This window comes from Sarcophilus harrisii, chromosome 1 (assembly GCF_902635505.1).
Source record: "Sarcophilus harrisii chromosome 1, mSarHar1.11, whole genome shotgun sequence".
Classification (NCBI taxonomy): domain Eukaryota; kingdom Metazoa; phylum Chordata; class Mammalia; order Dasyuromorphia; family Dasyuridae; genus Sarcophilus; species Sarcophilus harrisii.
The window spans coordinates 658,186,348-658,258,436 of NC_045426.1; the positions used below are offsets into that span (position 1 = coordinate 658,186,348).

General features: G+C 34.7%; 2 protein-coding genes across 2 annotated transcripts; one reads left to right on the forward strand and one right to left on the reverse strand.

Moving 5' to 3' along the window:
• Positions 1-1,186: 1,186 nt before the first annotated feature.
• Positions 1,187-53,173, forward strand: LOC100921757 (olfactory receptor-like protein OLF4). The gene is made up of 4 exons (XM_031948045.1): positions 1,187-1,257; positions 8,040-8,549; positions 52,234-52,682; positions 52,968-53,173. Exons 1-4 carry the CDS (start codon positions 1,187-1,189, stop codon positions 53,171-53,173), a joined length of 1,236 nt encoding a protein of 411 aa, XP_031803905.1.
• A 7,599-nt stretch (positions 53,174-60,772) lies between these two features.
• LOC100923316 (olfactory receptor 7C1-like) lies at positions 60,773-61,708 on the reverse strand. The gene has a single exon (XM_023496977.1). It carries the CDS (start codon positions 61,706-61,708, stop codon positions 60,773-60,775), a length of 936 nt encoding a protein of 311 aa, XP_023352745.1.
• Between the last annotated feature and the right edge of the window lie 10,381 nt (positions 61,709-72,089).

A 72,089-nucleotide genomic window follows, 5' to 3' on the forward strand; every position in this document is an offset into this window, starting at 1 on the left:
TAAAAAATTTGTCTTAGAAAAGAGAAGACATTAATTGGAAGTGACAGGTATCTTCATGGGTTTGAAATGATTTGACATGAAAGAGTGATTGGATTTTTCTTTTCTTTTTTTGTTTTAATAATTGTAACTTTTTATTGACAGGTGATTGGATTTTTCTGCTTGGCTCCAGAAGATGCAATGAGGAGCAATGAGATAAACCCACAGGGAGATTTGGGTTCAGAAGAAGCAAAAATTTTCTTGAAATTAAAATACCACATTTGTAGAATGTGATGCCCTGAAATAGAGTGGATTCCTTATTGGAAATACAGAAGATGATTCACCTTGAACTGAAGACTCTGAGATATTTCCTTGTTCCAGATCCCCAGGGTTTGATAATTTATTGTGATGCTGGACAATTCTCACTATTAGGAAAATTTCTGCTAAAGTTTCGTGCCTCATAGGGAATTCAGGTGTTTGGGGATAGGGAACACAATTATATGATTTTTTTCTAATAAAGAGTTTGAAGAGTTAGGCACTAGAAATTTCAAATATTCCTCCTTTTCCTCCACAACACCAGATACCAGCTAACTCAGGCCTGGATGGAGTCTGCTTGTACTTGCAAGAGATAGCAGCCCAACTGCCCAAAATCCCCCACTTTTTCTGGGACCCAAATTATCTGTCTTCTTTATCCTCCTTTCCAACAGACACAGTGAGGTAAATCTGTTACACTGATGATATTAAGTGAGTGATTGGAGATAGGATATATTGGAAAGGGAGAGAATAAAAGAAATGGGAAGTAAGGAAAAAGAGAAGCAATCTATCATTGTTCAGAAACTCAAGGAGATTTTAGCAAACTCAATATAGTTGAAATACTAACATGTCACTTTGATAGAGCAAGAAAACTCACCTAATCTAAACACTACTTAAAATCCCAGAGTTCAGCCCATGACCAAGGTTAAAGGAAAAGAAAAGAAAAGTAGAATAAGCCTTATAATCTTAGTCATATTCAGGTTTCACCGCTGCCCATAAAACCTTATTCTGATTATTTTTATTCTTGGTCTCTGAGCCATAAAATGGATATTAAGAATTCCTTACTGACTTCATGGTAAGGCTTTCTTATGAGAGTCAAATGAGATCCTTTTGGGGGAATTTTTGCTGACTTTTAAATTCTTTCAAAAAAAATTATTTTTATCACAATCACAGAGATATGATTCCATCGTGGCCCAACCCATCTAAGCCAAGTGTAATCCAAACACCAGAGACAATCTATAGCCAGAGGTAAGTCTCAGATACACCAATGGGAACTCTAGTAAAGGGGCAAAAGTTATGCCCTTAATCCTAGAATAAAGGTAGTAAGCTATATTTATTCTCTTCTTGTACAAATGACTCTGATTCTATAGATTTCTGAAAGGCATTGTAGAATGAGCTTGTCACTCATGGCTCATGCAATAGGACTAAAGAATGTGAATGAACACAGTGAAGGTAATGGACAGACTTCCTATTCAGATAACTACTGATGTGTAGATTAAAAACATTTCTTATGATCTGAAGATAGTCAGAAACATGAGTTTTCAGAGGATGGGTTAAAATTCCTAGGGATATTATCAGGAAAAAACTATATAGTGAGGATATTAACAAAAACTCTATATTATTTGGAGTATAATCCAATGTACCAACATTTCTGGTTATCCCTTTTTATAGGGGGATTCTTATTATAGGATTATGAAAAATGGTCACAAATATCTATGCATGTTCCTTAGATTTTCTTAAATTAAGAAGGAGCAATTGTCTCTGATTGATATGTCACTTTCTATTGTTTTCTTTCTGTAATGCTAATGAAATTTAATTAATGTTCTCACTTTTTGGCAGCTTGTTCACTTGGTCTTTTTTTTCTTTCTCACTTTCTGTTTCTGATAGGCATTAAAGTACATGATCGGAAATTCTGATTTATTATTATATCTATTTTATATTCCTCTCTCCTTCCTTTCTTCATTCTATTCTTGTCACCTTCCTCTACAAGTTCAGATTTTTGCTAAGTTTACAGCCACAAAAATGATCTTATGAAAAGTAATTAGTATTTCCTGAATTCTACTTTGGGGGAATTATGGCTATCTAGGAAGTATTTGGTGCCAGGTTGTTAATGGTATGTAGTGCAACTATATTGTGAAACAGAGATTTTGATCAATTGTCAGTTAGTTACTACATTTATTTGCCTTTTAGATTGAGAGAGACAGAAAAAGGAGTCCAAAAAGCATAAGATTTTAAGAATTGGAAAAGGCATCATCATATTGGGAGCAAATATTTTCAAGTATTTTCTAAAGGGCTTTAATGAGAAAAATTAGTTGTATTTTGCTTCATCTCAGAAATACTTTGAATAATGCATGGAGGCTTCAAAATAAAATTCAAATGAATAAAAGCAAAAAATTCCTGATAATTGCTGCATTGAGACACTCCAAGAAGCACAGCTAAATATTACAGCATGCTTAGGAGGTATTTCATGAGGTTTGAATGAAAGAAAGAAAAGTACCTTTAGGAAAAGAGAAACTTTCACAAACTGAGTTACCCTTTTGCAACTAATATGTCTAGTTTCATTTCTTTTTCCTCTTAACTATCTCTGTACTTTTCAGAAGATTACCATTTTTACTTTTAATGAGTGTGCTATTTTATACACATTGTTTGTACTATTAAACCTCAGGAGTAGCCCTCTTCTTGAAACCAATTAAATCTGTCTAAATCAACTCAAAATTAATAAAGAAATGGCATTTATGGAAGTTTATAAGTATTTCACTTCATAAGTATTTAAAAAAAATTTCCAAATGCCTCATAGCTGCCCCTAAAATCTTGAGGAGAAAGATGGTTGTTGTTTTCTATGGACCCAACATCTGGTCTGACTGTGGGTTAGGAGAGTAATCTCAGAGTATATCCTACATATGTGAAAGACTTTTCGTTCTTAGTATGAATCAACACAGAACTCCTTTGTTTTGAACACCACAATCCTTCTGGGTGATTCTTCATTGTTACTAGCTACCAACTCCTGCACATCTAATCTTGTTACTACGCCCAACAATACCACCAAAATGAGGAAGAAACTACTTTTCTTAAACTGTCCAAGTATTATATCCTTGAGATTCTAAGGTATGTGCCCACATAAGTATATGCTCTGCTCTCCTTCTGGAATGGTAGCTATATTTAAGTATTTGAAACACTAGCTATGGGAATGAGACCATATCCTAGTGAGGATATGGTGAAAAGACAAATTTGGATTTGATGTCAGAAAATGAACAAACCAGCAAACAAACTACTTAATAAGTGAAGCTTTCCAAGGGTGAAATGGGATCTATCAGGAGGGGGTGTCATGGAAAGATTTTAAGCAACAGCTGCATTATGACTTCTTTTCTGTAAAATGATCTTTCATCACTCTTTGTTCTGCTTCTGACTCTGTGAATTTCAATGTCTTGCAGTAGTGACTAGGGTCTTTTAACCCCTATGCTTCCCTCCTTTCTTCATTGTTGGGGTCCCTTGGGAAGTCCCCATTTTGGAAAAAAGGTCAGGTTTGTCTCCTAGCTCTGTCTCTGATTTTCTGGACTCTGTCAGCATGCCTTTGTACTGCTTTTGTACTATACATGCCTTCTTCCCTTTCCATGTTTCACCTCTCCTCCCACCCCACTTATTTTATGTTTTTGGATCACTAGCACTGAGCACACTATTTGGCATATAATAAATTTTTATTTACATATTTATTTTTAATAATAGCTTTTTATTTTCAAAAATACATGCAAAGATAGTTGTTTAACATTCACCCTTGCAGGAATTGAGTAATGAGGAAACCAAATTATCACTCTTTGCAGACAATATGGTGATATACTTAGAGAACCCTACAGAATCAACTAAAAATTATTAGAAATAATCCACAATTTTAGCAAAGTTGCAGGATACAAAATAAATCCATATAAATCATTAGCATTTTTATACATCACTAACAAAATCCAACAGCAAGAGATACAAAGAGAAATTCCATTTACAATAATTGTCAATACTATAAAATATTTCAGAATCTATCTGCCAAGGGAAAGTCAGGAACTATATGAGCAAAACTACAAAACACTTTTCCCAAAAATAAAGTCAGATCTAAACAACTGGAAAAATACCAAGTCTTGGATAGGTCAAGTGAATATAATAAAGATGATGATACTACCTATCTATTAGGTACTATGTTAATTAATTAATTAATAGAACTAATCAATTGATTTAGTGCTATACCAATCAAACTCCCAAGAGACTACTTTACTAACCAAAAAAACAAACAAGCAAACAAACAAACAAACAAACAAAATTCATCTGGAAGAACAAAAGGTGAAGAATTTCAAGGGAATTAATGAAAAAAAAATCAAATGAAGGTGACTTAGCTGTACCTGATCTAAAACTATATTATAAAGCAGTGGTCATCACAAACATTTGGGATTGGCTAAGAAATAGAGTAGTTGATCTGTGGAACAGATTAGGTTCACAGAACAAAATAACCAATAACTATAGTAATCAAGTATTTGACAAACCTAAAGACCCCAGCTTTTGGGATAAGAATTCACTATTTGACAAAAACTGTTGGGAAAATTGGAAACTAGTATGTCAGAAACTCGGTATTGGCTCACACATAACACTGTATATCAATATAAGGTCCAAATGAGTTCATGATCTAGACATAAAGAATGACAATATAAAAAAAAATTAAAAAAACTTAGGATAGTTTACTTCTCAGATCTGTGGAGGAAGAAGGAATTTGTGACCAAAGAAGAACTAGAGATCATTATTGATCACAAAATAGATAACTTTGATTATATTAAGTTTAAAACTTTTTGTATAAACAAAACTAATACAGACAAGATTAGAAGGGAAGCAATAAACTGGGAAAACATTTTTACATTTAATGGTTCTGATAAAAGTCTCATTTCTAAAATATATGGAGAATTGACTCAAATTTATAAGAATTCAGTCATTCTCCAATTGTTAAATGGTCAAAGAATTGTCTTAACTTAATCAATAGTGATTTAAAGCATTTTTTTTCTTATGCCTGGAAAAGGCTTTAATTTCTTCCTTTGAAAAAGTCCTGTTCATATTCTTTGACCATTTAACAAGTGAAGAATGTCTTACATTATAAATTTGAGTCAATTCTCTACATATTTTAGAAATTAGGCCTTAAAATTAGAGCACTTTGATGTAATAATTTTTCCCAGTTTTCTCCTTCCCTTCTAATCTTGGCTGCATTGGTTTTGTTTGTACAAAACCTTTTCAATTTATTATTATCAAAATTATCTATTTTGCATTTAATAATATTTTTAGTTATTCTTTGGCCATATATCACTTCCTTCTCCACAGTTCTGAGAGACAGACTATCCCTTGGATAATTCTCCTAATTTGCTAATAGTATCAACCTTTATGTTTAAACCATGAATCCATTTCAACCTTATCTTGGTAGAGGGTGTAAAGTGTTGGTCAGTGCCTAGTTTGTACTTTCCAATTTAGAAACAAGTTTTGTCAAATAGTGAATTCTTATCCTAGAAGCTGAAGTCTTTGGGTTTATCAAACATTAGATTAACACAGTAAATTTTTAGTAAATTCCTTCCTATTAATGTAGGAAGAGCTCAGTATGTGCTTTTTATAGCATTTTTCCATAGGTCATGTTGGGAGGAATCTTATTTAGTTTAAGTTGGATTAAATAGCATCTGGGGTCCATTTCAGTTCTGAGGTTTACTGCTTCTAGAATTCTCAGAAGGACTATTCTTTTAGACATTCTGTCTCTTTTACCCAGACTGTCATTCAATTTTCTAGTTAATATAAAAAATATACAAGATGGTTCAGTTCTTGTTCAAGGCTAACTCTACTCTCAAGTCAGGTGGAGAATTGACTGTTTTCTTAGAAACACCTTTCTAGACTAAATACTCTCATTTAATCCTGGATCCATACTCCATCCACAATGTTCTTAGCCAGAGCCACATGCTCCAGTGAATTTTTCCCCCTTTTCACAGCCACATGTATCATAGAAAAGGACATTAAAACACAAGATCAATGAGGATGATCTTTAGACTATAGAATTTCAGAGTTTTGAGGGATTATAGAAGTGTCAGAACTAAAAGGTGTTATTGTTTAGTGTCTGGACTAGCTACTGGAGACCTCAAGAACAGCCAGAGTCAGGATAAGCAAAAGTCCTTGGTCTTCAGGGGGAAAAGTGAAGGAGATGGACAAAACTGCCAGGAGTTTTGCCAAGGATCTAGAGTTCAGAATCTCCACACTTTTCTCCTCTCTGTCCTGCGGCCAGGTGAGTCTGGCTCCTCTCACTCCACCCTCTCATCCCTCCTACGATTATCTATATATACCAAAAGATGGAGCCAGCATGGAATAGTGAGAAGGGCCATTTTTCCAAACATATGCTAACAGAGTTATTGTCCAATAGGTAACTAGCTTAAGTGCTTGGTTGTCTGATTCAAGCACACCTTTTAAGAGTTTCAAAGAGTTTCAACCCTTTACAGTTATCCTTCGAGTTTGATGGAACAGATTCTCAGGGAGGAGCCATTTCTTATATATGGTCCTTGAGTATGTCAGGGGAATCTTAGTAATAAAGGCTCACCAAATACTGGAACATTGATTCGTCTACAACTAACTATATGTAACTATAGTTTATTAAAAATGGGGGAATCAAACAATTTTATAGACCCTCCTTTCATACAAGACTGCAATTCAGTCATGTCATATGAAAGACAAAAAAAGCTTTAAAAAAAGAACAAGAAGAGTCCTAGCTTTCTATAAGGAGGAGATCAGATGATCTTATCCATAGTAAGACCTTATTTGAAATTTCTATTTAGTTCTGGGTACCAGAATTTAGAAAGGACATTGATAATATGAACAGGATGCCAGGAAGAGCCACCAGGATGATGAAAGACCTATGTAGATGAGCTGAATAAACTGGAGCTACTTGGCTTAAAAGAGAGAAAACATATGCATTGGCTTCACATATTTTAAGAGCTGTTATATGGGAAAGAAATGGGATTTGTTCTACAAGGGTCAAGAAGCTAGACACGGAGCATTAGGTAAAACTTGAGACTCAATAAGAAGGAAAGTAAGAGCAAACCCCAAGTACATTTCCTCAGGAAATGGGGAACTTTTCCTTCATGGAGATTTTCAAGGAAAGGTGTGATGTCCATTTGTTAGGCATAATTGAGAATAGGTTGTTTTTATTGTGGGTTTTATAACTATGTGTCCTATTAGGTCCTTTCCATTTCAATGTAATTTTATGATTCCATTTAAAAAGTGGACAGCCCAAACTCTTCTGCCATAGAAGTTTATCTGCTGTTGACTGTAGAAGTGGAAATGCTCTGCCCTGTCCATAGTGTCTCTTTTATTATGTTCAATCGAAGTCATGTGTGCTGTTAAAGAATTATATTTATTTTATTCTGAAGTTAAGAAACAAACAAGTATTTCCACAACAGAGTAGGGTAAAAAAGATTACTATCTATAAAATTGCCCATCTGTTGAATAAAACTTTTAAATATATAATAGTTATTATATAACTCATTGTTCTTGTCCTCCCTCTTTCATGCTAGAAACAGCTACCATTAGAACCAAATATGTATGAATGTGTGTGTATATGTATATATAACTATATAGACATATATCTGTAAAATCATTCTATGCATGCTTCTATTTATCACTTCTTTCTCTGGAAGCAGATAGAATGTTTTATATATATAAATATATCTTTTATAGTTAATCTAAATACTTAAAATAAACAAAATGACTTTGTTGCTCAAAGTTGTTCTTAAAACATCATGGCTCTTAATGTATACAATATTCTCTTGGCTCCCATGTCATTCATTTCATGCAGGTTTAGTTTGAAGATGGAAATGGTGATTTATCCAAGATCAGAAAGTCATTAAGTGGCAGAGACAGGGAAAGAACCTGGAACAGAGACAGAGAAAGTACCTAGAAATTATAAGTGTTATTTCTTTACATGAATAAAGATAACTGCATTTTCATGTAATGCTCTTCTCACATCTCTTTTCTAACAGAAAAATCAACCCCATAGTACCAGGAAACCAAACACAATTCACTGAATTCATTCTTCTGCGATTTTCTGAGAAGCCAGAGCAGCAAGGGCCTCTCTTTGGGCTGTTCTTGGGCATATACTTGGTCACAGTGGTTGGAAACCTGCTCATAATGTTGGCCATTGGATCTGACTCTCATCTCCACACCCCCATGTACTTCTTCCTTTCCAACTTATCCTTTGTGGATCTCTGTGTAATATCTACCACAGTTCCCAATATGTTGATGAGCATCTTGACCCAAAACAAAACCATTTCTTATGCTAACTGTCTTGTTCAGATGTACTTCTTTATGGTTTTTGTTGGTTTGGACAATTTCCTCCTCACTGCAATGGCCTATGACCGTTTTGTGGCTATCTGTCATCCTTTACGCTATACAGCCATCATGAACCCTAGGTTGTGTGGCTTGCTGGTGTTGCTTTCCTGGATAATAAGCTTTCTAAATGCCCTTCTTCACAGTCTGATGGTAACAAGGCTCTCCTTCTGTAAAGACCATGAAATTCCACACTTTTTTTGTGATTTTGATGAGGTCCTGAAGCTTTCTTGTTCTGACACCCTTATCAATTATATCATGTTATATATTATAGCTGGGTTGCTAGGTATTCTCCCCTTCATAGGAATTCTTTTCTCTTATATTTGGATCTGTTCTTCCATTTTGAAAGTCCCATCTACTGAGGGTAAGTATAAAGCCTTTTCTACTTGTGGATCTCACATCTCTGTTGTTTCCTTATTCTATGGCACAGAGCTTGGAGTGTATTTAAGTTCTTCAGTTACTCACCGTTCCTGGAATAGCACAGTTGCTTCAGCAATGTATGTTGTAATCACCCCCATGTTGAACCCCTTCATCTATACACTAAGGAATAAGGACATAAAAAATGTCCTTAGAAAACTCATTAGCAGAATCACCTCTTCTCAGTGATGGGACTGGCTCCTGGTCTTTGGAATGACACTGGTACTTATGGGGAAAACACTGAGAGGTAGAAATTTGAATTCTTTAGTTCTCCCTAATCAAATCCATCCTTCATTTAGTCATCAGAGTGATTTTCCTGAACGTTAGGTGTCATTCTGTCACCCTTATCCCACTGAATACCAATAACTCCAAGTTGCATTTAGGATTAAATACAAAATCTTTCATTTGACCTTCAAATCCCTTCATAATGGAATATTGTTTTGCATTTCCAGTCTTCTAATACCTCACTCCCTATCATGAACTCTTGTCTCCATAATCACTGGCTTCTTTGCTATTCTATGAACAAGAAATTCCATTTCTTGTCTCTGGGCATTTTCTCATGTCTGGAATGCTCCCTCTGTTCAACTCCAACTACTGGCTTCTTTTGCTTCTTTTAAGTCACTATTTAAGAAAAAAATCTCATTATTTACTGAAAACTTTCCCAACCTCTTTTATTTCTTGTGCCTTTCTTTTGTTAATTATTTACAAATCATCATTAATTTAATTTATTATTTATTAATATATTAATCATTATTAGTTTTGTGTATTGTTTGTTTGTATAGATTTGTTTGCATGTTACCTCCCTCATTAGATTGTGAGATCACTGAAGTAAAGGATTGTATTTTGCCTCGTCTTGTATCTCCAATACTTAGTACAATGACTGACACATAGTAGATCCTTAATAAATGTTTATACTTTGCTCTTACTGATTACATTGGTCTTTTTCCTCATGGCTTTTATTTTTTTACCATAATAAAATCTGGCAAAACATGTTTTTCCTCAGGATATTTTATACTTTAATGAAATACTGCATATAGAGTCACAAGGCCAGGATTTTATAACTCATTTTACCACTTAGGAACTGTGGGCTTTTGACCAAATCATTTAATATATTTGTTTCTTGATTTTTCATTTCTAAACTGGGAATTGAAAGACATGTTCTGACTACCTAACATTGTTTTTTGTACATCAAATCAAATATGGTATATATGTAAATACTTTCTAAAATATGTAATAGTATTAAACTACAGAAAAAAAAGAAGTTAGAGAAAATGAAATGGAATTTCATCAATGGGGGTCTAGATGCCATCTCCTTCATGTCTAAGCTGATGGCCACTATGAGTTGTTATGGTAAAAAAAAAAATCATCACATGGAGGCCAATGCTCCCAGCATAAGCCTCTTGGTGCTTTGCCTGAGTCTTCTTTATTTGAGAAAGGAAAAACTGGAGCTCTCTTGACCTAGTCTTTGAGAAGCTAAGGTCAATTCTATGTGACAATGGGACATTGAATATCTACATTTGTGGGAAGTCTATTTTCTTTCATGATATTTGTTTTCATCACACTCAAACATTGGTTTGACCACGTCATAAATTTATTTAAGATGATTTACTGGCTCCCTATTATATTTATGATAAAATTTCATTGTCTAAGATTTTTAAAAACCTTCATAATCCAATTCCAATATATGTTCCTAAGCTCATTTCACATTAGTGTCCTAACATACTCTTTATTTCAGTCAAACTCACCTACTTGTAATAATATTGCAAACTCTCTTCAGAACTATTCATTACACAGGATGTTTCTAATATAAGGAACAGAGGGGAATTCATATTCACTTGTGTATCTAGAATTCCTTAGCTCGCTTCATTGCTGATTTTGAGTGCCACCTGAAACAAGAATGCCCAGTTTTCCCAATTATTAATATTACTCTCACATCCACCAAATTTCCTGCATATATTTCATCTGTGTACATCTTTTCACTCCAAAATGGAATTTATATAGCCTTAGAGAATAGATATCATTTCATATTTAATTTTTGATAAACAGTACATAACCCAAAACTTGACACATTTTAGGCATTTAAAGAAAGATTGATATGAATTGACTTAACTTTGACTCTCTGTCTCTCTCTTATGAATCCCAAAAGCATAGAAGAGACTTTCGATGTCCTCTACTTCTGCTTCTTAAATCAAGAAATGATCATCTCTAGATCTAAACTGTGCCTGAAAAAAGTGACCATTCATTTTTGATTTGAGCTCTTTCATTTACAGGGAACATCTGACCTTATAAAATGCCCATTCCCATTGTTTGACTGATAGCTTTAGTTGTGGAAAAAGTGTTCAATAGTCTAAATCTCCTGAATCAAAATCTGCATTCCTGGGACTGAAAGGCACTAATATTATCCTCAGAAGACTATCAAATAGAAGTGAATAAAAGGAGACAAGTTTGACCTATGACTTCATGAGACTTGTTAGTGTAATTTTCATGACTATAATATGGCTCTGAAAAGATATAGTCAATTAAAAAAGAGTGTATTTAAAATTTGGGGTTGGCTATCAACATGGATTTATTGTAGTGAGGAAATCCAATTACCAGAAAGAAAAAGGAAAGTGAAAATGGTTGCCATAAAGATCAATGGACTCATAAATGAAAGGGACTTTTCCATTATATACATGAAAGGCTGATTGGACAGAAAGATGAATTAGATGAGTTAAGGAAATAGACCATAATAGAAGGTTGTGGGTATATTAGTAAGGACATAGTTTAATTTTTTGCACTTTTGCTTAAACCTTTTATTTTCTGAAAGAAAATCAACTAATCTCTCTCTCTCTCTCTCTGTCTCTCTCTCTGTCTCTCTCTGTCTCTCTCTCTCTCTCTCTCTCTCTCTCTCTCTCTCTTGCTGATGCAATTGGGATTACTTTACTTGCCCAGCATCACACAGCTAGAAAGTATTAAGTGTCTTGAGGCCATATTTGAATTCGGGTGCAACTGACCTGAGAGCTGGTGCTCTATCCACTGCACCACCTAGCTGCCCCCACTAGTCTCTTTTTTTTGTCCTAGCCATTAATTTATTTTTCAAAAGGTAGATGAAATACTCAGAGATTTTTTCCCTCACAATTTCTCAGTTCTGATAGAATATCCCTTCCTGTTATGAAATACTATGATTCTTTGAAGTCATACCCCTCATTTGGCTAAAAATATTTAAAAGGTAAGACAATTGTCATGGCCCCCTTTGCTTTTTTAATCTGGAAAAACATCACTATTTCCACCATTAATTTCTTTTGGAATATGATTTTGCACCTCCTCAATTTCCCAGTTTCTTTTTTACATGGTCATATTCTTTTTCTGAATTTCCTTCCTAAGGTCTGAACATGTCAAGCTAATTGCATCCAGCACCATGTTACCTCTCTAGGTGCTACATATCTCAGTGTAGAACAATCCCAGACTATTCCACTATCAATGGGGTTCTAGTTGTAAAGGGCACAAATGTGTTGTTTTTTATTCTGAATTAGAATCAATGCATAACCTTATCTAGGACCTCAAAAATGGCCAGTAAAATTTTTCTGGTTACCCTATGACATTCCAGACGGCATTAGCTACATAACTTTATTATTCTTCTCAATTTCTGACCTCTACTCTCTGATGTCCTCACTCTGGAAAGGAAACTGGATTTAGAATCCAAGGATCTGAGTTCAAAACCTAGTTCTTCCACCTGTGTGACATTAATCAAGTCACTGAATTTCATGTAGCATCAATTTCTTCATCTGCAAAATAAAGGTTTTGGACAATATCATTTCCAAGTTTTCGTCTCTCTACTGATTTTATCACTTTGCTTGTTCTTTGAAAAGATTGAGATTATAATGTCTGGACTAGCTCTCTGGAGAGCCTCAGGATCAGTCAAAGTCCTTGGTCTTTAGGAGGAGAATGAAGGAGGCAGGCAAGCTGCCACACAGCTTGCCAAAGATAAATCCTGGACTCTGGAGTCTGGAGCCTGAAGTCCTCTTTCCTCAGTGTGCCATATCAGAGAGGCTCTGACCCTTTCCCTTAGTCCTCCAATCCTTGTCTTTGATTACCTCATCACAACACATTCAGCAAGCACTAGTCATGAGGAGAGCCATTAAATGACTATATGTTTATAGAACCATTATCACACCTTGAATAGGTAATTAGTTTTAAGTGTACTGCTGTCTTAGATTCAAATACACCTTTTCAGAGTTCCAGCCTACTACAAAGACCATCTGAAGTGACCACCCTCAATTTCTGTCCAGCACATTTCAAAAGTGCTGCACATTGACCTTTTTCTTCTTGCATTCCATTTCCAGAAAAAATGTTCTTTCATTTTTTTCCCCCAAAACTAGTCCTTCCATTTTGGCTATTGATCTAATTCTTTCACTTCTCCTCTTAATCCTTGCTTAGTTGACTGGACTTTTGCCTGAGGTTTTTATTTCCTGATCTCATCTTCTCTCTTTTTGCATGTTTAGTCTTTACTTTTTTACTAGCTGTTTTGCCTCTGTCTAAAAACCTGCTCAGGTCTCCAGTACTCAATAAAAACCACTCCTGGTAATAAAAATACATATACCATTTTATCCAGCAATAAAATTATTAGGTCTATTTCCTAAGGTTATTAGGGGAAAAGGAAAAGAACCTAATTCACACATTTTCATAAACAATCTGGAATTATGCAAAAAAGAGTTATTAAATTATTTATACTCTTTGACCCAGCAATACTACTACTAGGTCTGTTTCTAAAGATGATTAAGGAAAAAGGAAAAAAAAACCTAAATATTTTACATTTTTATAGCAATTGTCTTTGTGGTAGCAAAAACCTGGAAATTCAGGGATGCCTATCAATTTGAGAGTGGCTGAACAAGTTGTGGCATATGATAATGTTGGAATATTACTGTACTATAAAAAATGGTGAATTCAAAGATCTTAGGCACCTATGAAATAATGAAGATTGAAATGAGCAGAACCAAGAGAACATTGTGTACAATTTTGTTAATATTATTTTAAGATGGTATTTTGACTATTATAAATAGCTAAATTAACTATAGAAGATATTCTAAGAATGATGCTATCTATATCTAGGGAAAAACTGATAAATAGAAGTTTTTACAGAATAACTTTGCACATTCATATGTGTTTATACCTATTTTTGTCTCATGGGAACCATCTTTAGGGCAGGGTCGAAGGAGGATAGAAAAAAGTCTTCTTTTCCACAATAATTTTGCTGTATAATTGAAAGGAATAGCAAATTCTGTATAATAGATTTGCAGTTTTATGTACAATGATTTTTATTGCACTATGATATCAAAATGTTTATCCTATTTCATAAATACATACTAATATAATAAAAGGGAGATTTTTAAAGTGATAAGAAAAAATTAAGGAATACAATATTTCTGCCTCCCAATATTTCCCCAAAACATAGGCGCATACTGTTCCAGGTACCAAGAACCATTGCTAACAGTGAGAGAATGCTATTCTACTAAAGAGGCTCCTAAGGACATTTTTAATGTCCTTATTCTTCAAAGTATAGGTGAAGGGGATCACTATGGGGGTGACCACAGAATACATTGTTGAGGCAACTGTGCTCCTCCTGGTATTGCTGGTAGCTGGGGATCTCAAATATATTGCTAAAACTGTGCCATAGAATAAGGCAACAACAGCAAGGTGAGGTCCACAGGGATAAAAAGCTTTATAGTAATCCTGAACAGATGTGATTTTCAAAATTAAAGAATATGTCTTAATATAAAAGTATTCTTGTGAAGGGGAGAATATCTAGTAGTCCAACTACAATACGTACAGGGTCAGAACAAAAGTTTTAGAACCTCAGAAAGATCAAAAAAGAAGTGTGGAATTTCATAAGCTGTATAGTAGAACCATGATATCATCACAGTTTATAGAAGAGAATATAGAAGGCTGATTAACCAGGAGAGTAGTATCAGTAGTCTATACAGTATAGAAAATGAAAGAATCATAAAATGATCACAGACCATTTGCAGTAAGGAGAAGATTGTCCACACCAGCAAAAACCATAAAAAGAACACCTGAGACAGATAGTCAGCATAGGGGAGGCCCTTTTATTATGTCAACATATTTACCTACAACTTGAGAATTGTGGTGGATGCCATACAGAGATCTATAAGTGACACATTGGAAAGGAAGAAATACATGTATTGTGAAGGTGAGAAAGTCAAATTATGTGTAGTTTTCCAACAATGGTGACCAAGAACATATTAAAGAAGAGCCCAAAGACAGATCCTTACAAATCTGATATATCAGAAAATTGTAGGAGGATTAATTGAGTGAGCTGTGGTGTTTCTTGGTACTATGAGGGTGATTTTTCTCCTGGGAAAGATAAGTAGTGCAGTTTTGAGGAAAGAGTCAGAAATTTAAACTTAAGAACAATCAATTTAAGTCTCTATTTTGCTACTAACTACCTATATAATTTCTAACAATTCTATTGCCTTCTTTTTATTTATTCATTTTTTTTCATCTGAGGCAAGTGGGGTTATGTCACTTGCTCAAGGTCTCAAAGTTAGTAAATGACTGAAGACAGATTTGAACTCAAATATTCCTGGCTCTAAGGTAGATCCTCTATCTACTGCACCACTTATCCACTTCAATTCAATTCTTTGCATTAATATCATGAAATAAATGGGCCCCTGACCTATGAATTACACAGTTTTTCTGTGAATTAATAAATATTTGTGGAAAGGACTCATAAACATAAATCACCAGAGAAGATCACTGAGAAGGCAAGCAGTACAATATCAATTATACTTGTGAAATCACATCTCATATTAGCCATATTTTCAAAAATAGCAAGAAAAATAATGGGAGAAAATTATACTTCTATTTGTATAAGGGTTAAAAAGCTTCCAGGAGCAAGAAATGCAGTTCAAGGTATGTGGGAGGACCTGAGGCATGAGAAGTACCTAGGCACATGCAAGTTCTATGTGGAGGTGGGGCATAGCCTCAAGAGGCGGTGTCTGACCCTAAGTATCACATCTCCCTTCTTAAGTGCTCTCAAAACCTAGAACGCCTCCCTCCTTCTTCTTGGGCCAATCCTATTATGACCTGCCTGTCCAGGTTCCTAGAGGACCTCCCTTTCCCCCCAGTTCCTCAGGGGGCTATAAATATGTGCTACCTAAGAATAAAGTTCTCTTTCACTTCATCCCTACCTCCTGGTCAGTCTGTCTCTGTTTAGCTCATAGAACATTTTTAATTTTGGTAAGTATTGTTATTCAGAAGAGATTTTTCATTTCATTCATAATTTCTTAAATTCCAATTATGTTATAGTGGTATCTCCTGAGATGTGAAATCTGGAAATAAACTGAGCTCACCTAGTCCAACTTTATTTTATATGAGAATATTGAGTCCAATAACTTAGGAATGAATCGCCTAAAATCATATAGGCATTAAGTAACAGATCTGGAATTTAAACAGGTCTTCTGAGTACCAATCTAATGTTCTCTCCATCACAAAATGTGAAGTATATATTTCCATTTTAGTCTCTTGCTGCATGTTTTCCTTTGTATATACACCAAAGGCATGGGACCAGAAAACCAAGTATCAGAATTCCTCCTCCTGAGACTTTCTGAGGAGCCAGACCAGCAATTGCCCTTCTTTGTGCCATTCTTAGGCATGTATATGATAACTATAGTTGTGAACCAAAAACAATGAAAAAGTAAAAGAAAATATGAAATACCTCCTAGGAAAAACAACTAACCAGAAAATAGATCTAGGAAAGACAATCTAAGGATTATTGGACTTCCTGGAAGCCATGATGAAAAAAAGAAACTAGACATTATCTCATAGGAAATCATAAAGGAAAACTGCCCTAATGTCCTAGAACCCTAAGATAAAATACCATTGAAAGAATTCACCGACTTACATGAACCAATGTTGAGTGAAATGAGCAGGACCAGGAGATCATTATATACTTCAACAACAATACTATATGATGATCAATTCTAATGGTCATGGCTCTCTTCAACAATGATATGAACCAAATCAGTTTCATTTGTTCAATAATGAGTAGAACCAGCTACACCCAGCAAAAGGATGCAGGGAAATGAGTGTGAACCACTACACTGCATTTCCAATTCCTCTGTTTTTGTCTGCCTTCATTTTTTTATTTCCTTCTCAGGTTAATTTTACATAATTTCAAAGTCTGATTTTTCTTGTGCAGCAAAATAATGGTATGAATATGTATACATATATTGTATTTAACATATACTTAAACATATTTAACATGTATTGGTCTACCTGCCATCTTGGGGAGGGGGTGGAGGGAAGAAGGGCAAAAGTTGGAACAGAAAGTTTTGCAAGGGTGTAATGCTAAAAAGTGTAATCTCCTGTGAGAGATCCCAAAATGAAAACTCCAAGGAATATAGTGGCTAAATTTCAGAACTATCAGACCAAGGAAAAAATTTTGCAAGGAGCCCGAAAGAAACAATTTAAATACTGAGGAGTCACAATGAGTATTATCCAGGACCTACCAGCTTTCACTTTAAAGGATCGAAGGGCCTGGAATCTGATATTCCAAAAGGCAAAGGAACTTGGATTAAAGCCAACAATAAGTTATCCACCTAAATCAAACATTTTCTTTTATTTAATAATTATATCATTTTATTGACAGAGCCCATACCTGGGTAATTATTTACAACATTATCCCTTGCACTCACTTCTGTCTCGACTTTTCCCTGCCCTCCATCCACCCCCTCCCCTAGATGGCAAGCAGTCCTATGCATGTTAAATAGGTCACAGTATATCCAGTATATGTTTTCCCAGTTTGTGGCTTCCTTTCTAATCTTATTTGCATTAGTTTTGTTTGTACAAAGTCTTTTTAATTTGATGTAATCAAAATTTTCTATTTGTGATCAATAATGATCTCTAATTCATCTTTGGTCACAAATTTGTTCCTCCTCTACAAGTCTGAGAGATAAACTATCCTATGTTCCTCTAATTTATTTATAATGTTGTTCTTTATGCCTAAATCATGGACCCATTTTGATCTTATCTTGGTATACAGTGTTAAGTGTGGGTCCATGCTTAATTTCTGCCATACTAACGTCCAGTTATCCCAGCAGTTTTTGTCAAATGATGAATTCTTATCCCAAAAGTTAGGGTTTTGGGGCTTGCCAAACACTAGATTGTTATAGTTGATTATTTTGTCTTCTGAACCTAACCTATTCCACTAATCAACTAATCTATTTCTTAGCCAATACCAAATGGTTTGGTGACTGCTGCTTTATAATATAGTTTTAGATCTGGTATAGCTAAGCCACCTTCATTTGATTTTTTTTCATTAATTCCCTTGAGATTCTCAAACTTTTGTTCTTCCATATAAAATTTTATTTTTGTTTTTTCTAGATCATTAAAATATTTTCTTGGGTGTCTGATTGGTATAGCACTAAATAAATAGATTAGTTTAGGGAGTGTTGTCGTCTTTATTATATTCACTTGGCCTATCCAAGAGCACTTAATATTTTTCCAAATATTTAAGTATGACTTTATTTGTGTGTAAAGTTTTTTTTTTTATAATTTTGCTCATATAATTCCTGACTTTCCTTTGGTAGATAGATTCCCAAATATTTTATACTATTGACAATTATTTTGAATGGAATTTCTCTTTGTATCTCTTGCTGTTGGATTTTGTTGGTGCTGTATAAAAGTGCTGAGGATTTATGTGGATTTATTTTGTATCCTGCAACTTTGCTAAAGTTATGAATTATTTCTAATAGCTTTTTAATAGAATCGCTGGGATTCTCTATGTATACCATCATATCATCAGCAAAGAGTGATAATTTGGTTTCCTCATTACCTACTCTAATTCTTTTAATTTCTTTCTCAGTTCTTATTGCTGAGGCTAGCATTTCTAATACAATATTGAATAATAATGGTGGTAGTGGGCAACCTTGCTTCACACCTGATCCTACTGGGAAAGGTTCCAGTTTTTCCCCATTGCATATGATGCTTACTGACAGTTTTAAATATATGCTCCTGACTATTTTAAGGAAAAGTCCATTTATTCCTATCCTCTCAAGTGTTTTTATTAGGAATGGATTTTGGATTTTATCAAATGCTTTTTCTGCATCTCTTGAGATGATCATATGTTTTTGTTAATTTGGTTATTGATATAGTCAATTATGCTAATAGTTTTCCTAATATTGAACCAGCCCTGCATCCCTGGTATAAATCTCACTTAGTCATAGTGTATTATCCTGGGAATGATTTTATGTAATCTTTTTGGTAATATTTTATTTAAGATTTTAGCATCAATATTCATTAGGGAGATTAGTTTATAATTTTCTTACTCTGTGTTCAATCTACCTGGTTTAGGTATCAGTATCATGTCTGTGTCATAAAAGGAATTTGGTAGGACTCCTGAAATCCCTTTTTTTTTTCAAATAGTTTATATAGCATTGGAGTTAATTGTTCTTTAAATGTTTGGTAGAATTCACATGTAAAGCCATCTGGTCCTGATGATTTTTTCTTAGGGAGCTGATTAATAGCTTGTTCTATTTCTTTTTCTAAAATGGGACTCTTTAGTCTATTTACTTCTTCCTCTGTTAATCTGGGCAAGCTATATTTTTGAGGGTATTCTTCCATTTCATTTAAGTTGTTGAATTTATTGGCATAAAGTTGGGCAAAGTAACTCATCATTATTGCTCTAATTTCCTCTTCGTTAGTGTCTACTTCTCTCTTTTCATTTTTAAGACTAACAATTTGATTTTCCTCTTTACTTTTTAAATCAGATTTATTAAGGGTTTGTCTATTTTGTTGGTTTTTTCATAGAACCAACTCTTAGTTTTATTAATTCAATAGGTTTTTTTTTTACTTTCATTTTTATTGTTCTCTCCTTTTATTTTTAGAATTTCAAGTTTAGTGTTTGACTAGGTTTTTAATTTGTTCCTTTTCTAGCATTCTTAGTTGCAAGCACAAGTCATTGAACTTCTCTTTCTCTATTTTATGCAAGTAGTCCTCTAGAGATATGAAATTTCCCCTTTATTACTGCTTTAGCTGCATCCCACACATTTTGATATGACATCTCATTATTGTCATTTTCTTGGGTGATGTTATTACGTCTATGATTTGCTGTTTCACCCAATCATTCTTTAGTATGAAATTATTTAGTTTCCATTTATTTTTTAGTCTATTTTTCCCTGGATTTTTGTTGAATGTAATTTTCATTGCATCGTGGTCTGAAAAGGATGCATTTACTATTTCTGACTTACGCTGCATTTGAGTTTGAAGTTTTTATGTCCTAATATATGATCAATATTTTGTATAGGTTCCATGAACTGTTGAGAAGAAAGTGTACTCCTTTCTGTCTCCATTTAGTTTTCTCCAGAGATCTATCATATCTAATTTTTCTAGTATCCTATTTACCTCTTTGACTTCTTTCTTATTTATTTTGTGATTTGATTTATCTAATTCTGAGAGTGCAAAGTTGAGATCTCCCACTATTATAGTTTTGCTGTCTATTTCTTCTTGCAGCTCTCTTAATTTCTCTTTTGAAAATTTAGATGCTACACCACTTGGTGCATATAGGTTTAATACTGATATTGTTTCATTATTTATGCTACCCTTTAGCAAGATATAGTGTCCTTCCTTATCTCTTTTAATTAGATCAATTTTTGCTTTTGCTTAATCTGAGATCAGGATGGCTACCCCTGCTTTTTTTACTTCAATTGAAGCATAGTAGATTCTGCTCCACCCTTTTACCTTTACTCTGTATGTATCTCCCTGCTCCAGGTATTTCCTGTAAACAACATATTGTAGGATTTTAGCTTTTAATCCATTCTGCTAACCACTTCCTCTTTATGGGGGAGTTTACTCCATTCACATTTATGGTTAAAATTATCAAATCTGTATTACTTGTCATCTTGTTAATTCCTGTTTATGTTTTTCTCCCTTCCTTCCCTCTTATCCCCTTTCCCAGTATTAAACTTGTGAACACCACTTGCTTCTCTTAGCCCTCCCTTTTTAGTATCCCTCCCCCTGCCTTGGAATTCCAACCCCTATCTTACTCCTTTTCCTCACAGTTTCTATATTCCCTTCCACTTAGCTTATTCCTTCCCTTTTCACTTTTCCCTCCCTACTTTTCAATGAGTTGGAAGAAGTTTCACCATAAATCGAATATGTCTAAAATTTTTCTCTTTAAGCCAATTCTGATGGCAGTAAGATACAAACTATATTCATCCCCTTCCATTCTTTCTCTCAGATATAATAGGTTTCCTTTGACTCTTCATGAGATGTAGTACCCCCACTTTACCCTTTTTCTGATACAATTTCCTTTCCACCCCTAGTTTCTAGAACAAGGCATACAGGTATTCTTTATATATGTTTATAGCATAAATATAGTTTCCAAGATTTCTTTTTACCTTTTTAGGTTTCTCTTGAGTTCTATATTTGTAGATCAAATTTTTTGTTAAGTTCTGGTTTTTTCATCAAAAATAGGTGAAATTCGCTTATTTCATCGAATATCCATCTTCTTCCCTGGAAAAAGATGCTCATTCTGGCTGGGTAAGTTATTTTTGGTTGCACACCAAGTTCCTTAGCCTTTTGGAATATCATATTTCAGGTCCTTCTATCCTTTAATGTGGACACTTCTAGATCTTGGGTAATCCTTATTGTGGCTCCTCTATATTTGAATTGTTTTTTTCTAACTGCTTGCAGTATTTTTTCCTTCATCTGATAGTTCTGGCATTTGACTACTATATTCTTGGTGTTGTGATTTTAAGATCCCTTTCAGTAGGTGAATGATGAATTATTTCAATGTCTATTTTACCTTCTGTTTTTATGACTTCTGGGTAGTTCTCTTTGATAATTCCCTGGAAAATAGTGTCCAGGCTTTTTTTTTCATTATATTTTTTCGGGAGTCCAATATTTCTCAGATTGTCAATCCTAGATCTATTTTCCAGGTCTGTTGTTTTCCCAAGAAAGTATCTGACATTTTTCCCATTGTTTCATTTTTTTGGTTTTGCTTGACTGAGTCTTGTTGTCTCCTCCAGTAATTCAATTCCATTTGTTCGATTCTGATTTTCAGTGAAGTATTTTCTTTACTCACTTTTTTATATCTTTTTCTAATTGTCCAATTGAGTTTTTAAATGAGTTGTTTTGTTGGAAATTTTTTTTGTTTTGCCTATTTTATTTTTTAGAGAGCTATTTTCTGTTTCCAGTTCACTAATTCTATTTTTCAATGATTTGATTTCTTCATCCACTTTGTCTTTAAATGAGTGGGATGACTTCTCCAGACTCTCTTGCCAAGACAAACATTTTCTATAAAGCCACAAACAGGAGCTTTAAAGAGGATGACTGTTTGAGGAAGGTGGTGATCAGAAGCAAAATACTGGGGAGGAGGGAAGGGAGAAAGGAAAGAGAAAATCAAAACTTAGGGTAAATAAGATGGCAAAAAATACAAAATTAGTCATTTTAACTGTGAGTGTGAATGGGATGAACTCTCCCATAAAATGGAAGCAGATAGCAGACTGGATTAAAAGCTAGAATCCTACAATATGTTGTTTACAAACTACAAAACCCTTTTCACACAAATTAAGTCTGATCTAACCAATTGGAAAAATATTAAATGCTCTTGGATAGGGTGAGCAAATATAATAAAGATGACAATACTACCTAAACTAATCTATTTATTTAGCGCTATACCAATCAGACTCTCAAAAAACTTTTTGATGACCTAGAAAAAATAACAACAAAGTTCATATGGAAAAACAAAAGGTCAAGAATTTCAAGGGAATTAATGAAAAAAAAAATCAAATGAAGGTGGCTTAGCTGTACCAGATCTAAAATTATATTATAGAGCAGCAGTTACCAAAACCATTTGGTATTGGCTAAGGAACAGATTAGTTGATCAGTGGAATAGGTTAATTTCAAAGGACAAAATAGTCAATAACTATAGTAACCTAATGTTTGACAAACCCAAAGACCCCAGCTTTTGGGATAAGAACTTACTGTTTGACAAAAATTGCTGGGAAAATTGGAAACTAGTTTGGCAGAAACTAGGCATTGACCCACACTTAACATCGTACACCAAGATAAAGTCAAAATGAGTTCATGACCTAGGCATAAAGAATGAGATTATAAATAAATTAGAGGAACACAGGATAGTTTACCTCTCAGACTTGTGGAAGAGGAAGGAATTTATGACCAAAGAAGAATTAGGGATCATTACTGATCACAAAATAGAAAATTTTGATTATACCAAACTGAAAAGTTTTTGTACAAACAAAACTAATGCAGACAAGATTAGAAGGGAAGCAATAAACTGGGATAATATTTTTACAGTCAAAGGTTCTGATAAAGGAATCATTTCCAAAATATATAGAGAATTGACTCTAATTTATAAGAAATCAAGCCATTCTCCAATTGATAAATGGTCAAAGGATATGAACAGACAATTCTCAGATGAAGAAATTGAAACTATTTCTAGCCATATGAAAAGATGCTCCAAGCCATTATTAATCAGAGAAATGCAAATTAAGACAACTCTGAGATACCACTACATACCTGTCAGACTGGCTAGAATGACAGGGAAAGATAATGCAGAATGTTGGAGGGGATGTGGGAAAACAGGGACACTAATACATTGTTGGTGGAATTGCGAATACATCCAACCATTCTGGAGAGCAATTTGGAAGTAGGCTCAAAAAGTTATCAAACTGTGCATACCCTTTTATCCAGCAGTGTTACTACTAGGCTTATATCCCAAAGAGATCATAAAGAAGGGAAAGAGACCTGCATGTGCATGAATGTTTGTGGCAGCCCTCTTTGAGTGGCCAGAAACTGGAAAGTGAGTGGATGCCCATCAATAGGAGAATGACTGAATAAATTGTGATACATGAATATTATGGAATATTATTGTTCGGGAAGAAATGACCAACAGGATGATTTCAGAAAGGCCTGGAGAGACTTACATGAACGGATGCTGAGTGAAATGAGCAGGGCCAGGAAATCATTATATACTTCAACAACAATACTATATGATGATCAATTCAGATGGATCTGGCCATCCTCAGCAATGAGATGAACCAAATCAGTTCCAATGGAGCAGTAATAAACTCAACTAGCTACGCTCAGTAAAAGAACTCTGGGAGATGACTAAAAACTATTACATTGAATTCCCAATCCCTATATTTTTGCCCACTATCATTTTTGGTTTCCTTCACAGGCTAATTGTACAATATTTCAGATTCTTTTTGTACAGCAAAATAACAGTTTGGTTATGTATACTTATTGTGCATCTAATTTATATTTTAATATATTTAACATCTACTGATCATCTTGCCATCTGGGGAGTGGGTGGGGGAAGGAGGGGAAAAATTGGAACAAAAGGTTTGGCAGTTGTCAATGCTGTAAAGTTATCCATACATATAATCTGTAAATAAAAGGCTATTAAATTTTTAAAAAAAAATATGTTGCTTACAAGAAACACATTTAAAACAGAGTGATACACATGGAGTAAAGGTAAAGGGCTTGATCAGAATTTATTATATACTTCAGATGAAGTAAAAAAAAAAAACACACAGAGATGGTGATCCTGATCTCAGATCAAGTAAAAGTAAAGGTATATCTAATTAAAAAAGATAGGGAAGTAAACTGTATCTTGCTAAAGGGTACCATAGATAATGAAGCAATATCAATATAAAACATATATGCACCAAATGATATAACATTCAAATTCCTAGAGAAGAAAGTAACAGAGATGCAAGAAAAAATAGACATCAAAACTATACTAGTGGGAGATCTCAACCTTGCTCTCTCAGAACTAGATAAATAAATAAGAAAGAAGTTAAGGAGGTAAATAGACTGTTAGAAAAGTTAGGGATGATAGATCTTTGGAGAAAATTGAATAGAGACAGAAAAGAGTTTATGTTTTTCTCAGAGTTTCATGGAACCTATAGAAAAATTGACAATATATTAGGCCATAAAAACCTCAAAATCAAATGCAGAAAGGCAGAAATGGTGAATGCGTTTTTTTCATATCATGATGCAATAAAAATCACATGCAATAAAAGATTATGGGAAAATAGACTAAAATGTAATTGGAAACTAAACAATCTAATCCTAAAGAATGAATGGATGGATCAGCAAATCATAGACACAAATAATAATTTCATCCAAGATAATGACAATAATGAGACAACATACCAAAATTTGTGGGATGCAGCCAAAGCAGTTATTAGGAAAATCTCTAGATGCTTACTTCCATGAAATAGAGAAAGAGAAGATCAATGAATTGGGCTTACAACTAAAAAATCTAGAAAAAGAGCAAATTAAAAACCCTCAATTAAATGCCAAATTTGAAATTCTGAAAATAAAAGGGGAGATTAATATAATTGAAAGTAATAAAACTATTGAATTAATAAATAAAATTAAGAGTTTATTTTATGAAAACAACAGCAAAATACATAAACCTTTAACTAATTTGATTAGAAAAAGGAAAGAAGGAAATCAAATTGTTAGTCTCAAAAATGAAAAGGGAAAAGTTTCCATCAATGAAGAGGAAATTAGAGCAATAATTAGGAGTTATTTTGCCAATGTATGTGTCAAAAATTTAATAATCTAAGTGAAATGGAGGAATATCTACAAAAAAATAGATTGCCCAGGTTAACAGAAGAGGAACTAATTTGTTTAAAATAGTCCCATTATAGAAAAAGAAATAAAACAAGCTATTAATGAAGTCCCTAAGAAAAAATCTCCAGAAGCAGATGGATTTACATGTGAATTCTACCAAACATTTAAAGAACAATTGATTCTAATACTATGCAAATTATTTGAAAAAAATAGGAAAAGAAGGACACCACCAAATTCCTTTTATGACACAGACATGGTGTTAATACCTAAACCAGATAGGATGAAAACAGAATAAGAAAATTATAGACCAATTTCCTCAATGAATATTGATGCAAAAATCTTAAATAAAATATTAGCAAAGAGATACCAGAAAGTCATCCCCAGGATAATAAACTATGACCAAGTAGGATTTATATGAGGAATGCAAGGCTGGTACACTATTAGGAAACCTATTAGTATAATTAACTATATCAATAAACAAACTAACAAAAATCATATGATTGTCTCAATAGATGCAGAAAAAGCATTTGATAAAATTTAATACCCATTCCTATTAAAAACACAAGATAGTATAGGAGTAAATGGACTTTTCCTTAAAATGATCTGTAACATCTATTTAAAACCATCAGCAAGCATCATATGTAATGGAGACAAACTAGAACCATTCCCAATAAGATTGTCCAGTATCACCAAGGTGAAACAAGGTTGACCACTATCACCATTACTATTCAATATTGTATTAGAAATGTTAGTTTTGGCCATAAGAGAAGAAAAAGAGATTAAAGGAATTGAAGTAGGTAATGAGGAAACCAAATTATCACTTTTTGTGCTGATATGATGGTATTCTTAGAGAACCCTAGAAAATCAACTAAAGACTACTTGAAACAATTCACAACTTTAGCAAAGTTGCAGAATACAAAATAAATCCACATCATCAGCATTTTATATATTATCAACAAACTCCAGCAGCAAGAGATACAAAGAGAGATCCCATTCAAAATAACTGTCAATAGTATGAAATATTTGGGAATCTATCTGCCAAGGGAAAGTCAGGAACTACATGAACACAACAACAAAACACTTTCCACACAAATAAAGCCAGATCTTATCAGTTGGAAAAAATATCAAGTGCTCATGGGTAGGTGAGTGAATATAATAAAAATGACAATACTACCTAAAAGTAATCTATTTATTAGTGACATTCCAATCAAACACCCTAGACATTATTTTATAGAACAAGAAAAAATAATAACAAAGTTCATTTGTGGAACAATAAAAGGTCAAAAATTTCAAGGGAATTAATTTTTAAAAATGCCAATGAAGGTGACCTAGATGTCCCAGAACTAATTCTATATTATAAAGCTTCAGTCATCAAAACTATTTGGTACTGAATAAGAAATAGAGTAGTCTATCATTGGAATAGGTTAGATTCAAAGGACAAAATAGTCAATAACTATAGTAATCTAGTGTTTGACAAACCCAAAGACCCCAGCTTTTGGGATAAGAACTATTTGACAAAAACTGCTGGGAAAATTGGAAAATAGTGTGGCAGAAACTAGGCATTGACCTGCACCTAACACCATATACTAAAATAAGGTCAAAATTGATTCATAATTTAGACATAAAGAATGATATTATAAGCAAACTAGAAGAATATAGGATAGTTTACTTCTGGAGAAGGAAGGAATTTGTGACCAAAGAACAGCTGGAATGCATTATTGAACACTAAATAGATAATTTTGATTATGTTAAGTTAAAAAGATTTTGTGCAAACAAAACTAATGCAGACAAGATTAGAAGGGAAGCAATAAATTGGGAAAACATTTTTTACATTTAAGGGTTCTGATAAAGGCCTCATTTCTTAAATACATAGAGAACTGACTCAAATTTATAACAATGCAAGCCATTCTCCAATGGATAAATGGTCAAAGGATATGAAGACAATTTTCAGATGAAGAAATTGAAACTATTTCTAGTGATATAAAAGGTGCTCTAAATCACTATCAATCAGAGAAATGCAAATTAAGACAACTCTGAGATACCACTACACACTTCTCAGATTAGCTAAGATGACAGGAAAAGATAATGATGAATGTTGAAGGAGTTTTGGGAAAATTGGGACACTGCTATATTGTTGGTGGAGTTGTGAATGGATCCAGCCATTCTGGGGAGCAATTTGGAACTATGTTCAAAAAGTTATCAAACTGTGCATACCTTTTGATCTAGCAGTGTTACTACTGGGCTTATATCCCAAAGAGATCTTAAAGGAGGGAAAGGGACCCACATGTGCAAAAATGTTTATGGCAGCCCTCTTTGTAGTGGCAGGAAACTGGAAACTGAGTGGATGCCCATCAGTTGCTGAATGGGTGAATAAGTTATGGTATATGAATGTTATGAGATATTATTGTTCTATAAGAACTGATCAGCAAGGGCAGCTAGGTGGTATAGTGGATAGAGCACCAGTCCTGGAGTCAAGAGAACCTGAGTTTAAATCTTGCCTCAGACACTTAATACTTCCTAACTGTGTAATTCCAATTGTCTCAGCAAAAAAAAATAAAAAAAGAAGAAGAAGAAGAAGAAGAAGAAGAAGAAAAGAAAAGAAAAGAATCAATCAACAGGGTGATTTTAGAGAAGCCTGGAGAGACTTACATGAACTGATATTAAGTGAAATGACCAGAACCAGGGATCATTGTACATGTCAACAGCAATATTGTGCAATGATCAATTCTGATAATGTGACTCTTTCCAATAATGAGATGATTAAGGTCAGGTCCAATGATCTTGTGATTTAGAAAGCCATCTGCACCAAGAGACAAAACTATGGGAATTCAGTCTGGATCACAATATAACATTCTCATTCTTTTTATTGTTGTACATTTGCATTTTGTTTTCTTACTCATTTTCTTTCTTTTTTGATCTAATTTTTCTTGTGCCACAAGATAATTGTATAAATATGCTGATATATTGGATTTAACATATATATTTAACATGTATATGATATATTGATGTCCTGGCACACTGCCTGATCTATATGCCTCTCTGATGGCTGTGACTAAGCCAGCTCACCTGCCCACAACCCAGATCACACAAAGACAGACTGACCAGGAGTTGCAAACATTCTGTCTTTATTCAGTTATCCTCTCAGTGGGAGTAGCAGGAAGCAAGAGTACAAGAGAGTGAGCTCTACTCAGGACTGTCTATATATCCTATCACTCCTTCAGGATTACCCATGCCCAGACCACTCAGAACTGAGTAGGCAGAGCCCTCAGAAGGAAGGCTTCTGGAATTATTGTTGCATCATAGGAGAAGATATAGCAAGAGGACACGCCCCTGGCCATCTATTAGTTCCTTTAACTCCTGCCAGTACAACCTCCTTCCTCGGAGGCCAAGCCCCTTTTTACCTCCTGGGCCCTACCAACTGACCTTGCTAGTGGTGTACAGGCTCCATGGCACATCTCAAAGAGAGAACAGGGCCTCATTGCTCCTATCAACTCCCGCCTCCTTTTTTTTTTTTTTTATCAATAAGACTGAATGTTCTCATGTTGAAGAATGAGAAGCTCTTTCGTAAGTACCTCTATAGAATTTTTTAAGAATATGTATAAAGCATCCTAGCAAAGTAGGCAAAAGCAAAAGAAACAACAATACAAAACTGGCTACATAGAGACCCATGGGATACAGTAGAAGGGAATGGGAAAGGAAGTATGTTAGATCCAATCACTAAGCCAGTCTGGCAAGGGTAGTCATTACTCCACTATGACACTGTTTCAGGCGTTTCTTGGGTCGTCTCCTTTTCTTCTTCTTCAGCCCCTGTTTCAATAGGGGCAACTTTCCTTGTCCTTTCTGGAATCCAGCGGCCTTCCCCATCAGGACCTTCAAGACAATAGCCTGGACCTCTCCAAAGGACAAAGGATGGACCTTGCCAATGTCCTTCCTCGTCCTTCCAAAGGACTTTTTGAGTGTTCTTCAATGCTTGAAACATTGTTTTCATGGAGCCTAGTTTTCTGTCCTGTCCTGTGTATAAGATTGTGCCAAATGTATCATTCCTGGACAAGGGCCAGTAACCCTGTCTAGACAAAATATTTTAAGTATATAAGATCTTATTGACGTCCACCTGTGTGGGCCATCGGGGGTTCTGTCTACTTCCTACCCTTTTCTGTTTAATAAGGATGGCCTTCAGAGTACAATGGGCCCATTTCACTAGGGTCTGACCCTGTGGATTATAGGGAATCCCTGTAACATGTTTAATGGTGAATGTGGACAAGAAGGTGGCCATCTGCTTAGAGGTATAAGCTGGGCCATTGTCGATCTTTATGATATTAGGAACTCTGTGAGAAGAGAAGCAAGTGTACAAATGTTTAATGGAGTGTTCTCACGGGAGGTCACCGTGGCCCAAAGGAATCTAGAAAAGGTTTCAATACAGACAAGGATGGCCACACAGCCCATATGTGTCACATCCATTTGCCACAAATCATTGGGGAATAAACCCTGGGGATTGACTCCTTTACTAAGTGGAGGAGAAGAAACAGAAAACACTGAACACACTGCTTCACTATCTGTAAGGCTTGTTCCCAGGTGAGGCCATAAAGGTGATGTAGAGAATTAGCGGGTGCGTAGAGAAATTCATGGGCACATTTAGGGGCTATGGCAACCGTGAGAAGGGAGCAGTGCAAGTCACAGTCTGCTACCTCATTGCCAGCAAATATGCCTCCTGCACAGCATTGGTGAAAATATACATACAGGACATAAGTGGGATGTTTCCTAGTCTGTAAAATCAGCTGCAGTTCAGCAAGAAGATTAGCAATTGAAGAATTCTGAGGTTGTAGGAGAGCATCCTCAGTGTCCCTGAGCACTGGGACAGCATATAAGCTGCCTGATATGATGTTAATGGGCTTAAGGTATCCCTTACAGACATGAAAAATAGAAAAAAAGCTCATTTTTCTGGGTGGAATCATAAGGAGTCTCTAACACCAGAATCTCTTCTGAGAACTCATGATAAATTGAGGCTTTGTGGTTCTTAGTGGTGTCAGTAAAGACATTTGCACCTTGCACAGGCTCATCAACAGTTGTCTTATGAGGGGGCTTTACTATATGTGGGACAGCATGAGAAGGAGTAAGCATGTAGAATGAAGGTTTAATGTAGCCCATTGAGCACAATACTCCCATGGCCAATAAGTTTGCATCATTACTTCTCTAGCTCCTGATTCAAAGGGTAAATACAGTGTCTTTTCCCTGTTAGATGAGATCTTTTTATTGTCCCAAGGGCAAGTTCTTAGAGCATTTCAACATGGTTTGGTAATATCTTCTGTGGTCTTTTCACGTATGCATATTCCAAAATTTTACTACCTTGATTTAATACCACGAAAGGACTTTTTTGATCTATTAAAGAGACCTCTACAGGACACGTGGAGTCTCATCTCACCATTCCAGATTTAAAAGTGAGAGCAATGATCTTATAAATTGCATCCTTCATGGAGGAGGTCCATTTACGAGGGGAGTTTAGATCAGACTCTCCTTTTAAGATGTCATATAAAGGCTGCATCAAAGAAACTAGAATAGGGGCATGAGCTCTTATCCATTAAATTTGTCCAATTAGTTTCTGAAATAAGTTCAGAGTATTCACCTTGTCTAATTGTAAGTTAGGTATCTGATTAGAAATCCCCATGCAGAGCCCCAGGTAAATGATGGGATAGTTGTGTTTGGATCTTTTCTGGGGCTACCACCAGTCCATGCTGAGCGAGAATACTTATGGTCTCTTTTAGCAGCAGAGAGAGATCTGCTCGTTGATAACAATATGTCATCCATATAATGCAGTATCATGGCATGAAGCCATGCCTTCCTAGTTGGTCCTAGCACTTTCTCTATGTACCCCCAACACAAGGTGGGGCTGCAGCCGCAAGATCATCCATTTGAAAGGCACTAGAGTCGACATCCTCACATCTCTATCATCTCTTCCAGGCCAGCCTCCCCATCTAAAGTAAACATGGCCTTCTGGCAGTTACTATTAGTATTCTCCCCTGCCAATTTCTGTATAAGGAGGTTGGAGGCTTCTCTGCCCACTGACCTCTCAACAACTGCCTTTAGGCAGGCCACAAAATCAGGAAAAGGCTCATCTGGGCCCTGTGTAATTTTAGTCATTGAGTGCATCTGTTTTATAGAATCTTGAATTTTGCTAAATGCTCATTGGGCACATTGGGACACAGCTGCATATACTGCTGCATCATATTGCATTTGATCCTCCCTTCTTTCATACCTTACAGCATCTACTATTTTTTGGAAATCATCTGGAGGAGTGTGGTTCTACATATCTCTCGCAAAGATTTTTTGCCAAGTCTGAGAGTCACCCACTGCAGAGGCCCAGGTTTAAGGTAGACTTTAGCAATAGTCTTCCAATCATTCGGAGTCAGTATACTGCTAGAGCCAACAGCTCCTTAACATATGGAGGGTCAACCCTTAAGTATCCACTGCCTCTTTCAGGTCCTTAAATTTCATCCACTCTAAAAGGACCCAAGTCCTTCCCTGTGGGCCTTCAAAGCATCTAGCCAAGTTTTTGCTTTCTCCATCTCCTTCCTCCACTGCTTTCTATATTATTTGTCCTAAACTTGTCTAGGAACCTCCAAAGCTTCCCCAAGGGGGTACAGAGGGAGCATTTGAGAAACATACCTCCTTAAGAAAGGTGGGAAATGGGAAAGAAGGCCATGCTTTGGAGATGGAGATGACCTTCCTTCTGTTCACTTTCTCCTCCCTCATCTTATCTTTTTTCTCAAGGTCATATGTCCCTCTGTTTACTTCCTCATTCCTCATCTTATCCACTTCCTGCTTCTTCCTTACTATCTTTTTCTTTTCCATCACATCCACCTCCATCATCTTCTTATTTACTTCCTAATTCTTTCCCACAGCTATCTTTTGCATGCTCCATTTTATGGGAGCAGCTGGTTCTGGTGAGTTCAGGTTTACAATCCTCACTTGTCTTATGACTCTCCATTTGCACTTCATTATTTACTTACTTTGAATGGATTGTGGCTTGTACCCCTTAAAGTGCTTCTAATCACTTGATAAATGAGGTGATGCCATTCTGGGATGACTCCCTCAGTTTCCTTATCATAGGAAGGCATCTGATTACCTACTACCTCCCACTTACTTAAATCTAGTCCATTATATTGCACCATTGGACAGCAAAGTTGTATAGTGTCCACAAATGCTTGGGCTGTTTTTAAATCAATTTCCAATACTGCTTCTTTTATTATTGTATAAATTTCTTTTCCTAGCACCTCCGGGCATAGGACCTTCACTGTAATTTTCCCATACCAAACGTTCCACTCGCTAGAGCAGAGTTCTGTCTCTGTTCTCACCCTGTAGACCTGCTACATGGTGAGGTCCTAGTTGTGTGGTCCCTATAAAGTGCACCACTTGTCCCTGCCCACTGCCTGATCTATATGCTCATCATTTGGTGGCCTTCACTTGGCCAGTTCACCTGCCTTTGGGCTCCAACCCAAAATCACACAGAGACAGACTGACAGGAGGTGCAAACATTCTGTCTTTATTCAGTCATCCTCTCAGTGAGGTTAGCAGGAAGCAAAAGTGCAAGAGAATGAGTTCTGCTCAGGGCTGTCTATTTATCCTTCCTCTCCTCCAGGATTTCCCATGCCCAGACCACTCAGAACTGTGTAGGCAGAGCCCCAGAAAGGAGGCTTCTGGAGTTACTGTTACATCACAGGAGGAGATATAGCAAGAGGACATGCCTCTCGCCATCTCAAGAAACCTATTTGTTTCTTTAACTCCTGTCAGACACAAACTCCTGTCTCAGAGGCTCAACCCCTTTTTACCTCCTGGGCCCTCCCTACCAGCTGACATGGTATACAGGCTCCATGGCACATTTCAAAGAGAGAGCAATGCCTCATTGCCCCCAATAATTGGATTGCTTGTCTTGTAGGAAAGGAAATGGGAGGAAGGAGAGGAAAATTTGGAACACAAGGCTATGCAAGGATCAATGTTGAAAAATTATCCATGCATATGTTTTTTATTATTATAGCTTTTTATTGACAAAACATATGCATGGATAATTTTTCAACATTCACTTCACTGGGTGTAGCTGGTTCTGTTCATTACTGATCATTTGGAACTGATTTGGATCCTTTCACTGCTGAAGAGAGCCACATCCATCAGAATTGATCATCATGTAGTATTGTTGTTGAAGTGTATAATGATCTCCTGGTTCTGCTCATTTCACTTAGCATCAGTTTATGTAAGTCTTTCCAAGCCTCTCTGTATTCATCATCCTGATCATTTCTTATAGAACAGTTATATTCCATAACATTCATATACCACAATTTATTCAGTCATTCTCCAATTGATGAGCATCCATTCAATTTCCAGTTTCTAGCCTCTATGAAAAGGGTTGCTACAAACATCTTTGCACATTCGGATCCTTTTCCCTTCTTTCAGTAGTAACACTGCTGGGTCAAAGGGTATGCCCAGTTTGATAGCTTTTTGAGCATATTTCAAATTACTCTCCAGAATGGCTGGATGTATTCACAATCCACCAACAATGTATCAGTTTTCCTCCATCCCCTCCAACATTCATCATTATCTTTTCTTGTTATCTTAGCCAATCTGAGAAGTGTGTAGTGGTATCTCAGAGTTGTTTTAATTTGCATTTCTCTGATCAATAGTCTTTTGGAACACCTTTTCGTATGACTAGAAATAGTTTCAATTTCTTCATCTGAAAATTGTCTGTTCATATCCTTTGACCATTTATCATTTGGGGAATGGCTTGATTTCTTATAAATTAGAGTTAATTCTTTATATATTTTGGAAATGAGGCCTTTATCAGAACCTTTAACTGTAAAAATGTTTTCCCAGTTTATTTTGCATAAGTTTTGAAAATAAAAAGCTTTAATAAAAAAAGGAAAATATCTTTGCATATATTTTGAAAATAAGCTAATATTTAAAAAAAAAAAAAAGAAAAAAGACATTCTCCTCATTGACTTTTTGTACTTTTTTGCCTCACTTTCATTTTTCTTCCCATTTTTTTCTCAACCTCTCTTACTTTATTTTCAAAATCCCTTTTGAGCTCTTCTATGGCCTGAGACCATTTTTTTTTTAGAAAAAAAGTAGATGTAGGCATTTTGATTTTGTTATTCTCTTCTGAATGTGTATTTTGATATTCCTAATTACCATAGAGTTTTTTTCTGATCAGATTTTTTTTTAATTTTGTTTACTCATTTCACCAATCTATTGCTTAGTTTTTAACTCTTTGTTAAACTGGGGCTCTATGGAGGGTGCAGTGTCCCAATCTTCAGGGGGTTTATATAAGGGGTTTGTGTTTTCAGAGCTACTTCTAGGGAACTGTACTGTGGCCCAGCACTGCTACCCAGATCTGAGTCTGTGCAAAGCAAGAGACTCCTGTCTGTATCAAGAAAGAAGACTCCTCTAATCCATCTGACCAGCTATTTGGCCACCCTAACTGTGTGTTGAGATCTCTGAAAGCTACTTCTATCATCACTTTTGCCTCTGCTCTTGCTACAATGCTGCTTCCACCATTGTTAATTCAGTGACTCCTAAAGCCCACTCCTCCTTTGCTTAGGCTCTTCACACTCTTATATACTAAATCTTTTTTGTCAAGTTGTTCTTGGCATCTGTAAGGTGAGCGATCTGGAGACTGCTGCCACTGCCACCAATTCAGAAGCCTTTCCTCATTATTTAAATGTATATTTAGATATATCTGAGAGAGCACTTTTGTGAGTTCCAGCCTTGACTCCATCATCTGGGCTCCACCTCTCCATTTAAATAACTTTTTTTTGTTTTATACTGAGCCAAATATGACTCTTTTCAATTAGTAAGTGGCCTATTTCCTAACTCTGAATCCATGCAGAAAAATAACACATTTCTTCTCACACACATCTCTGTAAATATGTAAAGATTGTTATGCCACCCCACACAGTCTCTTTTCTAGGCTAAGAAATCTTAGTTTCTTCATCTAATGTTCATAGGCCCTTCACCATCCTGACTTTTCTCTCTTGACATTAATAAATAGAAAAGGAATAGATTGTCCTGTGACAATCACAAGAGGGCCTCTGTCTTAGTCATTGCTTGCAAGTTTCTTGACAGAGTTCACTTTAATAGACTGACCTCACACTTAGAAAGTGCTTATCTACCTGAGAGTCAGTGTGGCTTTACAAGTGGCTGAGGAATAGTCGATATGCTTACTGCCCCAAAACTCCAAGAAAAATTCCCAGAGCAGAACAAACTTCTAGTTACAATTGTAAATCTGACCTAGGTCTCTGATATAAATTAAGTCAAAGTTTGGTTTCCCAGAGAAGTTACCATCATCAGCATAATACATCAATTTCATGATAGTATGCTTGCCCAGGTTCTGAATTATGGACAATGCTCTTGAACTTTCCCAATCACAAATGGAGTGAAACAAGATTGTGTGCTTGCTCAGATGCTTTATAGCATGATGTTTTTAACCATGTTGTCACATGCCTTCAATGAGGACAAACATGGAATCAAAGTCAGCTACTGCACTGATGGTAAATTATTCAACTTGAAAAGGGTATGGCAAAACTAAAGTGAAGTGAATGTTGGTGCATGATTTTTTTGTATGCAGATGATTGGGCATTCAATGTAGCCTCCAAAACAAAGATACAACAAAGTATGGATCAATTCTCTGCTGTTTGTGCTAATGTCGGTCTAATGATTAGCACCAAGAAAACACAGCTCCTCTATCAGTCAACACCATACCATCCATAAGTGGAACCATCAGTTACAATAAATGATGATGTTATGTTTGTTGTGAGTAAGTTCACTTACCTTAGCATTATACTTTCCAGGGATGGCAATCCCTGGCAATAACATTGACACACACACATTGCCAGAACTAGCTCAGTGTTTGAGAGGCTCCAAAGGAAAGTGTGGAAGAGCAGAGTTATTAGGCTGACTTCCAAAATGAAGGTCTACAGAGCCGTTGTGTTGACCTCATTGTTGTATGCTTGTGATACCTGGACAGTACCAGTAGCATGACAGGAAACTTAATCACTTCCATTTGAATTGCCTTTGTAAGATTCTTTTTTTTTTATAGCAACTTTTTATTGACAGAACCCATGCCAGGGTAATTTTTTTTACATTATCCCTTGCACTCACTTCTGTTCCGATTTTTCCCTCCCACCCTCCACCCCCTCCCCTAGATGGCAAGCAGTCCTATATATGTTGAATATGTCGTAGTATATCCTAGATACAATGTTTGTGTGCAGATCCAAACAGTTTTCTTGTTGCACAGGGAGAGTTGGATTCAAAAGGTAAAAATAACCCGGGAGCCTTTGTAAGATTCTAAAGATCACCTGGCAGGTTAAGATGCCAGACACTTAGTCATTTATTGAACTAAACTGCCAGGCATTCCAACTGTACTGGAAAGATTATTGGGCTGGTCACATTGTTCGAATGCCAAATGTACACTTGCCAAAAAAAATTATCTTAGGGAGAACTCATACAGGGCAAGTGCTCACAAGGTGGTCCAAAAAAGTGATGCAAGAACACTCTTAAGGTATCTCTCATGAGTCTTGGAATTGATTGTATGACATGGAAAACACTAGTACAAAACTGCTCAGCAGAGCATGCCTTCATGAACAAAGCAGAATTGAATCAGCCCAAAAGAAAACACAAGATGCACAAAATTAGAGAAGCTACCCCAAATGTCCTAAATAGGCACTATCAGTGTCCAAACTGTGGCAAAGCATTCCAAGCTAATATTGGTCTGATTAGCCATCATCGGCTATATACACTGTAACAACTTACCATAATAATGTCATGTTGATACTCTCTGACAACCATATGAATATGGCCTGATTCTGTTAGGGCATTTACAATAAGGGTGTCTCATTACTTTAAAAAGAAACCCTTTTATAGATTTGTAGATACTTCATAGTGGGATCCTAAAGGGCCTGCAGAGTCTATCTAATTTAGGTCCCATTCAAATCATGATCATCTACACTAATCCATATAAACAATACCCTAATGTACTCTTGAAGATCACTAGCTTTGAGTAACTTTATTATGCCATGAGTCAATCAATTTCATTATTAGATAGCTCTCATTGGTAGAAAACTTTCTGCCAGGGCTCTCTATTGAACTGTAGGGAGCTGAAGTATTCCAGGATTGAAAATACAATTGTATGATTTGCCTAATGAATAGCTATGGGGACTTTAGAAATCACAAATATTCCCCTATTTGCCACTACCCCCAGGGAAAACCTCAGTTCTAGGAGGACCTCTTACTTCAGGTCACCTCTCTACCATTTCTCTAGGGAAACTTAATGATCAATCAGAAGCAAGAGTCATCAAATGTGGCTTTTTGGTGATAGCCTATAAGTGCTTTGAAGGAAGGGAAGACAATGTGAAAGGAGAGGAAGGCAAGAATAATAGGTACTTCTTTTATTCCTTCCTTCCCTTTTTCTTTCCCCTCCTTACTTCTCTCTTTTTTCTTTCTTTCTTCCTTCCTTTGTTTCTTCTTTCCTTTCTTCCTTCCTTTTCTCCTTCCTTCCTGCTTTCCTTCCCTTTTTTCTTTTTTCTTTCCTTCCTTCCTTTTTCTTCTTTCCATCCTTCTTTTCTTACCCTTACTTTCTCCTTTACTTACTCCCTTCTCTCTTTTTCTTCCTTCCTTTCTCCCTCCCTTCCCTTCCTTCTTCCCTTCAATTGGACCCAAACTGAACCCAACCCTTTCTATAATTGATCTTAGCCCCTGCTTGCTTTTCCCCTTGTGGTAGTATTGCTTGATATTTTATTCACAGTCTGGGAATGATCTCATTGCCAAATTAATTCCATATATGTCATTATTCTATCCCAAACTTGCCCTCGATCACTATAGAGGACTCTAGCAGTTGAGGCAGAACTGACTCTCACTATACATTTGTAGGCTGAAAGGCTGCTGATCCCGAGAACAGTTTTTGCATTTTAATACATGCCACCCTAAATTCCAAATATATTTAGTAGTTGTCTTTATAGAAATCAGAACATAAATAAGAGATATTAGTTGGTCATAGTAATACAGGTAATAAAAGTACAGATTTCATTGGTCTTGTTTGGTCCTATAGGAAAGGAATCATTTTAGTCTTGATGAGATTAAATGATTCCAACAAGAATTGCTGTCCAGAAGAGTAAAGAGCTGCTTAAAAAGGTGGTGGATATTTGTTCTTAGATTTCTTTAGGCAGAAGGTAGACAGCTTCTTTTTGCATATGTTATAGTCAAATCAATATTTAATATATGCCTGAAACTCAAAACAAAAATGTAAGCAGAAATAAAGACAATCTCTGCTGTCAAGGAATTTATATTACAGTAGTGGAAGACAATACACAAAAGAGTACTGGAAAGTATTGAGAGTGGTGGTAAAGATGTTATCTTTTGTCCTCCTTTTAATGATTTCTTGATCTTTATTGTTCTTCCTAAAAATGTTATCATTATACATTAAACAGGTAAAGAATATAGAACCTGGAGCTTATCTGAGTTTCAAAAGTTTTTAGTCAGCAAGGGAAAAGAATCAGGATGAAAGGAGAAACAAGATATTGTGGTCAGAATGAATAGATTTGTGAGCCTCTAATACTGTATTCTTTTGCTAAGATTTTATTGAAACTTTTACATCAATATTTATTAATGACATTGGTCTATAGTTCTCTTTCTCTACATTATCTCTCACTAGTTTAGGTATTAAGATAATAACTATCTGTTAGAAGAGTTTGATTAGGTGTTTCTTTTTCAGTTCTTTAAATAATTTATGGGGGCAGCTAGGTGATGCAGTGGATAGAGCACCAGTCCTGAAATCAAAAGGACCCGAGTTCAAATCTGGCCTCAGACACTTAACACTTCCTAGCTGTGTGACCCTGGGCAAGTCACTTAACTCCAATTGCCTCAACAAAAATAAAATAAAACAAAATAATTTGTGTAATATCGGTATTCATTTTTCCTTAAATGTTTAATACAATTTACTTCTACATCCATCTAGATCACTTTTCCCTCAACACCCTTAGCACTGCCTTTATGGCATACTTTTTCTCTCTGAGTTTGAATCACTTATGATGTCTGTCTCATGTGCTATTAATTTGGGGGTTTTTGTCTTTTGGGGGAAGATAACTGTATTTTCTTTAATTTATGACTTTTTCTGTCATATAAATACACATAGTAAATTCCCCTTAAGTCTTTTTATCAGAAAAGAAGTCTATGGTGAATTTACCTTCTTTTATGTGACTTCACCTTGTTCATTTTTAGTTTGGTAATTTTCTTTTCTTCTTTCTCTTTTAAAAATCAAGTTAGCTGGAGGGTTTTTTTTAAATTTAATAGTATTTTCAAAAAGCTTTGTTTTAACTCTATCCCCTTTGACATTTCATCATAATAATCCCATTTCATAGTCATTAATTGTTTCTGGATTCCTTTTTTGATATACCAACTAGTAGAAAAACATTATTAAGTCACCAATTCAGTTAATCAGTCTCTTTTGCTGGTTTTCCTCTAAGGGTTTTCTAAAATTAGACCAGAGTACTAAGCCTAGTAGTTAGGAAGACCACAGTTCATATTTTCACTCAGAAATTTACTAGCTGTTTGTACAAATCACTTAAACTTTTTTATCCTTATTTTCTTCTATTGCAAAATGGGGATAATAGCATAAGACTCAAAAGTTTTGTGAGGATCAAAGAAGATAATATGTGAAGTGCTTTGTAATCAACAAAACACAATATAAATACAACCTCTTACTATGGTTACTTACTTACTATGGTTACTTACTATCTTTACTAAGTAGGTAATAGAAAAAAGCACAAAGTGAACCATTATAAACCTAATGGGAACTGGTTAAATTTTATAATTTAAAAGGGGGATACAAATATTCCTTTTTTAAAGGTCAAACCTGCCTCCTTTTGTTAGTATCTCTAATTTATTTATATGGTTGTGCATTTCTGAATTGACATCTGAGAAAATGAGTCTTACTTTCTTTTTTTAAAATATTTTTTATTTTCCTCAATTACATATTTAAAAGTATGGCACAACAATTTGCTGCATTAAAAAAACACACACACATACACATCTAAAGTACTTAGACCTACTAAGTGGAAATGAAGCGATTGAATGAAAATGTATTTTATTTCAAGCGATTCCAAAGGCATAGGACTTGACGTCATGATCTAAAATAAAACAATGAAGTTAGTAAAGCCCAGAACAATAATCAAAATAACTACATTTTGCTTAAACTTGCCAATTATCATTCTACGGAAATGACTCAGATCAATATTTATCTAGTTCTTTGTCCTGAAATCCAGACTCACATCATCTGACTCTATTAAATACTTCAAGTATATACACACATACACATATATATATATAACACAGATACTGTAAACTCCACATTTCCAAAATGGTATTCATAAAGCTATCATTTCCTCCTTTTTTAAATTTTCCTATTTTTCTTGAATGCATTATCTTCCTTACAGTATCAGAAGTTCACAACTATAGCATATCCAACTTTTACATGAAACTTTTTCTGATTCCTCCTAAATTCTACTGCCCTCCCTCCAAACTACCTTGTATTTATTCCACATATTCTCAAATATGTACATGTTTTTAGTAAGAATGTACATGTTTCTTGAGAGCAGGTACTGATTCAATTTTGGTTTTGTATCCTATCATACTGCCTAGGATGCAGTGTGTGTGTGTGTGTGTGTGTGTGTGTGTGTGTGTGTGTGTGTGTGTAATGTTTTTTTGGCTATCTTAATGTCTTTGTAATATTTCCATAAAAAAGCTACTGAAACTGGGTCTATGATTTTTTATATATAACCCCACTTCCTCAAGTTCATTTCATTTCATATTAACTTAAAATGTTTGCTTATGTTATCTATATTTTATTGCATTCTTATTGTGTTAAATATTTCCCAATTACACTTAAATTTAATTCACATCATATTTCAGAGTACTATGGGATACATGTGTTCTATAGGCCCCATGTTTGATACTTCAGGTCTATATATACTTGAAGAACTCTATGCATCACTAGCAATAAAATTAGATCTAATTTTGGCAGAATAGGCTATATTTGTACATTCAGACCTGGAAGGGACATCAAAAGTTTTCTATTCCAACTTACACTTAAGTAGCAATCCCTTACAGATTATATGGGACATAACTCTGGGAAGGGAATTTAAAGTTCATATAAATACCCATCTCATTATTCTAATAAGGAAACTGAGGCTCAAAATATAGAAGTGACCGGACTAAGGTCAATAAGCAATAGAACTGGAATAGGAACCAAGCTCATCTTTCAACAAATCCAAGTCAGTTCCCACAATAAGAATTTTGTCTTCCCCCTAAGTTTGAAAATGCCCAGTAGAAGGGAAGTCATTGCCTGATGAAGCACACCATTCTAACATGGAAAGAATCTCAGACAGCAACCACTTTCCTAAAGAAAGTATCTGCTTATACTGTCCCATATGAATATTCCTTCATTCTTTTCAGGCACTTAAGTAACAGTTTCTCATTACTTTACAAAGAAATTCATTTATAGATCTGTAGATTCTTCATAATGAGAGTTCCAAGGGACTTCAGAATCTATTTAGTTCAATTCTCCTTCAAATCATGAAAATTGTCTATAATAATCCAGATAAACAGTCCCCTAACATTCTCTTGAAAATCACTATCTTTGGACAACTTATTACTCCATAAGATAGCCAATTCCATCATTGCATTGTTTGGAAGTTTTCTGCCAGGTTACTCTATTGACCTATAAGGAGCTGAGATATTCCAGGAATGGAAAGACAAATATGTAATTTGTCTAATGAAGAGCTATGGGAACTTTAGAAATCACAAATATTCCCCTACCTGCCACTGCCCCCAGGGAAACTCTCAGTTCTGGGATGGGAGGTAGTCTACTTGTACTGCACTGATGCATCACTCCTTTTACTTGAGGTCATCTCTCTCCAATAATCTAGGACAGAAGCACAATCAGTTAGTCGTGGGTTTCTTGGTGGCGCCCAGTAAGTACTATGAGGATAGAGGATGCAATGTGAAAAAAGAGGAGGCAAGGGAAATAGGTATTCCTTTCTTCCTCAGAAATCCAGAAAGATCATGGCAAACTCAACATAATGCACATCATGATCCAATCTAATTTAGAGTCCAATCCAGTTTGATCCAGCTGTGAGTCTAGGTAAAAATCCAGAGTCTATCATGGCCCAGGGATGGAAAGAGAGTATAGTACTAGGGAACGAGTCAAAGATTCAGAATAAAAATAAAAGTCCATTTAAGTCCCGGGTCTGCTACTAACTACCTATGTGATTTTGGGAAATTTAATTCCCTCATTTTATTTCCATTTTTTTATTTTATTTTTGAGGCAGTTGAAGGTAAGTGACTTGCTCAAGGTCACACAGGTAGTGTCTGAAGTCAGATTTGAACCGGGTTTTTATTCTGATTTAATCTGTTTCTGTTGAAATTTCTGTTAAACTTAAACCATAAAAGAAATCTTTGATGTTATTATAATAGCAAAGCTATAAATAGCAAATTTATAGCAATAAATGCAATAAATAGCATCAAAGACCAATAAAAACAAATGATCTTAAATAGACCTTTTCAGGAATCCAAGAAAACTCTTTGAACAGTGGCACATATTGGATTCCTCAATATGATTCCTAGTTTGACAGAAACCTTCCTGTCTTATTTCCAAAGACTTGAGAGTGAGATCATAGTTAATTCTTGCCATTAAAGCATTCTGACTCTCCAAAGTTAGGAGAGATTCTTAACTGAAGCTTTTCATTGCCCACATAGCTAAGTCTCATATTATTTGACTATGAGGAGGAGTCAAGGAAGTATTTTTTCCCTAAAAAAAAAAGTTAATAAAGTGTATGATATTATTTCCGATAAGTAAAATGAGGACAAGAAAATATGAGATAAAGAGAGGATAGAAATTTCACTGTTAAACTGAAAGTTTTGAAAATGTCTTATACTGGAGGCAGCTAGGTGGTTTAGTGAATACAGCACTAGCCTTGAAGTCAGGAGAACCTGAGTTCAAATTTGACCTCAGACACTTAACACTTCCTAATTGTGTGACCATGGGCAAGTCACTTAACCTCAATTGTCTCATAAAAAAAAAAAAGGAAGGAAGGAAACAAACATTTAAGCATCTACTTACTAGATGCTGGATGCTTTACAATTACTATTTCATTTTTTTCAGGGGATTTAGCTGTTTTGACATTGTATGTTATAAGGTCTTTCCCAATTCTGTTAATCTGTGCTTTAAGGCCTCTTTCAACTGTAGAGTTGTTTTCATTGAGTGAACTTTGCTTTTCCTATGCCCATATTGCTTCCTCTAGCCAAGGATTTTCACTGACTACTATATTTATACTCCAAGTGGGCCACAGCAGAATAGCTTTGCCTTTTGGATAAGACTAATATGTATTTGGCTTTCATTATAAAAGATAATACAGAATTCAGCCACAGAAACATCTTTTGTTGCTTTCCTAAAAGAGGAAAAACCCACAGAAAACTTTTGTTAGTATATTATGTTTCCCTCTTAGTCAAGAAGAAATTACTAAATGTACTTACTTTGTGCTATTCTTAGTCAGTATGTCACTTTTGGATCTTAGTTTCCTTAATAGCAATCATCTCTGGGTTGTTTTTTTTTTTAATCACTATATAAAACACGATATCTACAAAATTTATAGAAAATAGTCAAAAGAAGGAGGGCATTTGGATTAAGAAGGAATTGGAAAGATTTCCTGTGGAAGGTAGGATTTTCACTGTCCTCGTTTCCTAAAGATTAGAATTTGATATCTAGAAGGCTACTTTGAGTGTGCCTTCAGTCCTTTTTCAATCATTTCTCCAAGAAAAATCTTTTCTCCCACATATTTTATCTCTTCTATTCTCCCTTTTTTAACTTGCTGATTCCCACTAGACACTTCTTTTCTTTGAACTTAGGTCAGTAGCAGAATTAAAGTTCCCTCCTATTGTTTGAAAGTAAAAGTATATAAATTCCTTGTGTGTTTCTATTCCTAAGTCAAGGATTTATCAATGAGACTAAGCCCTCTATGGATATAGATGACAATCCCTTTATTAGTAATAGACCCTTGTGAGGAACTGTTTTGAAAAAAAAAAGATTTCCCACCCAGAGACCAACCTGATGATTATCTGCTTCAAAATTAGCTAATATGATCTTCAGATAATAGATGTAGTTTATAGATGGATCTATATCCTTAGCATTCTATAAGAAAGATATTCATTTGTGAATTATAAACCAACAGTGCATAGTACTTGCAGTTATTTCAAGTCTGATTCATTTAAATGGAACATTTAACTATATATTGACGCCACATCTTCCTGCATTAAATTTGTCCAGTCTATTTTCTTTTTCTAACTTTGGCACTTTGCTCATTTCTTTCCTATCCTGTTATCACAGAATTTTTCTTTTTTATCTTCATTTCAGATAAGAACTGAGATAGATATATATGTTTGAGATTCTTTTGAATTATACAAATTTATGAATTTATTTCCTCAGAAGACTGAATTTTTTATTGCTGCAGATGTTCAAAGATGAGATATGTACCCACTTAACAGGGATATTACTGTAGGATATTATTTCATTAAGTGCACATTTGACTAGATGATCTTTTTCTGAGAGGCTGTGATTCAATCAGACTATGAACAGTGAGACCTGAACCCAATATAAATTTAAAATTTTTCTAGAGCTCTCTAGAGATAGTCTGATTTATGACATAGTATATTTATAACTACAGAAGATCTTAAAGTGGAAAATTATTAACTAATTTTCTGGGAAGTCATAAAGGGGATTTCTTAACTATTGAATACTTTTCCAATTCTGAGATGCTTTGTACAGGTCTTTGTAAAGGAAGAGTCATACTCTGATTGTGGTGGTTAAGTTACTCCAAGTACATAACATACCACAAATTCCAATGTATGCACTATCTCTTCTTTGAAGTTGTTGCTGTCTTAATGATATGGCAACAGAACCTCTTGTGAAGACTCTGAGAGACCAATATTGCCTCAGAATTCAGAATGGAAATCCTATTTTTTTCTAGTTGCCATTTATAAAATTGTTTCTCAGTATGTTTAGAAGTTTTCTCTAGAGGCTTCAAGATTACATATTAATGGTAATAAGAACTTGTCCTAAGATTACTACAATGGGAATAAAAAAAGGGGCAGATGTTTTGGACATAAAATTAAGAGTATTTGGAATATAATTGGATATGGGAAAGGAGAACAAAAGAAAAACTAAAGTAACAAGATTTTTGAGCCTTTAAAACTGGATAAATTGGATGAATAGGGATTCTAGGAATAATTAGCCATTTTAAAATCATTTTTGTGCTGGGAAAATTACTATTTCCCCAAGTATACCATTTCATTCCTGAATAAATTTTATTGTTGGGATATTTTCCCTTATATTGAGTCAAAACTTACATTCCTGTAACATCATATATTGGGGGTTTTTCTATCTTGTGAGACTATCAGTATAGTTTCAGTATAATGAATATGTTGAATAAATCATATTGGACAATAACTTTCCGGTATGAGTTCAAGTTTTTCAAAATACTTGGCTTTTTGACTTTGCCCTTATTTTAGATCAATGATTATCAAAGTATGTTTTGATATGCCTGGGGATCCCTAAGATCCTTTCAAAAGGTCTGAAAGGTCAAAAATAATTACATAATAATACCCAGATATTACTTGCCTTTCTCATTCTCTCATGTTTACAGAAGACTTTCCCAAAGGATATCAGACCTGTGAATTAAGATTTAGTTGCAAATATGAGTACTGTGTTAGTATCTCTTCTGCAGAATTGTACTTTTGCCTCACAAATGGACAGATCTGCAAATGATGCTGGACATGTTGTTTGGATTATATGCATCTGGTATGAATACAAAATATTCATTGAAGAAGAACTTATTTTATGTGAATGCCAGGCAACAAACAAAATTGATGCTGAAATATGAAAATTGTTGAACAACTCTAAAAATGTCGAGAGATATCCTGGAATAAGTACATTGACATTTGCAGTGTTGATAGAATGTTAATTTATTTTTCAAATTTGTAAAAATATAAAATGATACTATTCTTCTTCCTAAAATTCTTGTTTAGGAAAAAATAGTTTTGCTTGGTTTTTGTTTTTGTTTTTGTTTTGATTGTCTTATTGAACTCATTTGAGTTACCTTTATTTTGGAGAATCAATTGTTCATTATTTAAATTACAATATATTGAAGACAATTTTTAGCCCTAGATCTCAGAATAAATGACAAATAGAAATTTAAAAAGAATTTAGAATTACACTTATCTATAAGATGTAGTTTTTAACCAATTTCCAAACTGCCTTTGTCCAAAGGGTTTTTTTAATTAAAATAAAACATAAATACCAAAATAGGAATTTTTAAAAAATTAATATATGCCCAGCAAACCATGAAGATTCTAAATTTAAAGCAATAAATTTCCATTTCAATATAATTGTTTTTAACTAAAATATTATTTATGTTAATATGTTTTGTTATTGTACACTCATTTCAATCATGTCTGTCTCTTCATAACTCTTTTTGAGGTTTTCTTGGCAAAGATACTACAGTGATTTACCATTTCCTTCTCCAGTCCTTTTTATAGATGAGGAAACTGAGGTAAACAGGCTTAAGTGACTTGGCCTGGGTCACACAGCTAGTAAGTATCTGAGGCCATATTTGAATTCAGATCTAGAATTCTGACTCTAGACCTGGCACTCTATCCATTTTTATTTTTGCTAAGGCAATAGAGGTTAAGTGATTTGCCCAGGGTCACACAGCTAGGAAGTATTAAGTGTCTTGAGACCAGATTTGAACTCAGGTCCTCCTGACTTCAGGGCTGGTACTCTATTCACTGCACCACCTCACTGCCCCCCAGTCTATCCATTTTGTCATTTAGTTGCTCTGTAATGAGTTTATTATATGTAATTGAATGAAAAAATACTCAAAATATTTATTGATCTTAGTTAATTATCAAATAAATTTTAGTAGAAATGAACCCAAAACTATTTTTAGAGGTCCTCAATAATTTTTAAGAATATGAAGGGGTCCTAAAACCAAAATGTTTGAGAACCATTGCCTTAGACTATGCTAACTCTGTATTGTTCTCTTGGACCAAATATTGAGGCAATACGGATATTGTCTTGAGTATTCTGAATTCACTTCCTCCTTCTGTTACCTACCTGTTTTTGCTTTGGAAAAGTGGATTAAGTCAATTCAAATGAACTTTTACTCTTACCTCTTGGTTCAAAATTGTTCTCACTGCAGAAGAAGCTTCCTATTCCCAACTTTCCTGACAAATCATTGACTTTCTCCCATAAGTAGAGTTTCCTTTGCTAAATGATTAATATTGCTTAGCATTCATTTTCTTTTAAATTTTGAATTCCAAATTAACTAGTTTCCACAACCAGTAAGAAACAAGTAATATAATATCAATTATCCATGTGAAATCATACAAAACACATTTCATATAAACCATATTCCCCTACACACAAAAAAGCGAGGAAAATAGAGAAAATTATGCATATTTTGTACACAGAATTCATGACTTGTCTTACACTCTCTGGAGGTATAAAGTAATTTTTTCATCATAAGGTCTTTGAAATTGTCATGTATCATCATATCAAGTAGAGTAATCAAGTATTTCACAATTGATTATCACTGGTTGTATATATTTTAAAAATAAAATAAAATAAATATCAATAGAACCAACTACACTTGATTAATTGCTATTTAAAAGGATAAATTTCAATATATAATATATATTTAATATAATTATAGCAATTTTTGTTTACTTTCTCAAGGTCTTTATCAGAATTCTTTGTTCATTTATATTAACTTTTCTTTATGATTTATTATAACTAATTACAATATGGCATTACTTTAAACAAAGGTCGTTAATATTTATAATATTCTGTAATTTTTAATATTTTTTAAAGTTGGCTTACATTGCATTGTGTGTTTTCAATGTTTTTTTTTTTTGCATTTACATGTAATTCTGTTAAGAAAATTTTTGAAGCAATGAATTTTCATGCTTTCATGATATATTCCTAAAACTCTAAAAGTTGGTTCAAAGTATAATCTATTATTATTTAATGTCAGACTTCTAACAAAAAAAGTCTCAGAACTCCCCATCTGCATTGAACGAGTATACCTATTCATCCCTATAATTATCAGTATTGAGTTTTGGTTTTTTGATTGTTTTTGGCCAATTTTATGGATTGAGGTCATAATTTTAAAATATCTTTTTGTATCTTTTTTATTTTAATAAAATTGCATATTATTTCAATGTTTAGAATTTTTACCCTTCTTTTGAAATTTGTTCATGTGTTTTTTAAGTTTATAACCATTTTTATTGAGCTAAATACAAAATTTAAAAAAAAGAATCGAAAAAGAAAAACAGAAAAGGGAGATAAATAAACAAAACAAAACATTGGCATGAGCCTAGCACAACATCAGGGAAGACTCAAAATATATAACAATAAATTTTCATTTGAAGAAAGCATATATACTAAAAAAGAGATTCTATTCATTAGTATCCATCTTTTCTTAGATTCCTTTTACATTATTCTTTTGTTCTCTGTTATGAGCTTTTTATTTTATTCTTTTTTTCCCCTTTCATCCTTTTCACCTCTCCCAAGTAGACTACAGTTGAGCACAGATGTATAGATAGATAGATAATAAATGTATAGATGTATATGTATGTGTGTATATATTTATGTGTAGGTATACATGTATGTGTGTATGTATCTATAGACACATACATACAAACTCATATATACTCATACACACATACATATACACTCATTTACTTATATGTAAACATGCATCTAAAACAATATTAATATGGCTGACATATAATGTAGATTTTTCTCTTAACTGATCTTGAAGTTTGACTTTATCTAAGATCAGTGATTACTAGCTCTACTTTTTTTCCCTAATAAATTCCACTCCTGATCTTTGTTGCAGTGTTTCCCTATATTTCTTATTTCTGCTAACTTTTACACTTTAATTCTATGCTTAACTTGCCTTGATTACTTAATTTCTTCTTAGGGATCCTTCCCTTATCTTGTCTACCCACCCTTTCCTTCCCTCTTTATTCTACTCCCATTAATCTATACACCCTTCTATACCCCACTTTATCCTTTATCCATTACTCATTAATCTATATACTTGGTCCCACTGCTATTCAACACATCCTTTTATACCCTACTTTATCCTATTCCCTCCTTTTATAAATTGGAGAATTGCTATATTCTTCATGGTGTTTGTGTATGTGTGTGTGTGTGTGTGTGTGTGTGTGTGTGTATGTGTGCTGTTCCCTATTTAATCTAGAACTATGAGCACTCCTCTCCCTTCTAATGCCTCTGTGTTGGTTCTTCCTTTGTGCCTAATTTGTATAGATAACTATTATTCTTACCTTTTCCTAGACAGTTTTATTTTTTAGACTCAGATCATACTCAATTTTCCCCCAATATTTCTTTTGAGCTCCCTAAATACTGATTTCAATCTTAATATGATATACATGTGCGTGTAAAAAAACAAATGATTTGTTTATGTTGAATTCCTTGAAATTAATCATTGATATTGGCTCTTATATGTTAAATTTTCTATTAAATTTTGATTTTGCTTAAACAAAGTTTTAACAATCTTCAAGGATATTAAATATACACTTTTTTGTCCAATATTATGGATAATGTTGCTAGATATATTTTTGGTTGTAGGCCTAGTTCTTTGGATTGTTGATATGTATTATTCCACCACCTGTGGCTTTTTACTGTGACTGCTGATAAATCCTACACGATGTTAATTGAAGCTCCAGCATATTTGTATTGTTTTGTTTTGTTGTTTCTTGCAAATTTTTCTCTTTGATTTGAAGTCTCAAAATTTGGCAATAATACCAATATTTTACAAAAATAGTTATATTTTCCACAAAGGACCTTTTTAATGTGGTGATCAATGGATTTTTTTTCTACTTCTATTTTCTTCTTATGCTCTATAACTCTAGGACATTTTTCTTTGATTGTTTCTTACATTATTGTGTGATTTTTTTATTTTTTTGATCACACTCTTTCAAGTAGTAGAATTATTCTTATATTTTCTCTTCTTGCTCTGTTCTCCAGATCTGTTGTTTCTTTTAATAAGATTTTTCACCTTTGTTCTATTTTTTCATTCTTTATATTTCGCTTTGTTATTTCTTAGTCTCTTATGCTTTCACTGGCTTTCCCTTGCCCACTTCTAATTTTCAAAGAACTATTTCTTCTTTAAGATTCTGTATCTCCTCTTCTAATCAGTTAACATTTTTCATAATCTTCTTGTTTTTCTTGTATGATTATTATTTTTTTTTTTTTTTAGTTTTTACTCAATCTCTCTCACCTTATTTTTAAACTTTTTTTAATTCTTCCACAAATTCTTTGTGGACAGAGAACCATTTAACATTATACTTTGGGATAGAAGAGGCTTTTTTTTTTCCTTCACTGTCCTCCTCTTAAGATAAACCTTGGTCTTTCCTATTCCCATAGTAAATTCTTATGGTTGGGTTGTTTCTTCTTTGCTTGTTCATTTTTTTTTTAAATGAGAACTATTAGTACAAACACCTCTAATCCTAGGTTTGAGAGGTGATTGTCCCTCTAGTTTCACTTCAACTCTCCCCTCTCACCTGAAACCCAAACCAAAAGTCCTACCTTCCTTCAAATACCCTCAGCCAGCAGTATCTCTGCCCCACTGCTTCCACATTCAGTGGTTGTGCTGATTCTTTTTCTTCCAGAGCCATGTCTTAGAAGCACAGCTGAGCCTGGTATTCCTAATCAGTAGAGATTCTCTTAGTCTTTCCTGACTTCCTGCTATCCAGGAGATGAAGATTCCTGTGGTTCAGACTGAGACCAGATAAACTAACCGCAGGGTTCCCTACTAGCTATTTCTGTGGAGGTAGCCTGGAGGTGTGTGCACTTTACACTGATTAAACACCATCCTGGAGTCTTTCTTTGGGTCTTCTCAGGTGGTCAGGAGGACTCCTGTTCTACCTTGAGTCTCCTTTGTTTTTCTGCAATCTATGTTCACCCTGAGATGCACATTTTTCTGTATGTGGGGAAATTCTGGAGAACTTGAAATTTTCTGAATTTTTCTGCCATCCTCCCCAAATCCTTCCACCCTAAAATTGTTCTTTTGGCTCTTCATCCATTATTGATGAAATTACTTCATGATTTTAAAAAATTAATTACTTGCATATTTTAAATGTCTTTTTTCTGTCACAGCCATTTAAATAACTTCTTTAATTCAATTTTTCTTTTTATTGTTTTTATTTTATACATGTTTTACCTTTATATAAAAGTATATATATTTAATCCCAATTCAAACAATTTGTTGAATTGAAAAAAAGTGTTTTCCCTTTCAAAACTGAAATTAATGCTTTGCTCCATTTTTTTCATCCTTTTTATCATTCTTTTTCTTTGACTCACAGAACACTTTTAACTTCATTGAATATTGTTATTCAGAAAAGATATTTCACTTCATTAATAATTTTTAATGAAGTCTTAGGTATGGTTAGTAAATTTTCCTGAGAAATGAAGCCTAGAAAAAAAAAAAAAACTGAGCTCACCCAATCCAGCTTTATTTTAAATATGAGGAAATTGAATTCAATAAAATGGATTGCCTAAGGTCAAATAGGCATTAAGTGGCAGATCTGGAATTTAAACTTGAGACTTCTGAATCCTAATTCTAGTCTTCTTTCTGTTACAAAAAATGTGAACTGCCTATTTTTCTATTTTAAGATTTGACTATATCTTTTCCCTTGTAGATATACCTAATGTATGGGACCAGAAAACCAAACATATGTTTCAGAATTCCTCCTCCTGGGACTTTCTGAGAAGCCAGAGCAGCAGCTTCCCCTTTTTGGGCTCTTCCTAAGCATATATGTGGTCACTGTGGTAGGGAACCTTCTCATCATGCTGGCCATTGGTTCTGACTCCCACCTGCACACTCCAATGTACTTCTTCCTCTCTAACTTATCCTTTGTTGATTTTTGTTTGGTATCCACTACAGTCCCAAAGATGCTGGTGAACATCATAACACACAGTAAAGTCATCTTCTATGCTGAATGCCTTGCCCAAATGTATTTCTTCATGGTTTTTGCTTTTTTAGACAATTTTCTCCTCACTGTGATGGCCTATGATCGTTTTGTGGCTATCTGTCACCCCCTGCACTATGTCACCATAATGAGTCCAAGGATTTGTGGTAGGCTGGTTTTAATCTCATGGAGTATCAGTCTTCTAAATTCCATTCTCCATACTTTAATGGTAATGCGGTTGTCCTTTTGTTTGGAAAACAAACTTCCTCATTTTTTCTGTGATATTAGTCAGGTTACAAAGCTCTCTTGTTCTGATCCTCTCATCAATGATGTCTTAGTGTATTTTGCAGCTGGTCTTCTGGGTATTCTTCCCCTTACAGGGATCCTTTTCTCTTATAGTCAAATTTGTTCTTCCTTATTGAAAGTTCCATCTACTGTGGGAAAATATAAAGCCTTTTCTACCTGTGGGTCTCACCTCTCTGTTGTTTCATTATTCTATGGCACAGGGCTTGGAGTATATCTGAGTTCCTCAGCTAACCACTCCTTCTGGAAGACCTCAGTTGCCTCTGTGATGTATTCTGTGGTCACTCCTATGTTGAACCCCTTTATCTACAGCATGAGGAACAAGGATATAAAAGATGCCATCAGGAGACTAATTAACAAAATGCCCCACTATCATTGATGGGATCTTGCCCTTGCTCTGAAGTGTGGCATTAATATTTAAGGTCAAAAGTCTGGGAGGCAGAAATATTGAATCCAAACTGTGAAGGTTAGGACATTTCAAAGATTAAAGTTAAGGATATTTTTCCCTAGACATATGTCTTTTGCTTGTCATTGAAACTGTTCTTCATCAGGGCAATGATTTGTGGATTTTCTAAAATGTTTGATACTTTTTTCTATTATGCCTTTTGTACAACATCCGTTTTTTTTTCTAAATATGTGTTAGATATGGAAATAGACCTTGGTTTTCATTTTGGGTCATAATCTAGCTATCATGAGAAAATCATTTAATGACGTTGAGCCTTAATTTTTGCATTTGTGTAATGGAATTATGGCAATGGTTCTGTTCACAAGAGAAGTTCTGGTCTTTGGATCAAATGAAATAATGTATGGATGGAAAAGCATACCATATACTATTCAATTGTATGCATTTAAGTGGAAAAAAGAGGAATAGAAAAAAGACAGTTGGCATCTTGTGCCTAGTCCCTCCATCAATTCAGATGTCCTGTGTCTTAATATATGGTTTTCATGTGTTATTTTGACCCTCCCGCAAAAAAATGATTAATTGGTATCTGATTTTTTTAAATCTTTAACTAAACAGTGCTTGGACAATAGCTATAACATCTGTCCATGAACTTATTCTCAAAACTTTGCCAATGGTGTTAAAACCTAGTAGAAGTTGTATTTTTTGGCAAAGCCTTCAAGAATCCAGTGGAGTCATCTGAAATGATGAGACATTGAAGGATATATTTGCATAAGCAGAAGCACAAAATTTTGCTAATAGGCAGCATTTCCTGGTAGATAATAATAAATAGATAGCAATTATAGAATGTTCTAAGGTTTGTTTTACTTTCATTATTTCATTTATTATGATGGGATTAATAGCACTTATCTCAGAGTTGGTGTAAGGATTAAATGAATTATTTGTAAAATGCTTTGAAAATTTTGAATCATTATACATTATTACTGTCATCACTGTTGTTGTTTCCTTGCCTCCTTAAAATTGTCTTTCTGAAATCATCCTGCTGATCGTTTCTTATACAGCAATAATATTCCAAAATATTCAACCATTCCCCCAATTGATAGGCATCCACTCACTTTCCAATTCCTTGTCACTACAAAAAAGGCTGTTACAAACATTATTGCACATGTGAGTCCCTTTCCCTTTTCTATGATCTCTTTGGGATGCTCAGTAGCAACACTGCTGGATTAAAAGTTAGGCACAATTTTATAGCCTTTGGACAAAACTCCAAAAAAGTTGGATCAGTTTACAACTCCACCAACAATATATTAGAATTTCAGTTTTCCCACATCCCCTCCAACATTTATCACTATCTTTTCCTGTCATCTTAGCCAAACTGAGAGGTGTATAGGGATACCTCAGAGTTGTCTTAATTTGCATTTCTCTGATCAATAGTGATTTAGAGCATTTTTTCATGTGACTAGAAATGGTTTTAATTTCTTCATCTGCAAATTGTTCATAACCTTTGACCATTTATCAATTGGAGAATGGCTTGTATTGGAAGTTGAATTTCTAAGAGGGAAAAAAATTCTTTTCCCTCAAGACATAGATTTATAGACACTGTCAGATGAGAAGTCATTCTCAGACACAAGCCAAAGAGAGAAATCAATATGCTTAGTCACTTCCTGCTAAGAGAATTCTCTCTCACAATCTCTCACAATAGAGAGATCTTTCATCTTCTTGGGCAATAGATTCAGGACACAAGGGAGAAATTCCCAAATTTTATAGAAATCATCGATTTCTACACAGTATTAGAGATTCACTTAGGCAGAAGTCTGCCTGAAATAATTAGAAAACAGCTGCTAAAATGAGAAAATATGAAATTAAAAATTAAGTACAGGTGATATTTGCATTCTAGCAACTGATTGCAGGCATGAATCTTAAAAGGGAAGTGCAGACATTGAAAAGAAGTAGCAATTTTGAAGGGAGCTATCTGAAAATATAATTAGGATTTCTGGACCAGGTCAAGTTCAAAATGATAAACAGTTAGCCATGCATAACTACAAGCTTTGCATTATTTTGTATATGTCATATATTTACATATATGTGGTGTATCTTGTCTATACAATGAGAGTACTTGAAGGAAATACTTTGGTTTTGTCTTTGTATCTCCAAGCATCTAAAACATTGTCTTGCACATAGCCTTTGTTGAATTGAACTTTTTTGAAATGATAAAAACCTCTTCTACTGAAGATTTACAAATCCAATCAATTAAGTTTTAATGTGAAAAGTAAGGGAAGGAAGAAAACTCTCTATCCATCCACTAATCTAGTTGTCATAAAGAGCATCTACAATATAGGGAAGAATAGCATATAAGATAATTTATTACCTACATTAATGATAGCACTACATGTATATTTTAAAAATTAGGAAATATGTATTAGAGAAAAGAAAAGCCAAGAAATATTATCAATAGACCTACAGAATAAAAAATGCAAAGTCAGATATATGTAAATAAAATATATATATAATAAACAGGCTCATGGAATTACTTTATATGTACAATATGTATTATATGCATGTATTAGTAAATGGTTTTTGATTTGACTTGACAAACAAAAACATAACCTAAACATGCAAGGATTTGGCATATGCATTGATAAGCATATGCAAAGTATACATCAGTTAGATAAATATTACTATTTTTATCTAGCCACATATATAATCATTTCTCTAATTTCCTATGTAATATTGTAAAATTACCTGGTCACTGGCTGAATAGACCTAGCTCTCCTGTGACCAACTGGTCTATAGTCATGCCAGCTAGAACAAATAAAATCAGTCCGGGTGAAAGAAACAGTTTACAGAAGTCTGATCTTCCTGAGATTTTTAGAAAAGGGGTGAATTTGACATGTACAAATTAGGGCAGACAATCTGATACCCAAAGGGGAGAATTCCTGAATGGGCAAGAAAATAAATTTCTTATTTATCTCAAGAATCAGTAGTAAAATCAGTCCATTCTTGCATCAATACTGACCAACTATCTCACTTAAGGCAAGCAAACTACCTAGCTGAATTGCAAACATACCCTTTGGGAAAAACAAGATATGTCATGTATCTGATGAGTCAAACCACTGCTGATACCTTGATCATCAGAATTTGATGGAGAATTCCCAAATCTAGGAGGCTTAGGAACAATGGTTCTTTGAATACTATTAGCCCTGCTTCCAACTTGGCCCTCCACCATCATTTAAAAAGCAATTCCTAGAAAACAGGGACTATCTTTAATACAACCTAAACCAACTGTTCAAGCAACTGCTCCAATTAGCAGGTAAGACTAAGAATCCTAAGAATAGCACTATCTCTAAGATTATTGACTCTACTTCCAGGTCAGCCCCTAAAGCTGTTGGGGGTCACAGCCCCAACTCCCAAGTGGAACAGTTCTTATGTGACCAGCACTGCCTGTCCACTTGAATGGCAAAGACTGTAAGTAATGAGGGGCGAGAACCAGGGTGGTCTGAGACTCCCAACTAAATCTTGGGTACTATCAAATGGTTCAACATCAGAAACAAATACGTTCTCATCAATGGAAATGCCATTAAGGAAGTTTGCTGCTGTATCCTAAGGATCAGAAGGCCTTTCCATCTATCATGGAGCTGAAACTCACCTGTGTTTTTCCCCTTATTAAAATGTGAACTCAAGGAGTACTAAAGTTTTTCATGTTTCTATTTTCATCCCTAGTATTTAGCACAGTGTTTTGCACATAGTAAGAGCTTAATATATTATGTTTCACTCATTTATCTATTCATAAATTGGAATTAGAGAAGACTCACTTAGGACAGTATTTTAGAAATGGGTTGAGGGGAAATTTTTGTCTAAGCCAAAGAAACAAAAAATAACAGAAACCAACTGAGTAGATCACATCACAATCGGGTAAGTATTGATATGTTCAGTATTGATACTGATACTTTTAGACCTAATAGAGGACTTGATAGATGTTGGGTTCAAATCTTGCTTCAGACAATTTCTTGCCTGGTGACCTAGGCAAGTCATAGTCTTTCTGATCCTCAGATACTTTATCCATAAAATAAATCAATCAGTCAAGAAGGATTTATTAAACACTTACATGCCAATGAGTGTGCTAGACCTTAAAGATACTAAGGAGCAGTATTTGAGTACTGAGGAAGCCAGGGAAGCCAGGAGGTAGAGGTGAAGAAGGATATCATTCTAGGCATAGGGAGAGCCAATGCAAAGATGCAGAATCAAGAGACAGACTGATCATGTGGAAAGAAAAACAAAGAAGCCAGTGTAGCTAGATCATAGAGGATGCGGTGGTTAGCAAAATGTAAGAAGCCTGAGGCCCAGTTGTTAATGACTTTAAGATTTTGTATTTGATTTTGAAGCAACTGGAGCTCCTTAAACAGAGAAAGACACTGTCAGATCTATGCATTAGGAAAATCACTTTGGCAGCTGGAAAGGATATATTAGAATAAGTAAAGATTTAAGATAAGGAGAATACTTAAGAGGCTATTGCCGAAGCACTGGTGGGAGGTGATATGGGTCTGAACTGTGTGAGTGAAAAAAAGAGCCTATATAGCAGATGTGCTATACAGGTAAAAATGATGTTTTGACATTAGACTTCATATTTAGGGTAAATATGAATGAAAAGTTGAAGATGAAAAAGGTATTAACCTTTTAAAATTATCTCCAATTGGATAGTCCATAAGGATTTTAAAGTCAAAATATCCAAAACAGAACTCATTATCATTTCCCCTAAATCCTTTCCTCTTTTCAACTTTCTTAATTTTTAAGGGCATTGAAGTCCTCCCAGTTACCCATGATCACAATTCCAGTGTCATTTTCAACTTTTCATTTATAAATATAATTAATGACATAAATTAATTAATAATGACATTATTTTATAATTCTAAATCCAAGACACTTAATTTTAAATTCAAAAAAATTCTGAGTTCACAGTTCTGGGAGTTCCTTGAAACCTTTCTTTCACTGTTGTTAAGCTTCCCCTCCAAAGTTCTTGAATGCTCAGAGTTAGAAGTTTGAGAACTTTTTCTCCTAAGTTCAATAGTTTGTTTAAGCACTAAGTAGTTTGCTGAAGAAATGAACAAACTAATTCTTAAAACACAGATGTGTGTTTTATATTTACATACATATCTAAATAGTAAATTTCTGCACATTTATAATTAAATCTGGCTGACTCATTGAAATGAATTGATAATCAACTGGTAAATATGGTAAGCATATCTATGAAGACATTACTGAAATAAAATAGTGTTTGAACTAAGCCCTGAAGAAACTCAAGATTCTGATAGACAATTTGGGATATGGGAGCTAGCCAGTCCAAATGAATGAAAAAAGGCTATCCTGTAGATAGAGTAGTTTGGCCAGATGTAGTGTTTATGAAGGAGAGAAGTTTATATTTGATCCTTGGAGTAACAGGAAGCCACTAGAATTTGATGAGCAACACTATATATCTCCTGAAATTCTGAAAATAACATTTGCTTTACCTCATCATGCCTGGACAATCTAGTAAGAAATATATTTTAAGAAAAGATGATTTGTCAAGAGCTACATAGATATTTATATGTATATACTATATGTATATGTGAATATTATATATATATATATATGTGAGAAGAAATTGATTCAGAAACTGCTTTCAAGCAAAAAGAGTCTAATTAGAGAAAATCTTTAACGTCACAATTAAATTAATTATGAATTTAGTATGGATTAAAGTGGGAGAAAATGAACTTCAATATGATTGTGATCATAAATATTTCATCATTGCTTGGAATTTAAATATGTTTCATTGTTATAGTACATGTTCAGAGAATTTTGTTTGTTTCCTCTGTGATATGTTTCTAGATTCATTGAATATGTACCATTTCACTGAGGACTCTGACAATGAATAACTTGAATTGTCATACTCAGAGTTCATTCTTGGGTAAGCTGTTTCTTCCCTTTTTAAGAATGACTAAAGAGAAGTCTTTGGGTTCTTCTATTCTTTTCTCTCTCCCCCTCTTACTACTAGTTCTTGTATCCATTGTGATGTCCCTAGAATACAAGTATATCCATGTTACTGAGCTAGCTATTCAATTAACTCTAGTGGCTACTTAGTACCTCTAAAATCAAATATAAATTCCTTTGACTTTATTTTAAAGTCTTTCACAATTCTATTGCTATACTATCTTTTCAACCTCATAATATATTACATCCTTTCCTACACTCTAAGATACAACATCTCCCTTTTCCATGACTTGCATTGGCCAACCCTCACCACCAGTTCTAATCTGTCCTTATGTCTGAATCATATAATCCTTCTCTTTCTTTAGGATACATCTCAAGTACAACCCTTTACATGGAGCCCTTTTGATAGTGCTCCTACATTTTATTCATTTTATATGCTTTATAATTATGTATAATTGTGTTTTATGTCATATATGTATATATATATATATTTTTTTATTACATACACAAATTTTTCCAACCCCTACCCTTAACTTCTGACTCATGAAACTACTTCTCTACCATCTCTGCTCCAATGGTCTCCTGCAATTTATTAATTTCATTTTATAAGCAAGGAAACTGAGTCAAACAGAGATTAAGCAACTTTCCCAGGATTTCATAGCTAGTAAATTTCTGAGGTCACATTTGAATCCATCTTTTCCTGACTCTAAGTTTAATGGTTTAATGCAAAGTTTTGGATTCTTCCAAGACTTAATTCCTACAAGAAGCTTCCTCCCATTGCACTAATTCCTTGTGCTCTCTTACCTTTAACTTATCTAACATTTATCTGTATAAAAGTTGAATTGCTCAATATAATAAGAGATGTTTGTTGTTGTTGTTTTTGTTGTTGTTGTTGACTGAATCCAATGCATTGTAAATTGTAAAATCAGATGGCACAGAATGCTAGGCCTAGAATCTGGAAGACCTGAATTCAAATGCATCCTCAGAAACTTGCTAGTATCCTGGATAAGTATCTTAATTTCTGTCTGCCTCAATTTTCTCATCTGTAAAATGAGGATACTAAAAGTACCTATCTCTCATGGTTATTTTGCAAATAAAATGAGGTCATATTTATAAAAACTATATAATAATAATAATTATTATTTTTATTAAATGTTTTATATTAAAATTTATAAAACTATTTCACATATACTATATCATGCAATGCCAAGAATAAAGGGAAAAAACACTGTGAAGGAGGAAAGAAAGGTGAGAGATATTAAGATGTTCATTTAAAAATGTAAATAAATAAATAGTGGTTTGTGTTGTAATTTGCCAAGGAAAGACAGTGACTTCAGGGATACAACACAGTTCTTCTGACCTCATGTCCAAAGTATCTTTGTAGTCAGCAGATTGTCTGATGGGGCAGGAGTTGTCAAACCAGAAGTCAGTATCATAGAAACTCCAAAAAGAGAGGTCATGAAGCAGTTCTTGAAATCTGAAATCAAACACAGAAGAGAGGGCCAGGAAGATACGATCCTGGAGAGTCTTAGGCTTCATATTTGGAAGCCAATATTTCTGACACAAGCCTTTGGGTTTCAGTCACCACATTCCAAGGCTCAGGTTTATAACTCATCATTGAAAGAAGATTGGTCTTCTCATGAGTCTCTTCAAGGCATTCTTTATGTCTTTGTTCCTCAGGCTATAGATGAAGGGGTTCAACATGGGGGTGATCACAGCATACATCACTGAGGCAACTGTGCTCTTCCAGGAGGAGTGGGTAGCTGAGGAATTCAGATACACTCCAAAAACTGTGCCATAAAATAATGAAACAACACAAAGGTGAGATCCACAGGTAGAAAAGGCTTTATACTTTCCTCCAGGTGATGGGATTCTCAATATGGAAGAACAAATCTTAATATAAGAGAAAATAATCCCTGTGAGGGGAAGAACACCCAGCAAGCCAGTTGTAAAATATACTAAGATGTTATTGATAAGAGTTTCAGTACAAGATAACTTCAGAATTTGAGGAAGATCACAGAAGAAAAATGGGAGATCATGGTCTTTACAGAAGGAGAGTCTCACTGCCATTAGACTCTGAAGGAGGGAATCTAAAAGGCTAATAGTCCATGACAATAGAACCAGAAGAACACAGAGCTGTGGGCTCATGATGGTAGCATAGTGCAGAGGATGACAAATGGCCACAAAACGATCACAAGCCATCAAAGTAAGGAGGAAATTGTCCATACAGGCAAAGGCTGAGAAGAAATACATCTGGGTGAGGCAGCCAACATAGGAGATGTCCTGATTGTTGGTCAGGATATTCACAAGCATCTTGGGGACTATGGTGGATACTAGACAGAGATCCACAAAAGATAGGTTGGCGAGGAAGAAGTACATGGGGGTGTGGAGGTGAGAATCAGATCCAAAGGTCAGCATAATGAGAAAGTTCCCAACCACAGTGGTTATATATATGCCTAGGAAGAGCCCAAAGATAAATAGCTGTTGCTCTTGCTTTATGGGAAACCTGAAGAAGAATTCTGAGATGCTTGTTTTATTTCCTGGTCCCATTTAATTGATTTAACTATCAGATAAAAATAGGAATAGAAAATGAAATTAAAATCCAGTCATTGTAGAGTTATATAATTTGAGATTTAAAAGAGATTTTAGTGATCAAACAACTCCAAACTATTTACAAAAAGAATACCCGAAGCTTTGGCCCCTGAGATCATGGCTTTCTGGGCCCAGTGCCTTTATAGAGTTTGTGCTCTGACTCATCTCCACACGTATTTCTCTACCATGCTTCTAAACAAGGTATTATTACCACCATTCCCAGTGCTTTTCACCTCCCTTTTTAATATATTGTCTTTCATTATTGGAATATAAGTCCCTTGGCAGGAGAAAGTGTATTTTTATTTGTATTTTTAATTCTGAGTGCCTGACATATAATAAATATTGACTTGTCTTTAGGATATCAAAAAACAGATTCCTACCACCTCTCCATTCTACTTCTGAACAGCTCTTATTGTTAGTCTCATTAAGTTTCATGGAGACTAAGATGATTCCTTTGTTAATCTGTCACCACTCTTGCTTCTGTGCACTAGGAACAAACAGGACAAATCAAATCTGTACTCCTTCTGACAATACTTTAAATATATGGAGACAACTTGAGATTGTTCACATAGTTCAATGAATCCAGGCCTTAGATTTAGAAATATGTACTTGAATCTCAGCTCTAACACTTGCTCTCGGTAGAATTCTGGCCAAATCATGTCTCTAATCCATGTTTTTATTTCTATAAAGGCAGATTCCTAGTCTCACATTCTACAAAACTCCCACTAAGCATATTTGGAATTTGGACAACATAAATTAAAATACAAAAACTGCTCACAGTATCAGAACCCCTTCAGCCTAACAAAGTGAGGTGAAAGTCAGTTCTACCTGAGCTTCAAGAGCCCTCACAATGAGCAAGGACAATTTTATCATAAGACAATGGAATAATAGAATTCTGCAATGGGACTATTCCCAGGCTGTGAAGCATGAAGCAAGCAGCCCATCACAAACGGGGAAAAAAGGTAAAAGAAAGGAGATAAGAATAAGATCTTGAGATCAATAAAAGAAATGCTTCAATTTGTCATCCAAACAGTGTAGCAAGGCAAATAGGGATTAATGCCAAGACTAACTCCAAAAGCATCATTTCACACAAGAGAAACACATTTCCCACCATGACATTTTACTGAGAGTAGAATGAGGGTCATTGTGTAGAAGTTGCAGGAAGGAAGGTTTTGACTCTATATAAATAACCTGACAACTAATAGTTCTGTCCAGAAACTGAATGGGCTGTTTCAGACATTTCTGTCTGAAACAAAAAGGTTTCACATTACTAGAAGTCTTTGAAAAGGAATTAGATGAGTTTATGTAAATGATGATACTATTCAATAAATGTCTCAGGTTTGAAACATTAGTGTTAGCTTGAATTACTTTTTTATTTTCACCTTCATCCATCCAATAGATTGCCAGATTCTTTTGGTGGCCTGTAAATTTCTTACACTCATCTCTTTTTCTAATCCTATTTTCATAGTTTTCTCTACCAGCTTATGCACTATTACAACAACCTATTAATAGTTCTCCACAACTGCATCCTCTACCTACCCCAAACCATTGTTCACATTTGCCTTAGGCATAAATCTGATTACCTTCATCTTATGATCTTCAGTAGTTTTCTGTTACCAAATAAAAGATGATTTCCTCGGGCTGTCAGTCAAGTGTCTTCAAATACTAGTATTATCTTACATTTTTCCTTTTTTGCAAATAAGAAACCTGAGTCTGAGAAATGGTCAGTGACTTATCTAGAGTCACTCAATTACCAACTATTGGAGTCAATCGGTCAGTCATCCAACAAGCATTTATTATGTGCTTCTAAGGTTAATAATTATTTTTCAGGAACTGTATTAGGTGATAGGGATTCCAAGAAGGCAAAAGCCATCTCCAAGTATATGCAAAATATATATAAAGTAGATAAGAAATTACTTGAGAAGGGAAGGCACTGAAGTGGAGAAAAACTGGGAAAGTTCACTTGTAAAAAGTAGCATTTGAACTGAATCTTGAAGAAAGCCAAAGAAACTGAACTGAAAGTAAAAGGCCAGGGCATTCCAGTATTGGAGTAGAAGGATAGAGGCAGCTAGTGCATAGACACAGAGAGAACAAGTAGAATGCCAAGTGTAAGAAACAAGTAGGCATATGTAACTAGAATATATAGTTCTATGCAGAGAGGAGGAAAGCATAAATAGACTCAAAGATATAAAGAGCCACTTGAATTATCAAAGTACTTCTTCATTTTATCCTTGTGGCAATAGTGAACCAAGGGCATTCATTGAACAGTAGAGTGATAGTCAGATATATAGTTTATAAAAACTGTCTTGGCAGTTGAGTGGAGGATGTGTTGGAGTGAAAAGAGAAATGAAGCAGAGAAACTAGCTACAAGACAATTGCAATAGTTCAAATAACAAGTAATGAGGACATGAGCTTGAGCCAATTGTTCTTTTTCTTAGCATATGAAGGATGGGACTCATTCTGGCGATTAGCTAGGTGATCACATACAAATCTATATTTAAAAAAAAAAAAACAGAATCCTTTTTTGAAACCCAGAAAGAGAAAATGATTCATTCACAGTTCCACAGTGAACAGGGCTAATTGGTGGCAAGGCTGAGAGCTACATCTCAGTCTCTAAACTTCTACTCTAGGGCTTCTTCAATGGCACTGCCTTTACAACCCTTCCTCAATCCCAAAGCCAAGGCTAGACTAGACTCTGAGACTTAATCTTTCATATAAATGCAGGACTGGGCTCTAGGCTACATTGATCTAAGCTTTGGGCTATGCTGTGATTGGCACTAACTCCTTTGGTTTCTGAGAAAAAATAGATCACATACCCTTTCCTCTCCTCCACTATTGTCCCCTTTTCTCTTTGCTTCACTCATAGCACTTACTGGACATCACCAAGAAGACAGGGTTGACTTATTCTGTTTGTTCTGCATTGTTGACAGGAAAGACAAGAAAGGCAGTAGCTGACCCCCAAAAAAGGTAGAGCAATGACTTGGTGACTAATGTCTCTGGGCTGCAAAGTCAGATTACCTTTTGACTTGGAACAGATTATTTAAGAGCTTTGGGTGGCAAACAGAAAGAATATTTAAAATTTCATTGGCCATACAGACTTGTTCAAGACAATTCTCTTTAGAAAACTCATACAATTGTCTTTACAATCCCTAAGTACCTGTGACAAATTATCTGAGGGCTTGAGATGAGACAGAAGTGGAACAATATAAATATTTTATAGTTTCTGGGTCTTTCAAGGAGGAATCCCCATAGCTCCCAATTAGAAAAATTATACATTGTCACTCCATTCCCTGAATAGTTCAAATCCCTGTAGGGCAGGGAGTTCTGGATGAAAACTTGCTTACAATGAGAACTATATGACAGTGGAACCAATGGAACTAAACCTGGAAATCTTCCAGCTGAGGCATGAGAATTATCTCTTGGGGCTCTAGGAGACAGGATTTTTTTTTTTTTTGTGACTAGGAGACAAGCCTTAAGTGATCTGATTCTAGCATCTTTTAAATCTTTTTATGTGCTTCCTTGGAGCCAGTGAGCTCCCTCATCACTATGCCAAGCAGAGTATGGACGATTGCTTTTGAGTTGTAGTGTAGAAACTATTAACAAATGACAGGTTGGATTAGATATCACTTAAGTTTATTTTGTCTCTAAAAGCCAATTATCTCATGAAATAATAAGTTCCTAATTGTTAGACTCAATTGTTAGATCAATTGTTGATAAACAGAGTTTTGACAGCAATGGATTTGGAGCTACATACCCATATTTAAATCCCATTTCTGCTGCTTCACTTCTCTGGACTTGAATTTCATTATTTGTAAAGTTAGAACCTTGAACTAGAAGAATTTTAACCTCATTTGAAAGACTAAATCAATCTGATGATTTCATAAATTCTATCAGGAAATACTGATTGCTCAGGTCTAAGCTGGACCACATGTCCTGTGAATCCTCTGTCATTTCAGATATTGCAGGAAAGTAATTTTTTTTTTCTTAGAAACATGACCCATTGTTCTTTAAAACATAATTCTCTCTCTAAATAAAAGACTGAAAGACAAATAAGGACCGATTGCCCCCAGAACCTGATTTGGGTAATATAGACATGGTCCCTAAAACTCTGAAGAAGCATGTGCAGGGTAGTTGTTGCCCGTCCCCATTGGGAAAAAGGACATATCCTAGAGAAATGAAGAACTTGGATGATCACATATGAAATTTTGTAGGTCTGGTCTCCATAGTTTTGCAAGCTAACTGAAATGGTCAAGATGAAAGGTCATGCCAAAATTTGTTGCCAGATAATGACTTTATAAATGAAGTTTTAGAGACTGATATGATAGTAGCACATACAGGACTTAAGAAAGGAATTGTACCATCAGGAAATATTTCTTGAAAATACATGGCTGCTCACTTGAATATTGTTTTTTAATGTACTTTGAGATTGAAAAGTAACCTAAATGAAATCCAATTTAGTTTTGCATTTCAATAAATGTCAATTTAAGCATATTGAAATGGAGGACTAGGTTGACACAGTGGATAGAACACTTGCCCTGATGTCAGAAAGACAAATTCATATCTAACCTTAGATATTAGCTGTATAATCCTGGCCAATCACTTAACTTGTATACCTTAGTTTCTTCATCTGTGAAATAAGAATAATAATAGCACTTTCCCTCCAGGTTTTTTTGTGAAAAACAACTAAGACAATAAGTGAAAAGTGTTTATCACAACGCCTAGTATATATTTAGAACTATATAAATGTTACATATTACTATTATTTTATTTTAATAATGTTGTTGTATTGTCTCTGAGATGTGGAAGAGAATATCCTTCTGGGAAAATGATTGAAAATAGAGGATTGAAGGCACTGCCAATATACCCTTTTTCTAAATGTCAAATTTTAGTTTCCAGGAAGCTAAGGATAATGAAAATTGCATTTTTCCCAACCCCTTTTAATCAAGCTGCCATACTTCTTTTGATCATTTACTATTTATTCTGTATAAAATATGTTTTGAAGGTAGTTATTTGTTATTTTGTCTTTATATTATGAATTCCTCATGAGTAGGAAATGTCTTTTTTCCTTTTTTGCATCCACAGCACTTGTGCCTGGCACACAGTAGGCATTTAGTAAATGCTTATTGTCTGACCTATTGCATAAACTTTCCAGACAGGATTATTATATAATAGGGCAATATTTTTATACTTTAAAGAAACAGAGATTATCTGGTGAAACTGGTGAAACAACCAAAAACCAAGAAGCAGGTGAAAGCTAATTATAAGCACTGAGTGAACATACTTAAAACTCCTCCTCTCCAACACAACAGAGAAAGTTATTTAAAGGGACAGGAGAGAAAAAACAAACCCTCCCAAGAGTTACTATTTGGCTGTCACTTATGAAAATTGTGAGATTGTTAAATTATTTGGAATTATTGTCATAATATTGGAACCTAAAATCGATAATTAATGCGTATGGAAAGCTGGGGGTTAGGTGAAAATCTTATCTGGATTGATTTACATTGATTTACAACAAGTCTATATTGATTAGACCAGTTTGCCTAAAGATCTGATGGTATGCTTCTCCCTTTTCCTTTTCACAGAATATGGGGGAGAAAGGTGTCAAAGAACAAAGCCCACAAGAATATCTAGGGTGAGTAGGCAAGAGCAACAAGCTCATCCTCTCTCCGGAGTCCCTATGGATTCCCCTAAATTTACAAACCTGCCAGATTTCTTAAAGCCATCTTGTGAACAAGTATCAGCCTTGGGAAAGAGCTTATTATATAGTTCCCAGATAAGGAAAGGTTTACTGATGATCTATGTTATGTAGGAATTATTTCTAATGATAGGTTTTCACAACGATAGGTTTAAAAGAAAAAGAAAGGAAAAACAATTGAAAAATGTTAAGTGAGGCCTCATAAACTTATTAATTGTGAGGGGGCTAATTTAATTGGTTATAGTAAAATCACCTTAAAGATGTAGCTAATAACTGAACATATTTTACTATGCTTTTATATCCCAAATCTTTGGCTTTTGATTATTTAGCATTTTAAAGCAAAAATCATTTGTGTAATGTTGAGCTTAAAATCATCTCCTTAGATATCAAAATAAGTTGTGAATTTTCTGGAATGAATCTTTTACTATTACTGATGCAATTGGTATTATAACTGAATTTGAATTTAGGTGTGGAGGATGATTGTGATTTATATCTGAAATAAAAAAAGAACTCAAGAGGCTTTCCATCATACTCATGTCTGTGCTTTTTCTCTTACAGCAATTTTTTGTATTCAGAGCAAGTGGTCAGTTTTAAAGCCATGAGCAAAATGTAAGATTTTGCTGTTTTCTGTCTGAAAATGTATAATCATTAGGTAAATGACTCTTTTCCATCTGAATGTGTAAATCATTGAATAGATGAATATTTGACCTAGTGAGAACCCAGAGATATAGGAAGGCTTTAGTGGAACCATAGTGCCTCCAGTGAAGAAATGGCAACCACTGAATGAGCCTAAGGTTGTGAAGGTAGTTGAAGCTAAGGACTCAACACAGATCATAGAAATACGGCAGGATATGTGAATACAAATACCTGGATAAAATGGGTTAACAACTTACCTACAACAAGCAATTTCTATGCCTGTGCCTCGAGCTAACCACTGGTCCAGATCTCCTTCCCTTTGGGATGGACCACAGATGAACAAGAAATAAGGTGTTTGGTAGTACTATATCAGAATAAAACTGTATGGGAAAATGATATTTGTAAATCCCTCCTGCTTCTACTCCCAATGCTACAGAATAATGATATCAGAACACTTCCTGCTTTCTCTACAGTAACTGTAAACCTCATAACCTGTCTCTCATGATAGGATGTGAATGCTATTAGAGATCTGGGAGAACTGGACATATGCATAGATATGTGGAACATGTCTGAAGATGAATTAGGAAAGTGCTCTGCTTTGAGCATCCCCAGGACAAACTCTTGAAACCTACATTCCCCCAAATTGGAAAGGTACATGTGTAATAGTACAATTGGCTATACTACTTACGCTGGTATTTGAGGGAGAGAATGTGGCTAAGAACAGAAAAAGAAAAAGAAGGAATGTACCAGCTAATTCATTTGACAAGAGTGTTTACGTCAATGACATTGGTATCCTGAGAAGAGTTCCAATTGGTTGGTTGGTTGTTATCCTTCCTTCTCAATGAGGACCAAAGACATTCCCTTATTAGAATTGAGTTACAGTGTATCTGATTGTGACTGATCAGACCAATACAATCTTGGGCTGTTCTGCCAGAGGTCAATACAAATAATCTATATGAACATTAGGGGTAGCTTCTCTAATTTTGTACATCTCACATTTCTTCTGAGCTAATTCAATTCTGCTTTGCTCATAGAGCATAGCACCTTCTCTGATGAGATGGGTAGTCCTGTGCTAGTGTCTCCCATATCATACAGTCGATTCTAATTTCTAATCAATTCTTTAATCTCATCAAGGTTCATCAGGATGGGAGCATAGGCACTGATGATGATGGCATAGCATTTTCCTGCAAGTGGCAATTTTTATTGTCATGAGCCTGTCATTCACTCCTTTTGAAAAGCATGTGAGCTTGTTTACTAGATTAGCAAAACATATACCAACTTCACAGTACTCCCTTTCACTGTGACCACTCCAGAAAACCATGTATCCAGCTTCTGCTTCAGTAAAATGGCCTTCATTTGTCAGCCTTGTTTAACTCAGGGCTGCTATTTGGATGTGATACCTATTTAGATCTCTTGAATAAAAGCTGTTGCTCTTTCAGGTCTAATAGATTTTGTGTGCATACATTCCATCCACCAATGATGTACAGAATCAACTTATCAGAAGTTTTTGTACATTTTTTTAGTGTGTTGGCCACAGGATTAGATACCTACCTTCTATGTAATCAGGGTAAGCAGATAATTTTTGTGAACCTTTTCTAGCCCCCTCCTCACACACAGGCTGCTGAATTCTACTGCTGCTTCCAATGAGAAGACAACTCTGTGACTTGGGCCACCTGTGTGCAGGGTTGTGACTGTATATCCATACCTGATGCTTTGTCACTAGCCAATTGCCACAAGGTTTTGAGAATAGAAATGGTAAAAATGGTATGGTGATGACTTTTGATTCCTGCATAAATTGGATTTAAATAAGGGAGAGTTGTGCAAAGTCCATCAGCCTGTCTCTCTCCTAAAACCACTACTATCCAGTAGCATGACTCTTGATGATGACTCAAGATGCAGTGGATGACCTTGTCTAACGAAGCTCTAAGTGCTCCACAACACTTGCTTCACCTGCCTTTATGACGGTTGGAACAAATTGTTCTCATCTGCCCATTCCATAGAGGTAGTCTACATGATTGGGTAGATACCCCCTAACTCACCTAGGGTTTGGGACCCTTTGGTTACTCTCAACCTGGTTTAGTCCTTCTACCAAAACAGTTTACCAGGGTATGGCCACTGTATATGCTACAGCTTCTTGTAGCCACAGGTGAGAATTGGAACATGGCAGCCTTCACACCAGAGGTACTAGTCTTCCCTGAACATACCCTACACAGCAGGGGACAGAGTACTGGTCCTGGAGTCAGGAGAACTTGAAATCAAATCCAGACTCAGATAATTCACACTTACTAGCTTTGTGAAGAATTAATTCCAATACTATGTAAACTATTTGGAAAAATGGGTAAATAGTATTGCCAAATTCTTTCTATTACACAAATATGGTACTGATACCTAAACCAGGAAAAGTCAAAACAGGGAAAAAATTATAGACCAATCTCCTTAATAAGGATGTAAAAAAATTTAACATATTAGCAAAGAAATTACAACCATTTATCAGCAGGCAAACACATTATGACCAAATGAAATTTACATCAAGAATGCAATGCTGGTTAAATATCAGGAAAACTATTGCCATAACTAACCATATCAATAACAAAACCAACAGAAATCATATGATAATCTCAGTAGATGCAGAAAAAGCTTTTGACAAAATATAGCCCCCCCATTCATATTAAATATCCTTGAAAGCAAAGAGTTAAAGGGAGTTTTCCTTAAAATAATAAGCAGCAACTATCCAAAACCAGCAGCAAACATGATTTGTAATGGAGAGAAGTTGAATGTATTCCCAATAAGATCAGGAGTAAAACAAAGATGCCCATAATCACCATTATTATTCAATATTGCACTAGATATGTTGGCTTTGAAAAAAGAAAAGAAAAAGAAATTAGAGGAATTAGAATAGGCAAGGAAGAAATAAAACTGTCACTCTTTGTAGATTATATGATGATATATTTAGAGAATCCTAGAAATTCACCCAAAAAACTTGTTAAAACAACAAAAATGGCAAATATGTTATATGAATGACATAAAGAAGAAACCCAAGATAGAGGCATTAGAGGTGGAAAGAAAGATTGGTAGTTCTGAAAACCTACTCATATTGAGAATGGATTCAATAGGGAACAACAACATGTATATAATACATATATATACATATATACCAACAATGATATAGCCCCCACAAATATTTATAAATAAATAACTGGAGGAAATATGATTAAGTGGGGTTTAGAAGGGTATGCAGATTTATGACAATGGGACAAGGTGTGCAGATTAATGGGAAAGGGATAAAGTGGGGGGAGAGAGCAGCATAGAATATGGTGGAGTACAAAAGGGTATTTAGATTAATTGGAGTGAGATTAAAATCTGTTGATTAAGGGAAATGGATTAAAGAGGGAGGGAAAAACTAGGAAGAGAAGATAAGGGAGGGATCCATTGGTGAGGGGAAGTTAAGTAATTAAAGAGTAAAATTAAAATAGAAGAATTAGACAGGATATGAAATAAGAGAGATGCACAAACACTACAATAAGGTTCAGGAATAGCATTCATTAGGGAAATAAAAATAGGTTTAGAAATCATTGATTTCAGACAAAATCTTCCTTAAATATTCAAGAAAGAGAGAAATTTCCATTACATGTAAGACATGTTATTAATATTATTTTAGATGCATGTCTAAATATGAATATGTATGCATGTATATATGTATGTATATATGCAAGAAGGTGTATGTGTGTGTATGGAAGTATATATACATATGTATATGTGTGCATTTCTCTTTGTGTGTGTCTAACTCTCTGTGTATCTATCTATCTATCATCCCCATGCTAACTATAGCCTGCTTGGGGAAAGTGGGAGGGAGAGGATGAATAACCTACCAGTAAGCAAAAAAAAAAAAATGATGAATGTGTAATCTTTTTTATTATCATATATGCTTTCTGGAAATTGAAATTTTTGATTAAATATTTTGAATCCTCCCTGATGTTCTGTTGAGTACATGGAAATGTTTTGTTTTAA

Bases quoted from the DNA above. Each gene is read 5' to 3' on its own strand.
- LOC100921757 (XM_031948045.1), top strand. From the start codon at position 1,187: ATGATTCCATCGTGGCCCAACCCATCTAAGCCAAGTGTAATCCAAACA. The intron at 1,258-8,039 runs GTAAGTCTCAGA...CTTTTCTAACAG, and splicing joins GAGACAATCTATAGCCAGAG to AAAAATCAACCCCATAGTAC. The intron at 8,550-52,233 runs CTCCTTCTGTAA...ATATACCTAATG, and splicing joins AGTCTGATGGTAACAAGGCT to TATGGGACCAGAAAACCAAA.
- LOC100923316 (XM_023496977.1), bottom strand. From the start codon at position 61,708: ATGGGACCAGGAAATAAAACAAGCATCTCAGAATTCTTCTTCAGGTTT.